Genomic DNA, 72,089 nt, shown 5'->3' with positions numbered 1-72,089 from the left:
TTATGCCTTGTAACATAATGGAAATTAGTCACTTGATAAAAATGAAGACCATGTTACTGTCCAGTCTATCAGTAAAGCATAGTGCTGAACAAGTTGCTGAATGTGGTACTATTGTATTTCCATGTGATGCACAAACTATATTTTATGCCATCTTGTGGCTACATGGTGAAAAGTTAATATCATATGTCAAGAATGCACTTGTTTAAAATGAATGGTATATTTCAAGTGTATGATATAAATAAGTATTATTTTCAATTACAAATACAAGTTTCACTATCCAACTTGTTGGGTTTTTGTACTAACAGTTGTAAGCAGTTAAATTGTTATAATTGATTTCTAACAATCATTGGAACAACAAAGCAGTCCTTGTCATAAAAGTCAAAACTGACTATAAATGCATTTTAGTTGAGTATTCTTGAAATTAAATTGGATTACCATGTCAGTGGCTGAATATTATTATTATTATTTATTTCTTTGCAGATGCCCTTATCCAGGGCGACTTACAATTGTTACAAGATATCACATTATTTTTTTACACATTATTTGTACATACAATTACCCATTTATACTGCTGGGTTTTTACTGGAGCAATCTAGGTAAAGTACCTTGCTCAAGGGTACAGCAACAGTGTCCCCCACCTGGGATTGAACCCACGACCCTCCGGTCAAGAGTCCAGATCCCTAACCACTACTCCACACTGGGTTAAAAACGAAACCTGGCAATCTTCTTGAATTTGTTTTTTATTTTTAACAAATACAAAAAAAAAAAAAAGAATACATTGCTCCAAAATGTACAGATTACTATGATTAAACATCAATCGTTATTTGTATTTATTTCTATAACATGAATTACATTACACTGGTTTAGAAATAATATTTGTTTGCAGCACTTTCTAATTAACAGCCAAGTAAAACAACAGCATATTCATTTTATATCATAACGTTGAAATAAATGCAGCTTCCTGTCCTTTTTGGAAAGCCAAAGGACTAGCAGTCTGGTTGCAGAAAGATGGGTATATTTTATATTACTAAAATAAGGCAATCATTCTGTAAAAGTCTCACGAACAAGAATATTATCATTTGTATCTGTCAACAGCAAAGTGATATTTAAATTATATATCATTGGCCACAGCTAAATACCTTGCTCTTATCTTTGGGGTTTAACTTTATATGTAATAGCTTGCACTGGGCCTGGTTTTTAAACCCCTTTGCTTAATAGTATAATTGTCAATATCAGACGTAACAGTTAGCTGTTAAAAACAAATGTGTAAAACACATTTTAAAGTAAGTAATTAATTAAAAAGATGCAGTTTAAAGGTGGCACACAAGGTATATTCTTTGCTTTTATAAATACAAATGTACATTTGGCAAAAGGCTTTCAAAATCATTGTCATCTTTACTTTGACATTTTTGTAGTCAGTAACTCTTCTCCCTTTCTGGCTGATCTTTTAAAAAATAAAATAAAAACAAGAGAAATCAGTGTACACTACTTTTAATAACCTGCTGTTTAACATTTGCATCTGTATTATGTAAAATTAGACCATCTGTAACAAAAAAAAACGTTAATTAAATAATAACCAATAAAAATAGCTGAAGCTGCAGTAGTACATGTTTTCCCTAAAACTTTCCAGAATCTTAAATACCTGTTTCAGTATTTTAAATAAAGGATTTAATCAACTGCTTTTTTTCTGACTCATTTGATGATCTTTCATTATTATTTTAACGCACAATGCATGTCAGGAGTTTACCCTTATACAGTAGTTTTAGATATGTACAGATATGTGCTTCTGCTTAACTGAAATGACGATCTTTTTACTTTTTTATATTTTAATAGATACATAAATATGGCAACAGTCACCAAGCTACAGCTACAGTTCCAGTTCTGGGCGAAAAAATATATTGTATTCTTATACTGTGTGGATATGGATGTAGGAAATCTCACTTTCACCGCTGGACTCCAAGTATCTCACAGTATTTTTGTTCCTTTAATGCGATCTATTACGTATACATTCTATAGTCAAGTTAATGCCAACCGTTGGTACAGTAATATTTATAAAACTGGTAAAAACCAACAATCCGAGTAGCTAAATAATAAAGCATTATAACAGCCAGTATTTAGTTGCACATCTGGTCAGACACATTGAATCACACGGTTTTAAGTAGGGATGCACCGAATCCAGGATTCGGTTTCGGATTAGTCCCGAATATCTACTTTTTGAGCAGGGTTCGGATTCGGACGAATATTTACGATTCAGTGAACCGAATCCTATATCCACCCAGGTGCACGTTCATTTTAATACATCCCCCCAATGTGTGCAGTTCTTTAAATAAAAGACACAAATCTGGTATTGAACGTAACCGTTGTATTTAATAACAAGAACATGTTTGATGAACTCTGTCGCAGCTCTCAACTCCCTAAATTACTGGTGCCGCACGCCCTAAACACGTCACTCAACTGCTGAATGCAAACATACCCCCGTATGCAACAGCACATTCACATCACACTTTTCATGAGCAAAGTTATGCAGTAAACCTGTAATATATAGTAACGGCAAACTGTTGTACACTTTTGTCATTTGTTGCTTTGTCTGTCAAATGTGTTCTAGAGATAAAACAGATAAAAAAAATTTTAAAAAATCTGTGCACAGAAATATGTATTTTTTTTATAACTTTACAACTGTCAGAAGTGCAAGACGTTGTTGAACAATATGCTTTAGAAAATTAAATTACGTTACTGTAACATGCCAATACAAGTTGAACCATTTGGGAACTGCTGTGTTTTATTAAAATATTTTTTTTACTGTTTCGTAGCCTATTTGATATGTGTTACACACACGGTGCATTTAAATCAACATGGGTTTTATTTCGCAGGGAGATTCAGGTAACTCATCACAGAAATTTTTTCCTCATAGCTTTCAAATCAGGTGACACAGGTTGAAACGCCATTAAAGAAAATAATAAGAGGGTTAGGCAAAGATGCAGCTCTCCTTTCTTGTAAAGGTAAAGTAAACGGTTCTGTATTTTAACGTTTCTGTTGTGGGGGCAGGGGGTTTCAAACTGAAATCATATTCAGGGACATATTTGCATTTGGTAATAAAAATACTATTAACTTAAAGCCTCAAAACTATAGATTGTAAGTAGCTGCCAGTCTGTTTTTCATTCAACAGTTTCCTTCAATTTTCTTGACAGTTTTTGTAGGATTCGGTATTCGGTTCGGTATTCGGCCGAATCTTTTGATATGGATTCGGTATAAGGCTGAATCCCAAGAACTTGGATTCAGTGCATCCCTAGTTTTAAGTCACAGCATTGTTCGTTTGTTAGAAATAAAACATATTTTTTAAAATGCAACATTAAATACTTGCCCTTGTTTGGGTCCTCCCTTGTCAATGTTTTTTTTAGACCTATAAAATGAACAGCCTGAATACATGCTGGGCAAGACACACACACACTCCTTTGATTTTTCACCTGTATTAAAAGAAATAACATAAATGGTTGCAATAATGACATCTTATACAGTCACCAACACCCAGTATAATTAACACTATATAAATACCTCAGTGCTTAACATTTTATTAAAATGTGCTCCAATAACCGAGGTGTTAATAGGTCAAGGTTTGCAAAAGCTAGCAAATAACGTATGATATATATATATATATATATATATATATATATATATATATATATATATATATATATATATATATATAGATATATTATATATATATATATATATATATATATATATATATATATATATATATATATATATATGTGTAGTAATTGGTAAATAGCATTCATGAAGGAACACAAGCAGTGCAGCAGTCAGAAGCACTTGTACGCATGTCTACAAAGCGTTACATGAAGGCATGCCAAGCTTTCAGTGGTAAATGAAGTCAGACGCAGCTGACAACAAAGTCACATTTAGAAGGTACTGGTTGAGGTTCTTAAGCGTCTCCCAATGAAGATCCTTTATAAAAAAAAAAAAAAAAAAAAATGTCAAGTCATTTAATTTTTGCAAGATTAATTCTGTAACTCCTCGTTTTTGATTGTTTCAAAATATTAAATATAAAGGTAAAAACCTATTTAAATAAAGAAACAGCTGTGCATTTTTTCTCTATTCACAAATAAGTGTAGAGAACACATCATTTTTTAAAAATTTTGACTTACCCCAGACCGACAGCGAGTATGTGAGAAATAATCAAAGAAGGAAGGAACACCTTCAAAAATTCTGCAGAAAAAATTCCTCCTTTCTTCATAACACTGGTGTTCCTCATACTCAAGGTCGCCGGGCGTTTTGGATGTTTGAACAGGAATTCCCTATTTTTTTTTGTGGAGAGAAATAAGAAAAGTAAAGTCGTATTATTTCCTTTCTTTTTTTTAAATACTGTAATAATTGAAACATTGTGGAACCTGTAAACTACTCTAAAATGTCCAGCTTGTTTCTCATACGCTGATGGACACTAAACCATCTTACCTGGAGTAACATTAAGCAGTCATGATTAGAACTGGGGTTATGTTAAAGTAGTTGTTAATGTGATAACTTTCAATGTATTGCCCTTAACCGATCAGCTGTATTAACACAGAGCCTGACTTCAAGAAAGATGGATGCCAGTCATGTTATAACCTCCCTTATCTGAACCAAGAGCCTTAAGATGAATGCTTATCTAGCTTATAGCAAATCTGAAAACCCTGTAGCTGTAGTACCAAATGTACAGTATTGGCAGGTCCTCATTTGAGAAGTGTGGTAATCATGCAAGCATGGTCATATGCCTTCAATCCTATCCTGGGTGCCACACCCTATTGACAATATAGGTTAGCTGTTTCTATTTTATTGTCCAATCCCTGTATATGATTATTCTCTCTGCTGCCATCAACAGGACATTTCTGGAATTATAAAATTTAGAGAAATATTATATATATATATATATATATATATATATATATATATATATATATATAGAGAGAGAGAGAGATTTCGACTACCTAATGTTATCTTCTTAGTCAAGGTAGACCAATACGAGTTACAACTAGTACAGTTACAGTCTGCAAAACTAGCCATAAAACAAATAACACACAACTTAGTTTATTCTGTTGCGTTGTTTCTTTCTGAAAAGAACATATTCCTAATGACAATTTTGAATAAAAGGAAAGAATCAAGTCCAATATTTGTTAAGAGCAGGGGGTCATTTTTTTCCGCCAGGAAACACTGATAAGCAACTTACTTTGGTGGAATGTTTTCTGGTCGGCTTGACCAGTCCCAAATCCAATCAGCATTTTTCTTCATAAGATTTTCTACTTCTCTTCTTCTTTCAAGATAATCCTCTTCGGACTGACGCAAAGTAAAATCATTCAGTATTTTAAAATAATAAACAGTAATACCTCTTCCGCATATATATTTTTTAATCATTCGAGACCATTTTATTCTATTATATATTATGTGTAAATTGAAAACAAATACCCCTGTAAGAACAATGACAATGATACATCAATAGACCTGACCCACCCAACCCAATATATTAGCTATTCTTTTTCGACCTGAGAGCTGTTCTTTTCTCCACTGCTGGGCACCTCTGAACCTCTGCGCAGGTGGAGTGGAGTCTGTGATCTTGGCGGACTGAATAAATGAAAAAAAGATTACTCTAAATATTTAATTCAAGGAAATCTACATATTATGCAAAGCTACTTGTACAGATAATACTATTCAGATACTATGTATATGAGATGCAAAGCTGACATGTCCTTTTTTTCCCCAAATACTTCACTTAAGTTATTTAATTAACACAAAATGGTACAGGGACAACTTCAAATTAGGCATACAATTGTGTGCAGTCTTTGAGAACTATAATACCTTGGATTGGCTTCAAGAGTTTGCTGTGCATGTGTGGCAGTGCAGCAGGGTGGAAGCCCTGCCAGTGCACGGGTGTATGTGTGTGTGTGTGTGTGTGTGGAGTAATGGGTGGCAGGGAGGGGGTTAAACTGCTCCCTGCAAAAACACGTGGGGATGTAAATAGGTGCATAAATAGGGTGATCACAGGTGTTAGTTTATTATTATTATTTATTTATTAGCAGACACCCTTATCCAGGGCGACTTACAACTGTTACAAGATATCACATTATACATTATTTCACATTATACAGATATCACATTATTTTTTACATACAATTACCCATTTATACAGTTGGGTTATTACTGGGGCAATCTAGGGAAAGTACCTTCCTCAAGGGTACAACAGCAGTGTCCCCCACCTGGGATTGAACCCACGACCCTCCGGTCAAGAGTCCAGAGCCCAACCACTACTCCACACTGCAGTTTAGGTAGCAATGGTGAAGGTACTGTGTGCAGTGTTTGTTGTTTTGTGTTGTGATTTATAATGAAAATAAATGCGCTCAAGCGCTTAAACTACAGTGTTGTTGTTATTATTATGTTTGACTAATTTTATAATTATCTTGTTATGTAACCTCTCAGCTTTAGGCAGCAATGTACAAACGCCTAAATAAGTTCACAGTAAAATTGTACAAACTGTTATGTAATGTGAATCTACATGCCATCCCGTTATGTAACCTGAGTTACACAGACATTCACTCATCTACATGTATCATCAAATCTTTGCACTCTACCCTTTTGCCTACAAAACATTATGACTGTTGTTGTACCTGTCACTGTGAGAGCTCCCTCTGGAACTGCTTCTTCCAGATTCATGCTGGGCATCTAGAAGCATTTTTTCCAGATCACCATTGTGAATGGAAGCCTGCACCTGTTCCTGCCCTCCATTTTGTGCAGGGCTGCCATTGCCATTGGCATTTCCACTGAAGTGCAGTTCCACCCAAGAGCCTGTTTGAACATGAAAACAACACCAATAATACAAGATGCTGTTGCACACTTACACAGCTTGTAAAATAATGTATCGGTTACCCAGTTTTTATAGCACTACCCTAAAAAAACCTTGCAATAACAGGTACACCCCTTTACAACGAATATATGAAGAGATTGCTATGAATGTGTTAACTACTGCATATTTTACATAAAGCATGGCTGGGGGAAATCAAAACCTGTTTACTTGTGATGTGTTTCTTTTGTAAATTATTTGCTACCTCTGTGTGCATTTAGACTGATCTGACAATCGCATGCCTTTTTTCGTCAAGGCACTTTGACAGCCAATGGGAAAGAGAAATGGAAACCACTCCCACCTATTACATCCTCATAAACACCCTGCTGGAGAAATAAAAGGACAAGGTTATTTTTGTTCTGCATCAAATAGGAAACGAGATAGAATTTGCAAGGTCAAACAAGCTTGCGTGTTTTGCTGATCCTTCATACAAAAATATACTTGCCAAAACTGTAAATAACACAGCACACTAAAAAAAAAAAAAAAAAAAAGTATATATTGTTAAGTTATTTAGAGCACTTTTACTAACTATGCACCATTAGCATTTGCTTTCAGGCATGTACCTGTCAAAAGTAATACAATTGCATTATATAAGCCGGCATAAAATTGTCTAAAATACATTGGAATGGTTGCTTCTGTTGTGAAGTTTACTTAATGCCTTAAATAAAAATGAAACCCCAATTCGCTGCTAGATGTAGTTTCACCAATGTTAACTACAGTACATTTTTAAATACTCTGCTTTATATTGGAACAAATGCTTGCTAAAAACTATTTCCAGTCCATTCCAAACCTTTCTGTGTAAATTTAAATGCACTGCTGATATTGCCTCAAACTTCTTAAACAGACATACTCCTACATTTTTGTATAAGATCTACTGTATTTAGAAATACTTAAAAAAACAAAAAACACTTTAAATTAACAAACTAAGTTCTGTAGCTATCACGTGAAATTAAAACAATATTCTTAACATCTTGTGATTAAATAAATGGTTACTTCTTGCTTTTAATCAAGAAAGTAACGACTGAAACAGTTAACCCATATTCTGTAGGGAAACTAGTTAAGAATGGTCATGCAATAATAACTGCACACTCTGGTGCTTACCCAGAACACTGTTTCGTAATCAGTTTATTATTGGCAGTGTTTATCTATAGACAAGCACTGGTCTGGTACAATGTAGAACATATTGTAATAATAGCAACATTTGTTTTGCAAACTGCTGCATCAATCTTTCCATGACTGCAGCAGTCTGTTTTAAAGATATAAGCCCAGGCTGGAGTGTTATATATAAAAGCGTGCTTTGAACAACTTTTTGCAGGAACAAGTATTGTTCTCGTTTCTACATATTTTTCATACCGTCAAAATGTCATCCAAACTTGTCCTTCAATAAGGCTCTAATCCTTTATGTTGATGCACTAGTGACGTCAAAGATTCCAATGAAAAATATGACTGTGCTGAATGCGATACAACCTCGTAATGTAATTGTACCTTCTTAAACAAGGTTTATTTTAAACAAGAACTTGACTTGTAATTGAATAAATACTTAAAATATAGTAGGTGAAAATGTTGTTCAGGATTTCCAGACTGAATACATTTACTTGTATGTTCTCCTGAATAACCCATATAATGCATACAACCCAAATAAATCAAAAGGTTTTCATGCTGCTTCATGATCACACACACACACACACACACACACACACACACACACACACATATAAAATGTCACTATTTATTTGTTTACGTCATTTTTAAAAACTCCAAACCTAAATCTTAAATAGGAGAAGGAACAACAACGGTATAATACTTATTTTGAATTTGCGAATATGTTTATATATACACATTTCTAAAAAACATTTTGCTTTCATTAAAACGTGTCATTAAACAATTCGAATATGTCCATATTGCAGCTGGAGGCCTCATCTGTGCGCGAGCAAGGAAAGAGAACAGCTGCGAGCTCACTTCACTTCACTTACCCTGCAAATTCTCCTCCTGGTTACTTGGCTTGTCCGTAGACATGTTTATATAAGCCTTTCGTACAATTCACAAGACAAATAATAATAATAACAATTGTATTTAAAGAATGGAGAAGCGACACAATAATAATAACGATAATAATGTCAACCTTTCTCTCTAAAAGAAAAAAATAATGCTCCACGTAAACACAGTGATACAGTTATTGTTGACCTGTGGAAGCGCGTGTTTTGATTGGCCCAGGAAGAGTTCCGTCACGGCTGGGTTGTCCTTTCAAAACATTCTCTGATTTCAACAGCAGAGGGAGTTGAAAGTGATCCAGGTGGCAGTCTAGATTAGAACGAGGAAATGTAAGATACAACCACGCATTTAAAATAGACCAGAAGGCAGAAGGCCTTGGGCGAGGTAGAAACAGCTCGACTCTTTTGCAAATCATTATGTGGCCTGGAATAATTAGATTCAAATGTATGGCACTTGATCTACAGTAGATACCAGATTAAATCGACACACAATTCATTTTGTGGAATACAGTCGCATTAGTATATTTATTGAGCTATTCCAAATATAGCCGCTGCAACAGTAGCCCATTGTGTAATGTTGGCCATGTCAGATGACCAAAACAGTGAGGCAATAATGGAAAACACCTGTTAACCTATAGCCAATGCAATCAGTGTTGCAACTGCACTGGTGAGTTCCGAGTACAAAAAAGATGTTTATGGAATAACATTATAATTGTAGTATTGTTTTATGATTTCAAAAAAAAAAAAAAAAAAATGTTATAGTCGTTTGTATTCTATTGTGTGAACACTGACATATTTAAAACACATTCTCATCTTGTCTGATTAGAAATATAGTGAGACCTTACGTAAGATGTTTTTGGTTTGGTTTGTTTTTCAGCACAAAATAACTCCAGTTCACTCATAGCTGGGCAGTATGATAGTTGTAATCAGGGGTGCAAATAGGTTGGGAAATTGGTGCTAAACTGTTTTGAAAGTTTAGCACCAGAGAACCTTCTGGTTGAGCACCAGTGATTGTATCTGGGCTTTACAGTGCTTACCTATGCTTTATCATGCTTTCACTATGTTTTTACGATTGGAAACTTTTATAACGACGTACAAAACCGTACAACAAAATACAAAACACATTTTGTATTTTATTGCATAGTAGAAGCTAGAGATCTAGCATCCCAACTAAATAAATTGTTCCACTGCACGAACATTGTCTGAATCTCCTTCAAATTGCTTCAAGAATAAACAGTGACATTTATGACGCCAAATATATTAACATTTAATTACACAAGACTGCACGAAAATGAAAATCCATATGTTCTGTGCCACTGTGTAATAACATTTTAAACCATTTCTATATTTCTAAATATAGAAAAATGTAATTCAGAACTGGATTGTACAGTACAGTATTTTTATTATTTTACCGTCAGGAAATCATACAGTGTGTACTGTCTCTTGGGTAAAATGAGTTGTACACACCCAAACCATGGACAGCAGGCCCCAGCATGACAGGGCACCTTCCACCCATGTGTGTTTCCCTGGCTGGCAGGCTGGAGGAGACCATGCTGAGAGAAGAGGAATGTCAGGAAGTACTCAGCTGGGGCATCCTGCACAAAAAGCTGAGAAGCTCTGTGAGAAAGTGGATGAGAGCTGCCAGCTGCAGTTCAGCCTTGAGCATGACGTGGAAGGTAAAAGCTATGCAGTACATGATCAAGACGAGAATGAAAGAAACTGAAAGGGGTCTGCACTGCTAGTGCCACCGAATACAACAGAGAAAGATGGCAGTGACAGAGAAATCAAATCTCTTTCACTTGCCAGTAGTGAAGAGCAGGTAGAGAAAAGCTGGTCTCATGGTGTGTCCTTTACAACAGGTGTAAAGCATTACAGATGCTGTTTGAAATCATTGCGAGTTGAGAGAGCAAGTTTTAGAGGCCAGCATTCTTGCAGTCAGTTATGCAGGACCTGAACTTTTGTGACATATAGTGTATCAATTGCATTACATTGTAGAGCACATGGTGATGTACACTATTGTGTTCTACAGACACTGAAGAGTTAAATATTTTCCTTCTTAAAGCACCATGCTTCAAACATAATCACACAAAGGGTTAAGTGGATTGTTACCACTCCTCTGTGTGTCATTAGGCATTATGTTATCTACCAGACACTCAGAAAGATTTATACCTCTGCTTGCAAATTGTATCTAATTCTAAATCTGAGAACTGTAATTACTGTATTTATCTTCCTAGTGCATATCTGTACAATATAACAAAGGGTTATTCTTTATAATGATTCCCAATATCAGAAGACTACACATAAATGGTATATATATATATGTAAACAATAACAAGTAGTTGTCATGCCGTCAAAAACCTATAAATACCTCCAATGTTTGGATTCAAATACAGGCTCCCTTGAGAAAGATGTGTACAACATATCGAAACGTTGGGCAGCTGGCTCTTTGAGCTAATATATATATATATATATATATATATATATATATATATATATATATATATATATATATATATATAGATAGATATATATATGTATGTATGTATTAGCTCAAAGAGCATGGTAGTACTCTGTATGTGACACATTTCCAAGCCAGACACCGGCACAGTCTCATGTATAGTAAAATATTCTGCTCAGTGCACTTGAATGGAGATAATAAGCCTCATTTTTCTCATGTATGACATTCTCAAGATTTCCCTAATCCTGGTTATCTGTGGTATCAGACTTTGTTTTTTTTTTTTTTTTTTTTTCTTGCTGGGTGGATCTCCAGTTTAATAAGTGTGCTCTTCTGATGGCGTGCCTGCACTCAGCTGCTAGCTGCAGTGACACTGCAATGGCTGAGGAGCGGCTGCTGCTCATTCTGCAATGAGCTCATTCTCCCAGGAGGGAGCAGGGCTCACAGCACATCACTGGCAAACTGCAGCCTGTGCGTGAAATACGTCCTCAGTCTGTCTCCGCTTCTGCTGGCCTGATTCTTTACTATTGGGGGTGTGTACATGGTAAGCAGATTATCTGGTTTGGTTGATTTTAAATGCTACCCTGGGCTGTTTTTTTGATGACTCATTATCCAGTCCTTGCATTATTCAAGCAATTTGAAATGCAGCATTAGATTTCATGCTGCTGTAATGGATTGTTTTATTTGCAATGTGATGCTTGTTGTGAATGGTAAAGTCCCTTTAAATGTATCTGGTAGGAACAGCCTACAGTTTGTTTTTTTGTAGAATGTATATTACTGCACACAACAAATGGCACTACTTCAAATATTAGAACAGCTCCCCAGATAAAGCAGGCAGACAGCATACATCATAACAGGATCATGGCTTTAAGGTTGGTCTTTGCATTTTTGGTTTTCAGAAAAGAATTACAAAAAAAGATTTTGCATGTTAAATGTTTTAAAAATGTCCATATGATGTTACTGATTTAATCTGAGACGTCTCGTCTGCAGTGCATTGAAAACCTGTTACGGATCCAGGCCTTTCTATGTATTATTATACCTGGCTGAATCAGCTACAGCATCTTCTACTGTAAATATGTTTTAAGCATTAAAACACTTTTTAAACATGATTTTATTTTTGTTGGACAAAACTGTATGTAATACATAATGTTTTTTTTTTTTTAGTTTATTAATTGATAAACAGAAAAACACTGTTTATATATATATATATATATATATATATATATATATATATATATATATATATAGAAAGACAGCATTTGCATGTGTAGGTTAGTAGTTAGCAAATCTTTAACCTGTTACATTCAAGGGAAAGTGTCTGTGTTGCAGCTGTGTTCTCCCTTGCAGTCTATAAGTGTCATTTATTGCCATTAAGCTTCATTTTCTTGCAAATGTATGTAGATTACCACCAAAGTGCAGATGGCAGCCTTGCAAAAGGAAACATTAGACCACAAAACGAGCATGTGTACTGCATTTGAATCATATAAGTAATTAGTCGATCATGTACAATACACATTCATTGCAATGTGTTTATTTTGTGTTCTGTTCAGGACATATTGTTCAGTGTGTTCAGTTTTGTAAGAGTGCATCTCGTACCAAAGCAGGATTTATATGCAAAATGATTTATGTAAAATTATTTTGTTTGTACTGATGAAAGTCTGCATGAAAAGCTATATATACAATTGAGTTTTATTTTTTTTAATATAGAACATGGTCTACCTTTAAATGTTATCTGTCATGTAGAGAGGTTGCATAAGTTTGTATATATTTATATTAATATATTAATATAAATATATACTGTTGAGCAGAAGATCTCAGGGTTGGTACAGAATTCACATTATTGAGATGGGTGGTTGTTCGCTTCTTCAGCAGAAACAAGACTTGAATGTTGCCATTGAGAATTCATCTCATCTGCAGGACAGCTGTAACAGTTAGTCACTCCCAATGAAAGTCACTGAGGAATAATGGAGAAGAATCGCTACAAAAGAACATACATTTAAGTCATATTAAGTCATAGGAATAAAATGGGTGGCTGGTAATGTATCATACCAGTACAGACAGGGTTTAATAATTCACTTAATGGTTATCATCCTAAAGCTGTGATGAGGCTTTTGCACAGTTCTAATTGTGATTCTGCCGACAGCACTACAGTACTGTATTTTTGCAGGGGATCTAAGTAAATGCAAACTCCGATTATCTGGGCAGCAATGTAATGTTTACTTGGTTCAAGCCTGATACAAAGTAAGTATTGCCAGAGACTGTATTGTGTTCCAGTAATGCTGAACATGAAAAACACTTACAGGCCATAGAAAGAGCTGCTTGTCCATCGGAATGGATATTCTGTAGATACTGAGGAGTAAAGTAATGTCAATCTAAATCTGCAGTGTTATATATTGTTGGTACTGTATTGTGAATGTATTCATTTATTCTTGAGCAATATTACAATTTTTTAAAACATTTACAAATATTTAACTAATTTATTTTTAAACATACAATAGGTACCGTCTTATTGGTCTTTAGTTAGAATGAACTTTTTAGAAAGCCTATAGCAATGGCACTCACTTGTGGTTGTCTAATCCAGTGGTTCTCAAACTTTTTGGGCCCGTCTGTGGTACTTGAGTGTGCCTCTGGGTTTCTGATTCCATCATCAATTCCAGAGTTTTTAAATCCATTGATGGAAATGTCCAGTCTACTTTTAATTTTTTCAAGCAAGTTGGCTTCATCACTACCATTCTCATATCCACTTTGATATCTGACACATTATTCCTCTTGTCCAGCGCTTCTTTAACATGTACTGTATACCAGTCTGACAGATGGCGGGATCGCTATGAGTACTTTATGCAACCCTCTGATTGGTGGAAGTGTTATTGACGATCCAATCAAAATAGCCAATAAAGCCCAAATAAAGTATTCGCCCATTATTCGGTATAGCCTAGGTTAAGATGTGTGCTGTAATGGAAAAAAAAACAAAAAAAAACCCTGAACCTTCTAACCCCGCCCCCAGGATACAGTCTGCGGCCCCCAGTTTGAGAACAACTGGTGTAGTCCATTCTAATCCAGGACCTAGTTCCATCCAGGTCCTTAAATACTTAATTGAACACTTAGGTTAATTAAACTATGAAAGTTAATTGGAAAAAAGCTGAATTCTCAATTGGGCATGCCTGGAACAATATTGGAGTATTTTAACTAAAACATTATAAAAGATGAATATTAAATATGCATATTATAAGATGCATTTTTTTTCAATACTAATAGTACAACTATAAGAACAAAATTAACAATTTCTAATAAGTTGTTAATGCAATAGTTATAATAAATATCTGATAATAATTTCACTGTTTGAAATAGCATTAGATTGAACAAAAATGAAGATAAAAGGAACATAATTAATTTCGAGTTACATTCTATTAACTGAAGCTCAGAATAAATACAGCAGCAGGAACCTCCTTCCTGTGCAACAAGGAAGAGCAGAAGCCATTACTCTGTGGTATGCAAGCATGTCATGTGACACTCTGATTGATGTTGGGTTACAGCTTGGATTTGTTATCGGCAACACAGAGCATACATTAGCACTGGAGGAGATGCAGATGAGAGCACTGGAATTTTAGACTATGGCATGTGTGGACCTATGCCATGTCATACATTGGCTTGTGTGTGATTATATCAAAATCAAAATAATAATAATAATAATAATAATAATAATAATAATAATAATAATAATAATAATAATAGATTTAGGATAGTGGGTCAGTTAGCCCATATCAGACAATTATTGCTTTATTTTGAACCGCCTCAAAATAGATGGTTTTAAATTGGTTTAAAACTGCTTCTGTAGTTACCTTGATCAAATAATGCCTTTTTTACACATTATAGTCTATTTTAATGACACCCTGCCTCCCCTCCACTACTTAACACATTTCAGAACAGCCGTATATATCAAGTTGGGTACATAGATGGTTTAATCTCAGTTTGTTAAAAAAAGATTATATATAGGCAAGCTATAGAACAACAATATAGCTATTACTTTTCACAGGCACTGTATCCATTAGACTGTTGTCATATATGATATATACCATAATATTTTAAACATAAAAAAGTTACTTTAGAATGCACAATAAACATACAGTATAACCAGTTCTTATTCTAAAAAAAAAAGAGGTTTTGCCTTTATTTTGCATTATGTTTAACCTACTGGAATTACAATGTTAAATGCATAATGAAACCACAAAAATAGTGATTGTCATTTTAATATTTAGCATATGATTGACTTTTCACGCTTCTAAATTAAGGGTGTCAATCAATGTGTTTTAATATGGTCAAGATTTATTTTTAAATTATTACAGTTAGTTTCAAATAATTAGTTTTATTACCAAACCACTTTTTTTCTAAATGGAAGACTATTGACTATCAAAGAATATGGTTAGGCTTGACTGAATACATTTTTATTTATTAGCTCTTTACGTTAGAGATCATTATACTCGATTGAGACAGACTACTATTAATACTGTTCACAATTTCTGTGGCAATGACAGCTTTTATGAGAAAAATGTACTATAAACTAGATGTTTGAAGGTGTGTGGGTGTGTATGAACATAGTGAATATGATGCAACTAACAAACTTCTCACTGCTGCTGTGGGAAAACCATTCAGTAATGAAGCTTGTCAGGTGGAGGCACCAAATGATAGTCATGGGTTATAGTGTAAACTAACTGACATCTATATGTGTTATTGTGTTACCTTCTTAATATTACCACCTGATACCATCTTATAGACCCTTGCAGAGGCCAGCTTCATATACTGTGTGAAGTGTTGTGGAAACTCCTCCAACAACATTTTTATAGACAGTTTGAGAGCTTGTCAAACGGCATGTCATGGTTATGTATTTTTTTTTTTAACTTCACATTAGTGTTAGAGTAGCGTGAATTTACAGTCTACAAAAAGTAGACTGTAAAAAAATATGTACTTCGTATTTATGTTTTTTTAGACCAACAACAAATATTTGGTTATATATCCATGCTTTGCTTTGTTTGTTTTGCACATTTTTTTTTTTTTTTGCATTTTGGTGCAATAACCTGATATGGATCAAATGTCCTGGAGGTGCATCAATGCAACATTAAAGCAAAGCGTCAGGTGTACTGCTCAAATCTGGCATTATATTGCACCAGCAGTGAAATGGTAGAAGAATTTAAAGGTAAAAAGAAATGCTAAAAGGAACAAGACCTTAGCCTGTACAACCCAATCAGTAGAGTCAGCACTAATCCCCCAAGCCCTGCATTTTAAAATGAAAGTACTGCAGTTGTTGCAGAAATCAAAATGAATGCAAGAGTGTCATCAATTACATTTAAATCGAATTGTACTCTTAATGTGATAGATAATTATCAAGAAACAATAGCTCAGGCCTAGTCGAATATAAAGGGGTGTTAGGAAGGAATCTGAAAAAAAAACACAACCTTGTAATCAGTTATTGAAATCATTTGCCATTGAATTAGATGTACAGTAGTTATTTATACACATAGCTTGCGTAAACTTTACTTATCACATTAAATAATGATATTCATTTTGTTCTAACTGTTGGCTTTCTGGCAATTAAACAAATACACCTAAAGAAATTGTGGCATAACTAAATACTGCTGACATTATAATCTTTTAAAAAAGGACCCTCACTGAGATGTTACCGTATATGTTTCTACTAGCACAAATAGACCACCCAAGTTCTACCCAGACCCTACCCTGATTCTGAGATCTGACATCAAGGCTGTGTATGGCTGCAGGCTAATAATGGTAAAATGACATCCAAGTTTAGGCTATACTTTATAGCTAACTTTAAAAGATAACCCTATTCAGAATTGTAGCGCACTAGTAAAAAAACTGCAAAAACAAGTTCTTTTTAGATGTTACCAATAATGTGCAACCCACAGTCTACTCCACTTTTTTTTCTTGTCAAAGGTCAGGGTTTCAAAGAGAAAAGTGACATCTGCTATATGTAGAGGGATGGTTACACCCCACTCACATGACTGACAATATATTGAGAATTTATTACAAATTGCCCCTGCCAAGATAAAATGTCAGGTCTATTGCACCCAAGATTTAAGTTCTCAATAACACTCAGAAAAGCTTATACGTTTGATTGTTTATACAATTTAGTAATTTAAATAGGTCATTTACTTAAGTAAAAATCTAACGTGAGTCTAAATTAACCATTAAGACATCACTGGGAACTTGCTAGACAATGTATTTTGCATAGGGAAACTTATCCCTGTAACAAGTAGAACAACAACTAAATAAAATATAATTAGATAATTGATGTAACATCCTGATTACCCCTGTGTACCCAGCCGCTGTAAAACTACAGAAAGAGGGATTTTATTTTCCCAGCTAGATAAATATACAAAGTCTTGGATCGTTTATGTTCAGTGCTAGTGTTGTAGTTAGGGGCTCTTTAAAAAAATCATATTACTGTATTGTCATATTGTTATATTTTGACTTAAGTATAAAATTCTACATTTCTTCAGCATTACAATATACAATTGGCCATCCATCTACTCCCTTATTTTGTTCTAGTTAAGTTAAGCCATATTTCAAAGAGGAGTTGATCTTAATCATGTTTCATATGTGGGATGAGATTAATCTATATGAACAGTATATTGATTAATTATGGCATTTGTTGCTAAATATATGTTCATTCAGTGCTATAATGTCAGCAGTTTGTTCTGAAAGTGAATAATGGAGTAAATGTGACAAATGACTTGTATTGGGTGGGGCTGTAGAAATAATAACAGTTATTAGGCAGTGTGGGCTTGTGTGATATATCAGCTGTGCTGTTTCATTACAATGATCATATTTCTTAGCAAGCCTTTAATTAAGAATGTTTTATTCATTATTTTGGTATCATTAATATACAGGAGCTGTATCTCAAGTTTACAAATATTTATATCTTTATTTTAGGCCTTTTTGGGGGTGGATTTTAATATGGCTACCCTGGTTGGTGTAAAAACCTTGTCCTATTCAATACTATAAGAAGTCTCTTGTACAGCCTTTTCTGTGGTCACACGTTTCCTTTATTTATAAATTAAAAGTCAAAGCAGGTGTAAATTAAACACAACACTGATTAAATTTCTGAATTTGCACCTTTAGTGCTTAATATGCAGATCCAATCGCATGACCTTTCAAGTGACATTATCACACAGCTGAACGCTTGCCAGTAAACATACTGTGTGTATATATACTGTATATATATATATATATATATATATATATATATATATATATATATATATATATATATATACCAGGAATATACTGTATATAAAGACAGGATTTACTTGTTTTAAGTGAATCTGTTCTATGCTGTAGTGACAGTTTTTCACAGACATATTTCAGAGACTTCCAGTTAAAACTACTAATTTTAGTCTTCTTCTCAGTACTAGTGTATATGTTATGATTGAGTGTCTAAAGTTACACATGCATATTCAATGAAACTGTGTGAACTGCCTGTGAACTTTAATGATCACAGAAAGCAGTTCAAGTGTTTGCATGTGGGTTTCTGTTTCACAAAAATAAATGCCAGTACAGTGTGTTGCACCAGTGGATTCAACTTTTAGATAAGAAGATTGTGTTTGTATCAAAGCTTTGCTAACCAGGCTGGGATCCAAATTCACAGAGGCCAGGTCTTGCAGTCAGGACAGGGAAGTCCTGAATGCAGTTGAATGATGATTAAAAGCTGACATTCATTGACACTCTTCTAAGCTTTAAAGGACTTGTAGTATAAAATATATATATATTCAAGAATACAATTTCTTTCTTGCCTGCACTGTATTGTATATGAAGTCCAGACTCATCCTGTGGGTTTTGCCAAAACACACATTTTCTTTCTAGAGAAACTGAATGGATTAGGGGACATTTCTGATTGTTTTACATAACACATTGGCATTAAGCTACAGTCATGCCATCTGGAATACAAATGAATGCTATGCAATATCCTTCGTCCCAAAAAATATAGTGCCAATGTGATTAGAATATAATATATTTATTTTAAGTTTAAATAGAAACTTGATTAAAACAGCAAAGATCTTCTAGTTACGTACACCACATGTATAAAGGCCAGCTTTTGTTTTTTATAAAACACAATAGGCACACTTACAGTATATGCCCTTTAATTAACCTTTCATTTGTTTCATACTAATTTTGTAACATTAACAGTGTTAAGACTTTGATGAATCCCTGTGTCTTAATATATAATTTGTGATAAATTGCATACTATATAATGAAAGATTGCTGTCATCTGTTTCAATATACTGTAAGCCTATTTAAGCAGGACTGTGTTCTCTTGGGTGTCTGCTGTTTTGTTCATACACCTTCATCCTCTAGTTTCAGTTGTTGGATCCAAGAACATTTGATAATGCATTCAGTGACCTTCTCAGATATTCTCCAGTACTTTTCATATTATATCCTGAAATGGCAGAGATGTGTGCAATGCTGCACATTGGATTCATTTGCATTACATGAAAACGCAATATTAGATTGTTTACCAGCAGTACAGAAATGGTATCTGCTCATTTTGAGGCATGCTAATGTTAACTACATTTGCATCGATCTCAATGATAAATTCCCAGACAGGGTCACAGAACAGAAGTCATTGTATGGGCTTTCTGATAAACACAACAAAACTTACATGGCATTCCTACACTAGCAGGGCTTTTCAATTAAATATATCAATTGTGGCCGCATTAGACAGCAAGTAACCTTTACTGATGTCTCCTCTTAGAAAAGAAAGACAGACTTGGAAAGTTAGTTCCCTTCGGTACAAAAAGTCATTGATGTTGGACGAATAATAAGTAGTATTATACCTGCAAAAAAAAATATATACCAACATTTTAAATCCTGCTGCAGATTTTCAGACATAAAATATATGCATTCATAATACATTTCCAAGAGAACATGTCACTGCACTTTCTGAGAATCATTCACCATTTCTACCAATGCAGTACTCTAACTACCATGGTGCTTGGTGTAGACTGGTAAAGGGACCAGGTGTTCAGTATAGGAATCTGGATTGGGGAAGACTGTTCAGAATGAAATAGCATCCCCTGTAGTGCAAGTTCCAACACACCCTGATTATGGAACATCTGTGTGGTCAACAGTGAGCACCATTACAATTGTTTTATTTATGCATTTCGTCTAAATTTCAGTCACAAATGTTACAGCTAATGACTGGCTTTATTACTAATTTATAGCCTGTACAATGCACAGTATAATTTTGTCGAAATAGATAATTTAAAAAAACACTGATATATTCCTCTTCTTATCTTCTCAGATCAGATTGATGACACTGTTGAACCTGCTAATCCACTGGTAAATTGTTTCCTTTGGTTGGTCAGGTTTTCAATTAGAAAGGGTTACTGGGATAGACAGAGGTCAAGGTACTAGCACATAATGTAAGTAGGTTGAAATCGTCTGATTTAGTATTCTGTTGAAGACCTACATACTAAGTATGTATGACACTAGATTGTGTTTTAGGGTTAGGCTTGGTGAGTGTAATAAGCAAACAATTCAAGTAAATGAACCAACCAATAAAACCTTACTAGTATATTCCGATACTGTACATGTGAACAGAACAAAGATTTCATTTACTAGTAATCTTGTACTCAATATTTTTTGTTGATGTTTTTCTACTCAATTTATATATATATATATATATATATATATATATATATATATATATATATATATATATATATATATATATATATATATACATCTGTTTGTTTTGTGATTTAGTTGGTACATCTTCTATCTTTCCAATTAAAATTCACGGACAGTTCTCAGACAGAACTTGGTGATCACTCCGCCAGCGACCTTTTACCTTCTACCTCGTAACTCGTTTTCTATCACATAACTGTCTGCTTGCACTGAGCCATTTGGATTCATTTCAAAGCCACATTGATTGTCTGTGGTATAAAATGTGTTGCAATTAGTGAGCAGACTTTCCTAACCGCTAGTACCACATATACTGTATATAAAACCACTGCACTCATTAGCATGTCCATAGGTAGTTGATTGCTAATCCCTGTGATTTTACCCCTGCTGTGTTTTAGGTGGGAAAGAAAATGTAGATGAAAAGCAGCAGGGAAGAGAAACCTCAAGCCTCAGAACGGAGGGCTCTCTCTGCTGGGGATCACACCATCTCACAATGTCAAAGAAGGGTGCAGGCAGCCGAGCTAAGGGAGACAAACCTGATGCCTTAGCCGCTTTACAAGCTGCCAATGAAGAGCTCAGGGCCAAACTGACAGACATTCAAATCGAACTCCAGCAAGAAAAGAGTAAGGTGCGCATCTTTTTCTTTTTTATTCCACTCTGCTTACTAAAGACGTAGCTCTGCTTTGATCTGCTGACGTACCACCTGTTATAAGCCAGACTTTCTGTTTGCTTTAAAGTTGATGGTGAAGGATAAAAGACCAACTAAACTAAATTATACTGGAAATGTACAGACCTCCTTAAAGAAAGTATGTTTTTATAATCTCTAGTGCAAGATTAAATTGTGTAAATCTTTTCAAAGGTTTAAATGTCATCCTTAGCTACCGTCACAAGCCAGGACATGCTTTACAGATGCTGTGATCCCTCTCAATCTTATGACAACAGATACTCCCATGGGAACAGAATATACATGGCATCCATCACCGAGGAGACCGTTTAGGGTTTGAAATGGATTATCTTCACTGTCACTGTCAAAATAATCAATTGTTATCAAGATAGTTATTGTTAAAGTTTAAGGTCGCCTCATAGACATAGCAATGTTGACAACACTGAAGTCCAATTGATCCTCACTGCAGCTATTACAGAATGGCTACTTTAGACACACTAAGCCAGTCCTCAGCCTTTCAAAATGATATCCAGGCGTGACAAAGGAGCTTGATATTGGTGATGCAGGTCTATCACGAGCCTGTCTGTCTACAGCTGGCACATTGTTTTGTTTAACAAGCCCGCTTTGCTATCTGCTTTATAAATTAAAGGCTTTCCACATTCCAATACCTATGCCCTTATCATACACAGCCCCCAAAGACTTTATGTGCAGAACTGTATTGAACTATACTCTCGTTTGGATGGAAGTGGGATTTATGTTCGTATTTGTGACAGTGGAAAAATACATACCTGTGCAGTGCTCCCTGATTATTATTATTGCAATTCGATAATTCACGGATTTGTTTAATTCACGCCACCGCCATGTTGACAGTAAATTGGCTTCACCAATTCACTGTTTTCATTGTTTGTCTTTTTTTCTTTTACAAAAAGTATTTTATACTACCAGAAACGCAAACAGTCCTGGTTCGGAACACTGTCATTTTGGGCCTCTACCAAAACAGAAAAGTAATTTACTCTAAACAAATCTGTACATTTTTACTGAGTATACTGATATTAAGAAGATATTGTATTATCCCAATATTACATGAGCAATGCGGTGTTATAAACCCCATTCGGGGGTTATTTAGCAATCCTCATTTGTGAAATAACTATAGTATTCTGTGATCATTCGTGGTGTATGCTCTGTGCAATGGTAAAGAAAATCTCACATGCAATAGGTCAATACATATAATGGATCACTGAAGACTCTAGATGTCGATTATGGAAGAGTTTACACTGTAGCAATATGGTCAATTACTTGTTACATCCATTGTTCTGTTATACCAGCAAATAGCATTAGGTTATACTAGTGTATTAAATACATTTTATATACACCGCCCGCTTTTCAATCATGCTGTGAAGAAGAAATGTTCACGTGTCCTAATGTAATGTTCCATTGAAAAATAATCTTTAAGTAAGACCATTATTTTTTAATTGACGGCAAGTATATGTTAGTTCAGTTGAATTACACCACTTATTAAGTATACAATATGTTGATCACAAATTAAGTTTTATTGGCTACATTTTAATTGATGTCATCATAATGTAGCACAGATACCGTAAGGTTAGATACAACTTTTCAACATCACTTTTTTTCCACCCTCAAGAGGAATATTAACACATGTAGTAATTAACATGAATACTAAATTGAAATATCCTGCAATACTCACAATCAGTTGCAGTGTGTTTTGGAACCCTGTTTGTTTGGTTAGCAGTTAGCAGAGGATTACATTCTAGGCTTGTTTAGAGTCACTCCTTCATGCATGCAATCACAATGAATTTGTCCAAGATCAATATGTTATGATTATAACATATTGATCAAGAACACATTTGTAACATTTACAGTTACGTCCCTAAGGGTTTAGACACTTGCATTGCTGCGCAGCACCTCAACAGAGCAACTTGTTTTGTATTCAGTAGACATCCTGGGCAGATTCCCTGTGGCAATAGACAAACTGCAGAGGCTGAATCAGATTAATATTCACAAGCTGTTTCTTGAGGCTCCAAAGCAAAATCTTGAATAAAATCTTAATAAAATATAGATGTGAAACTGATACTTTACCTAAACTATACCTGCCTAAATTGTAGTACATATACAGGGGTGATTAAATATGTACTTTGTTGTCATCTGTTGGTGAGCTAGAAGAGGCTGACGCACAGCACATTTGATCAAAAGCACTGCTGATATCCATGATTTACAACCATTTTGTGACAAGTTGCTGTAATATTTCAATGCACAGTGACAAGCAATCGAAACTCCCTAGAACTGCAGAGCGTTCCAGGACTAAATTAGAACTCTGATAACAGGGGTAACAAAGAGTGATGCTGGAAATAAGCAAGTAAAGTCACACAAGCCAGTACTAGCTTCATATCAGACTCTGAAGATTTTATATGGCATTTTTTTTACATTAATTCTCTCTTTTTTTTTTTTTAGACATTTGAAAATCTATTGTTTCCACTGTATATATGAAATAATCCTGGTAAAACGAACAAATGTTTTTTAATGGAATGATGGGGAAGGATTTACAATCTACTGTATTTCCTTCTTATTTTTTAACATGAACAACCTTATCACAAGTTCCTTTTTATTATTATTATTATTATTATTATTATTATTATTATTATTATTATTATTATTATTATTATTTATTTCTTAGCAGACACCCTTATCCAGGGAGACTTACAGTTGTAAACAAAAACACATTTCAAGAATCACAGTACAAATATTAATACAATTAAGAGCAAGATAAAATACAATGACTTCGGTTCTGCGATTTCCTTCCTTTTTTAATTAACTTTTATTCAGGGTAGTCACTTTATTCATACACTATAGATTAAAGGAAAAGTCTGTTAGCAGCTAAGCTTAGACCTCAACTTCTAATTAAAGTTTCAGTGAAACTCCAGGCTCCAGAATTTAAATATAGGTTTAAGCAATATAGCCACTTATTCATGAATGCTGTATAATCAATCCCTTGGAGCATTGTAACAAAATGCAGTAAAAATGATAAGGAATTCATGAAACACAAACACAAAGGGATGAATTTGACATATGGTGTTCCCCGCTGCTGAATTATTCTTTATTTTATTGTTCTAATCCTATTTAATCATAAGAACTTAGAACTAAATACTGTATCAGAAAGATGTATTTTAATATTGTTATGATTGTTTGTACCAGCATTACAACAACAGCCCCAAACAGCAATGTTAAGATTAAAAACATTTTTAGAACTGAAACTGTAAATGTATTCTGGGCAGGCAACAAGTAGGAAGCAATACAAGTACAGAATGGATAGAGGGATTGGCTGTTAACTTACAAAGTAAAGACCCTGTATTGCTTCTACATTTTTTTCTACATTGTTTTTACACATTGCAACTCTTGACATGAGATACGCACCATTGTGTGTATATACTAGCTTGACAATGTGTAACTTCATGTGTACATCTACAGAACTCAGTTGAACTGGTTGAGACAAATGCCATATTATTGATATATATTTTATATGTACAAAATGAAAGGTTTAGTGGAATATACGTGGATGTTTACAGAACATTGAGTTTCTTAATGTGTTTCATGATCAAAACTAAACATGTATTATGTTGGACTGATTTCACAGTTCTGGATCTGCACCACCCTGTATCCCAATACACTGGTTCTTAGCGTAGACCTCATGATACTGTGTGAAAGATCCTAACACTGAACCATGTAGTAACTGAAGCAGTAACTGTATTTCAGCCATGTTCACACTGCCAATTTGTGAAAGGCCACCTAAGCCCTACAATTTAGGCACAGTGCATACATACATGAAAAATAACTTAGAAACAACTCCTGTTATGTCAGACTATATTTCTAAATGTTTTTTTTTGTTTTTTTTTTTTCCTGGAGAGGATCCAGGTTAAGTCAGAAATAGAAATGCATACCATTTACGCAAAGATAGTATCAAAAGTGGCAGATAAAAGATGAAATGAATAAGGGTGAGAAGACTCACTTTATAAAAGAGAAGCATATAGGCTCTGCTTGAGAGATGTTCCATTTAGATGTAGATCAGATGTGTTACACTTCACAAGATGCATTCACAAGACTGAGATGCAGAATTCTATAGACATGACAGATGTTAAATATCAGTAAAAGTATGCCAGGTACCGTACTTGAAATTGCTTTTTTAGTTTTAGTCTTCTGGTCATTTTCATATATATAACTGCAGGTCATAATTTTTTTAACATGGCTATGTACATAAATGCACTTGGCATGCTTATTATGATGTTTAATTTTTTTAGGTGAGCAAGTTGGAAAGAGAGAAAACACAGGAAGTGAAGCACGAGCAACACAAGTCCACAGTGGTCGTGACGGAACTCAAAGCCAAACTTCACGAAGAGAAAATGAAGGAGCTGTACTCTGTGAGAGAGACGCTGTTAAGGCAGCATGAATCCGAGCTTCTCCGGGTCATCAAAATCAAGGACAGCGAGATCCAGCGGCTGCAGGCCCTTGTCAATGCCTTACGTGATGGAACCACTGACAAGGTGAAAACGGTCCTGTTCACCGAGGCTAAGGAGGAAGCCAAGAAGGTGTTTGAGTTTGAGAAGATTCGAATGCAGCAGGAGATTTCTGAGCTCAAGGGAGTTAAGAAACAAATGGAGGAGACTTTAACTCTGGCTATTCAAGCTGACAAAATGAAGGCTGTAGAGATAAGGAGTGTCCACCATCTGCACCAGGAGGAGATTTCCAGAATCAAAAGGGAATGTGAAAGGGAAATCCGGAGACTGGTATGTGTTGATTTCTTTACTTTTATTTATTAATGTACTTTAGTAGGTTGTGTTTTTCAGATAACATTAGATACGATTACTCATCCCTCCCCCACTCACTTTTAAATGCACTGTAGTATTGCACAAGCCAGGCTAATGACCCATCCCTTAAATACAATAAAGATGGCTTTATTTCAAGAATAATGCAGCCCTCAATGCTTGCCTACAGCTGTTAGATGTTCCAGTGGCAAACTCTGCTTAGCCACTCATGTGATGTATTGACTTGCTGGCAGAACTGGACAAAAAGTGCTGTGTTGAATTTCAATGTAAGAGTGTGTGTGTTCAATGGAGAGAGGTGGTAATCTTCCAATTGTATGTCCATACAGTAACAGTGTTGATTTGAAAAACAAATTGATAATTGTACGTATTGTATTAAAGTATTGAAGTAGATCAATAGGGGAATAGCCCAGTGATTGCAGAAGAATGCTTAATAATATACATCTTTCTTTACCTCACTTCTCTACTTATTCAGCTGATTGCTTCAACTGTTCTTAGAAAAGCTGACAAAACGTGGTTACTTGTGGCTAATCAAATGTAGTAGGTTTTAGAGTAGGTCAAGTTTAAGTCCAAGAATTAGTTATGTCTGCTCTGAAGTATTATTGTAACTTCTGCAGTACGTATTGATTTGCTTTTACAATTTACAATAGCTATTTGGGTTATAGGCAAGACGATTTAAGTAAATCTGGGGAAAAATAAGAGTGAAGTAGTCTCTGGAGACTGGCAATGAAAAAAACAAAATTACAATACGCAGAATATGTTTGAATGCTTTTTTAACCAGCCTGGGCTTCTCTACACATTGTTAACTTTAAACATTGCTTAATGCATTGTGACTATTCAGAAATTGTTATGGTATATAAACACCATTTAAAATAATCTATGCATTCAAATGTTTACTTCAGTAATCTTTTGTAGAACTAATTGGATTAGTTGATTTGCGGAAAGGAAGGCTCAAACAGCACAAATAATTGCTGCTTTGTGCAATGCACGACTACCAGGGCTATTAAACATCCCAGCTTGTTTTATTCTTTATGTTTTATAAAATGAAGACTACCTGCTATGAGAGAATCCATTTTAGGATACACCCCTGTTTCTCCTATGCAAAGTTAATATCATATTCCATACTACTGACAAAACACCTTAGTATAGTCAGGTATCCTCTTTCATATATATTTTGTAAAGCCCTGATTGCATTCTGTTAGCTGTGCTGTGTTATTTTCCACTACACTATCGACCCTGAACTGCCAGAGAGAACTGCTGAGCATGAAATGCTGTAGTGTGCACAGCAGAGGATAATTTATAGTGGTATAGATGCAGCAAAACCCCTGAAATAAAATCTGCTGAATGGATTTTAAAAGCTCCTGGATTATTTTTGTATTTATTGTTTGAAAGAATCATTGATCTTGAAAAGTGCTTTGTGTTTGGTCAAGACATCGGTTCTATGCCTGCAGTGACATCCTTTTTTTTCATAAATAGTATTAGTTCAGTAGAGCACACAAATCTCTTTGGGTCATTTTTAGGCACACAGTAATCTATGTGGTTTATCATAATTTACTAAGGTAGGAGTGGGTAAATGAATGGGGTTAATTCTTAAGAAATCCCATAATTTGGCATACAATTGTTAAAAAGCCATTTAATAAAAATAAATAGCATTAAGAAGCTTGTTCATTCCTATTATTCAGAGTCTTCTACAAAGAAGACCGTATAAATCCCACACTGAAAAATTTAAAGACAGCTACAAAGAGCCATTAATTGTATCGTTTTTCCTTTGTTAATTTCTTAACGGTTCATAGTACTGTAATGTATGTACCAACATGTTAATTAAAGAGATCCGGACATGAATTGTGCAAATCAAGTCTGACTGTGATTGATGATTATAAAATACTTGGATTCATGCTGTCCATTTCTAATGTATAATCTATTTCTAAAAGTAAATGATTTTTGCCTGATGTTATATTATGTAGGTGTTTTGAATATATCTATCTCAGGAGCCCAGCAAATGAAAATGTAATGCTGTTTACAATTTTGCGTGAATGTTATGACACAGCTGAATTCATAACCTAATAATCAAATACCTTTATGAAATAATGAAACAGAAAAAGATTCAGTAAAAGCCAATGGAAACATTGTAACCTGTCTTACAAAGAAACTATGGTTCTGCAATTTACAAAAAAAAAAGGTTATTTATGAACCATAGGAACCTTTGAAGACAGATTGCAACTTTTAGATCATATTTATTTTGAGTTCATGTTTCTGTAATTTTTATGAAGAACCTCCAAGTCCACCCACTCTCTCTAGCATGACAGACAGTCCAGAGATATATACTTTATATTGATTTTGTTAAATTAAAGACAAAAGGGTTTGTGGACCACAGAATAAGGACATTTACAGCTGATTAACATTGCAGTATATCCTGTTTCATCTCACACCTTTCTACATTGTTCATTAATTCATTCAAACTGCAATTTCCATGATAAACCTCTGTAATGCAACATCTTTACAAAAGGTCCTTATTACCCCAAGAATGTAAAATCAATAACCGTACATACATGTATTTCATCATATATAAAAATTGCACTGAAAGCACTCTGCATGCAGCACGTACTATTTAGGGAAGCCAGCTAAGAGATCACACATCATGACTCCAGTGTGAAAATGTAGTACATTTTTATTAACTGGCAAAAAGCTTAGGCAACATAACTGTTTTATGTGGATAGAGTATCTAATATATTCTGTATCATTGCATGTCCAAGAAGCAAGACATGGTACACTCGAACAAGCCCAGGGATAATCTGCAAGATAACAACTGGAGCAAAAATCCAGTGTCTATGGTGACAGATTTCTATATAAAAGCTTTTGAGAAGTAGTCTGCTGGTAATAGAAGGTTCAGCTGGATTTGCTGTGAGGCTTTCATCTCTGAACTATCACAAATAGGGTAAATTCAAAACTGAAAACAAACAGCACTCAAACATTGGATCCATACATGCAATACATATGCAGATAGAAATAAGACTCTTATTGCATAGCAGTTTCACTCATTCCAGGTTTTACAATAAGCTTGATTAGCCACAGTGTAGAGGTAACAAGATCAGGTGTGTCTTATTAAATTAAACTAAAACCAGGATCGGAGCAAACTGCTATGCAATGGGAGTCTTATTTTCATCCCTGCATATGCCATGACATTAAGTCAAGGACAGATTTATGTTAATAACACTAGACCAGTTAAGTGAGCCTGGTCTTGGGCCCCCTATATAACACTATGTAACAAAATTTTTGTTCCTGGGTAGTAAGTGTTATTTTCTAATTGCTTATGCCTCAAAAGTATAGAAAATGGCTATTATTCCCCACAAACTTTGCTTTTGTGACCAGGACAGTGATATTTTGAAATTTACCTATTTCCAATGAGAAAACGGGAGGATTTTTGTCTTTTCGTTCAGAAAAAAGCCAGAAAAAAACAACATATGAATCCAAATTAACATGTATTTATACTAAAGTAATACAAAAATGACTACAAAAGATTTAGAAGTGAGTAGTTTTTCGAGATTTACGATTATACTGTAAATCACTTTCACGAATCAGCCCCCAAATGTAGTCTCCCATCATGTTCTCGTTATACTGTCCTTGGTAGCGGCGTTCAAAGTCCAGTATATCCTGGTGGAAGCGCTCGCCTTGCTCCTCCGAGTACGCTCCCATGTTCTCCTTGAATTTATCAAGATGAGCATCAAGGATATGGACTTTGAGGGACATCCTACAGCCCATTGTGCCGTAGTTCTTCACCAGAGTCTCAACCAGCTCCACATAGTTTTCAGCCTTGTGATTGCCCAGGAAGCCCCGAACCACTGCGACAAAGCTGTTTCAAGCCTCTTTCTCCTTACTAGTGAGCTTCTTGGGTAATTCACTGCACTCCAGGATCTTCTTTATCTGTGGTCCGACGAAGACACCGGCTTTGACCTTTGCCTCAGACAGCTTAGGGAAGAAGTCTTGAAGGTACTTGAAGGCTGCCGACTCCTTATCTAGAGCTCTGAGAAATTGTTTCATAAGGCCCAATTTGATGTGCAGTGGTGGCATCAGCACCTTCCGGGGGTCCCAGCCGTACTCATCATACTTCAAGGCGTCCAGCAAGGTCTTGATGCTGTTGTAATCCTCTTTGAGGTGCACCGAGTGAGCCAGGGGAAGAGACGGGTACTTGTTACCATTATGGAGCAGCACGGCTTTGAGGCTCCTGGATAAGCTGTCAATGAAGGACAGTATAACGAGAACATGATGGGAGACTACATTTGGGGGCTGATTCGTGAAAGTGATTTACAGTATAATTGTAAATCTCGAAAAACTACTCACTTCTAAATCTTTTGTAGTCATTTTTGTATTACTTTAGTATAAATACATGTTAATTTGGATTCACATGTTGTTTTTTTCTGACTTTAAGTGAACGAAAAGACACAAATTCGCCCGTTTTCTCATTGGAAATAGGTAAATTTCAAAATATCACTGTCCTGGTCACAAAAGCAAAGTTTGTGGGGAATTATAGCCATTTTCTATACTTTTGAGGCATAAGCAATTAGGAAATAACACTTACTACCCAGGAACCAAAAAAAAAAAAAAAAATTGTTACACGGTGTTGTATGTACTGTGAGGCACTGAAACTATTTAATTAGTTTACATGTTGCAACGTTACTTAGTGCCAAAAAAGATAAGGCTGTAGAAAAAGTAGGAACAACACAGTTAAAACTGTAGTTAAGAAGGAACACACCAGAACAATTAAACAACATTACTTAACCATTTTAATACAGAATTCGGAAGAAGTGCAAATAGTGAACGTGAAAAGAACTGTGAGAAAACAAGTGGAAATGCAGTGAACACACAGAAGAAGAAGAAGAAGAAGAAGAAGAAGAAGAAGAAGAAGAAGAAGAAGAAGAAGAAGAAGAACAAGAACAAGAACAAGAACCCCTTCTCTGTAAGGCACCTGAACATTAAAAAGCTTTATATACTGTAAGTGGTGACACATTGCTTACAATGGAGTGAGAAATTTCACTTTGATGGGTGAGTGACATTCTTACTAAGCATTGTTTGTCTTTTTCCATGAATATTAATTATAATTGGTGCTACAAGAGTGTTGCTTTTGGTGCGGGATGAAACGTCTTCATTGTTTTAGGGAATTTGTACACATGATACAGTACATGCCACGTTGATTGGTTTGGATATTTACTCAGATGCTGAGCTGAATATTTAAGTGAGTATTCTATTCTTGTAAAACTAATGAATGGTGTTATATGAAAAAGAGTGCTGCTGTTTTACTGTCTTTTTGTGTTTTTAAAGAGCTAAACCTTTTCTAAATGTAAATGGCAGGATTTCTAATGACATTGGGATTAAAGCCATGAGGGTTTTACTAAAATGTGTTTTTATAAAATGCTTTTGAATCATCAATATGTCGTAATATTTTGGAATCATTACATGTCATTTTATATAACTCCCTTTCAATAAATATCAGGTAACATTTACTATAAGTTTTTAAGCATGTTTTTAAAATGTCATCAGCTGCCTTCACTCCACCTACCTTCTAATGAATGCGCTTGTGATTCTCTGAAACAATCAAAACAGAGGTGAAAAGATTACAAGTGATTGTTTCAAGTGTTGGGTCAATAGGCTGCCTTTCACCGGTAGGCAGTCAGATTAAAATGTAAAATGTAAAACTTTTTGTGCAGTTCCTGGAATGTGGTATGGCAGTACTGTAATTGCTTGTTCCCACCAAAATTCCAAATAGAATTGTTATTCAATGAAAGCATTTCCGGTTCATAAGAAAGGACGGGTAAAAGAAAATGCTTTTGATGAAAGTGTGTTGAGATGTTTTTATAAGCACTCTGTTGCTTGTTTATGAATAGGGAGGGAAAGGTCAGCAAGTAACTTTCCCTTAACAGTATTAGATAAAGGAGAGCAAATTTACATTTGAAAGTGAACAGTAGCTTTAGGCTATAATTTTGTGAATGCAGCTCAATATAAGAGTCATTTGAGCTATTTATTTATTTATTTTTTTTAAAGTACAGTTGCTCAAGAAAGAAAATCTATCAGTACAGTACTGGCACCCATTCTGGGTATGTAATACAATGTGGATTTATTACAGCTTCTAGACAACAAAGAGTAGCACACAGAAGCTTACACAGATGCTGTGGATATATTTTGTCACCCTTCTCAATAGATCAGCAGCTCAAAATTGGTGTTTACACATACACTCATTTCCTTCCAATAGTTTTCACAATTAAGGCTGTAATTGAATTCTATTGACCATACAATTACAATGCAGTCATTTAGTAATATTATGTGTGTCAGTAAGTTTCCCATGATAGCAGTGTGACACTTTATTATTGATGTCTGGTGATTTCATTTACATGAACCAAAGGCCAATACAAGTGAAAATGATTGTTTGTTTAAATATACCAACATGGTGTTAAAATGCATAGAACTGTTTCTTTTTATGAAAGAGAAAGTTGTAACCATTGCTGAATTGAAAGTTTCCTTCCACTTCATCCCCATCTTCATATGTCTAGAACTAGAACTGCAAGTTCTTGAACCAGCATGAGCAGCTCTGACCAGCTTAGTGCTGGCCTTCGGTGACACATATCCAACACAGGATATCTGTCCTTATCCGAACCATTGACTGCCTACCATTCCTTACTATAGAATAATAATGTGTTTCTATATGTGCTTCAGAGCTGTATAGATGGAAGGTGTTACTATCTTTAGCATTGTGATCTACAGTAGTATGCTTACCATACAGTTTCCATGGTAACTGTAAGATCTTTACAGTGCATGCGTGTGTGATTCTGTTCTGTTCTCCTTATAGATGGATGAGATTAAATTAAAAGACAGAGCAGTCTACGTGCTGGAAAAAGAGTTGGGGGTTCAAGCTGGGCAAGCTCAGAGACTCCAGCTCCAAAAAGAGGCTTTAGATGAACAACTTGTCCAATTCAAAGAGGCTGATCGTCATCTGAGTAGCCCGAAACGAGAGGTTCCTTATACAAGTGGTGCAGGAGACGCCTCAGATCACTCAGGAAGTCCTGTAAGCACTTTCATCTGATCTTCCACTAAACCAGCAGCAAAAATCTTGATGAGGAGGAGCCAGCAAAGCTAGATCATTTATCTTACAATAAAATGGCTAGGGAAGCCTAACCTTATCATGCTTTTTTCAGCATTATTGCATTTTGTAATCATACTAATTCAATTGTAGAATAATGTTAAATCTGCTATGTGCTTTATTAATAATAATGCTCAGGTCTCCATTATCAGATTCTAATACATGTTCAATGTAACCCCCCCATGTGTTGAATAGTCAGGTTCTGATATTGTCTATAAGTGCAGGTAGGCAGTCAGTATTGCTGTGTTATTGGGGATCTAGGATAGCCACTTCTGTCATCTGATCTGAATCCCTGTAACTTTTCCAATAAAATTGAACATGCCATTTTAGAATCTACCAAAGCTTTGTTGCCATGTTAAGCTTTGTTATTGGTTAATGAAGAGCTACCAAAAGTATATTAATTCTAAAAAAAAAAAAAAAATGTGCTCATAATTGCTTAGAAATAATTTTCACTAGCGATTTCCTGCTGCTTCAGTCCAGGGCACTAGATAACTAGCGCAATGATGAGACTTAGTAAGAAAAAAAACATTTTTTTTGTGATTACACCGTGTAACAAATTTTTATTTTTATTTTTTGGTTCCTGGGTAGTAAGTGTTATTTCCTAATTGCTTATGCCTCAAAAGTATAGAAAATGGCTATTATTCCCCACAAACTTTGCTTTTGTGACCAGGACAGTGGTATTTTGAAATTTACATATTTTCCAGAACATTCCAGATAGATTCAGTGCTGAGTAAACTTGGAGTAACTTCTAGAACTTTCTAGAACTTTCCAGTAATATAAATAGTAGTATAAATACAGGGGCCTTAAGCCCACCAGTTCAGTTTAGTTCCAGCTGCCTAAGTGGATACATATCTGCATTTTTCTGAGATGGCATCAAGGTCATAGGAGACTTCAAAATGGTGGCATTCCTGATGGGTCTCCAAGGCGGTTTTACCAAGTTTCCCTGCTATCTTTGCCTTTGGGACAGCAGGGACACCAAGGCGCACTACCACAGGCGGGACTGGCCACAGCGGACCGAGTTCTCTGTGGGGAGGAACAACGTCAAGTGGGAGCCACTGGTGGACCCCCGGAAGGTGCTGATGCCACCACTGCACATCAAATTGGGCCTTATGAAACAATTTGTCAGAGCTCTAGATAAGGAGTCGGCAGCCTTCAAGTACCTTCAAGACTTCTTCCCTAAGCTGTCTGAGGCAAAGGTCAAAAACGGTGTCTTCGTCGGACCACAGATAAAGAAGATCCTGGAGTGCAATGAATTCCCCAAGAAGCTCACTAGTAAGGAGAAAGCGGCTTGGAACAGCTTTGTCGCAGTGGTTCGGGGCTTCCTGGGCAATCACAAGGCCGAAAACTATGTGGAGCTGGTTGAGACTCTGGTGAAGAACTATGGCACAATGGGCTGTAGGATGTCCCTCAAAGTCCATATCCTTGATGCTCATCTTGATAAATTCAAGGAGAACATGGGAGCGTACTCGGAGGAGCAAGGCGAGCGCTTCCACCAGGATATACTGGACTTTGAACGCCGCTACCAAGGACAGTATAACGAGAACATGATGGGAGACTACATTTGGGGGCTGATTCGTGAAAGTGATTTACAGTATAATCGTAAATCTCGAAAAACTACTCACTTCTAAATCTTTTGTAGGCATTTTTGTATTACTTTAGTATAAATACATGTTAATTTGGATTCATATGTTGTTTTTTTCTGACTTTATGTGAACGAAAAGACACAAATTCGCCTGTTTTCTCATTGGAAATAGGTAAATTTCAAAATATCACTGTCCTGGTCACAAAAGCAAAGTTTGTGGGGAAACAACACTTACTACCCAGGAACAAAAATTGTGTTACATAGTGTTATTTTCAATTGCTTGGCAATTTATACAGACTTACATTATGGTCATATGTCTTTTTTCTTTAATCAAATACTTTTGGGACCTGGAGTTTTTCTTTTCTTTTTATTTTTTTACCATCCATTTACAGTAAAAAAAAAAAAAAAGAAAAAAAAAAGTCTCAGTTCACAAAACTGTTGCAATTAAACACCAAGGCAGAAGACTTGACAAGCTCCAGTAAAGTGTGTTATTATTCAAAGACTCATCCTGGTCTGTAGAAAAGCTATGTTTAACTGTGCTATATTGCTGCTTCTACATTCATTGGCTGCTACTATAAAAAGCTCTTTAGTTTTTAACTAACACTCATATGTCTGTGACATATGATAACTTTTCTCATTGTTGCCTCATCAAGATTTATTTTCCAATGGTAATTATTTTTTCTTACTGAATTAGACGGGCTTAATTATTGATAAAAACCTCTCCTGCACTGGTTGAATAAGGAATTCTGTATTTTTTTGTATAATTATTATTTTTATTTATTTATTAGGCTCATAGATTTACCCATTATTAGTTATTTTATTTTTTTAGACTACAGCAACTCAAACACAATGTATATTTTTTAGAATAAATATATAAATGCCATGTGTCACTCTTTTAACATGGTAGCATTAAATTAGTAAGCTTAATTTGTACTCTGAATCTACACTCTGTCATGCCTTCAGTATAAGACATTATTTAAATGTAATAAGTGGCCTTTTACTGCACTTAAATTCATGAATCCTTTCATTAATTTGATTTATGTTTGCTGAAAATGTTAATGATTAGAATACAGAAATATCTCTCTAACAAAAAAAAATGCATGATCACATTGGCAGTAGGTGGCATTTGAATCTCATAACTTCTAGTCTCAGGCCTTAGGCCCCCCCCCCCCCCCCCCATACACGTGAATAACAAGAAGAAAAATACATTCTCACAGAAAATCATGACAGAGCCATTTTTAACAAGATATTTCTACTGTTTAAAATAGTTTTTGTAGCAGTGACGGACCTACCCTACTGGGTGCATTCATTTTTAAGTTTTTTAAATTAGATCACATGTCATTTTTGCATTTCTGTTCATACACATTCTTTCTTTTGGTTTGTTTTTTTTTTCTTTTGTTCACAAAACCATCTAATAAAGGCCTAATTAACATTTGACTATGTAAGATGCTTACATAGGGCTGCACAGACACAGACTAGTACTGCAGTCTCTTTGGTCGTGGTCAATGGACAGTCCATTGGAAAACGAACCGATGCTCAGTTATTTGCAGTTGATCTTTGTTTCAGGAACAGCAGTTGGATGAAAAAGATGCACGGAGATTCCAGCTTAAAATTGCTGAATTGAGCTCAATCATCAGAAAGCTGGAAGACCGAAACACACTGCTGTCGGAGGAAAGAAATGAACTCGTAAGCATTCTGCCCTTCGATGACATTCATTGTGTTTCCAATCTACCTGTGGTTTGCTAAACAGTCCTCCAATACTGGACGATTTTAAAGACAGCTTGAAGGAAGCCAACTGCCATGATGTATTGTGTGTCCCCTTGAGTATGTTCTTGACAATGGAAACCTTCCATGAGACACATGGTGCCCATACTAGGCAGTTAATACAGTGGCACATAGAAAGCGGCTGCAGGACCCTCTGTTTTTAAAATGATTTTCATTTTATTAAGAGACTGGTGGTTTCAAGGTATTGCATATACAAATATATAGCCTTTTAGCATGTGGTTAAGCATGTTGGTGAAAAATGCTTTTTGGCATTGAGCTTGCAATGTTCAATATGATTTAAAAAGGTTAATGGACATGTTTTTTTTCTTTGGAATTAACAAACTTGTTGAATATATTCTTAATGAAACTGAATGTATGATTTCCTCTTAAACTAATTACAAGAAAACCCAGACATTTGAGCCATCAGTTGGAATAATGACACCATCATGGGTAGCTATCTGCTCCAACTAAAATCAATATATTTTTCTTTAAAAATGTTTCCTGTAACATGGCTACCAATGCTGAATAGCCCATTTGAATAGTAATGTGTGTTTAATGTTGAAATCAGCTCATAGAATATGTATATCTGGCAAATCTCAATGGCAAATGTGACCTTTTCATTCTCTCTATAACAAAAATGTCACATTTAACGTTAAAAATGAAAATGGTGTTCCGAATATTTGAAATATAATAATCGTCAATTTACTTTAAGGTGAGCATTTTCTTGCCCTTGGGTGATATGGGACATGTCTTAATTTGCATTCAAACCTAAGGGGGAGTATTTAATCTGCCTATGTATTGTTTGCAAATTGTAAACTGGTGTTTATACATTTTAAATATACAGGTTCCTGATATGGTATACCCTTCTAAAAGTTTACCACAGTACATTTGCACAGTATTTTTGCAGTTTTCCTATACTTTTTCAATGGTGAAAAAGTGCATTTACCATAGCTTACCATGTTTTTAAAAAATTGCTTTAGCATACCTCTTTGGGCTTTACAATTATCTACACTATTGGTTTGTATGCTTTCACTATGCTTTATTACACGTGCTATACTTCTACTATGGGAAACTTTTAGAAGGGCATACAGGACCGTTTGACCAGGAGTATCGGCAGTTTGAATAGGGGCTTTCTGGTCACTTGGTGTGATTACATGGCGTGTCACATTTCATACTAGCTCAGAACAACCTTTATAAAACTGCAACAAGTGTGAAATTATACAGCAGCATGATATCATTTCTATGAAATCAACCAGGTGGTAACATGACACAGCCATTAAAATATTGCAATGGTACAGTAGTACTGAAGAAACATATTCTGTGTTCAGAAATTATTTTATGGAGGACCTTTTCCTGATGAAATGTGCAAAAACAATTTAAAAACTTTCTTTGCTGTGCAAGACAATAGAATGTTTAAAATGGAATACACAAGGAAATACAACAGTAGCTGTAAACTGTATGATTATGATTGATGCACATACAATATAAATGTTTGTTTTGAATGCTGCATCTCAAGAGAATATTTCCTGGCAGTCAGTGTATGTATTTATATGTATCACATGGAACTGCAGGTTCATTTCTGTTCTGTTCTGAGCTGAGCTGCTGCCTCTGTGTTCATTCCTAACTCTTTGTTGATGTTTCAGCTCAAACGGCTACGGGAAGCAGAGAGTCAATACAAACCGATCCTGGATAAAAACAAACGACTCAGCAGAAAGAATGAAGAGTTCACCCATGCCTTACGTTGTGTGGAGAACAAACTGAAATTTGTCACTCAGGAGAATATGGAAATGGTAAGCTGACTGAGCTGCAAAAAGGACCCAAGCTACAAGATTTTTGTGTGATCTGATTATTCACACTGCACAGTATTAAGCTACAGTCGTTTCCACACTTGGTCTATTTTTAGGTTGCAGGTCTACGTGTAGTATGTAGATCTAAAAATAAAATGGCTCATCTGAGCCAATGTAAGTTATGGTATATGGCAAGCACAGACAGAAGCATTTGTTCTTGTGGCCTATATACAGTGTGCTTGGGAAATGTATGTGTGTTTGTGTTTGTGTTTAGCAGTTGCTCAATTTGTATCCTGAAAACTAAGTGTTAGCTGTAATCACGTGTCACATTACCCACCTAGAGTACTGATTTCTTTAGAATGACTGCCTGTTGTTTGAAACACCCAATCATGAATCATAAGCATACTGATACTGTATTCAGAAGCATACTGTAATTAATAATGGAGCAAAGATTATGTGAATGGATTTATAATGCAATGGTTTGTTTACCTGTCCAGAGGGAAAGAGCAGGAACGATTAGACGTCCAAGCTCTTTGAATGACCTCGATCAAAGTCAAGAAGAGCAAGAGATTGAATTTCTGAGGCTGCAGGTTGTTGAACAGCAGAATATCATTGATGATCTTTCTAAGGTATCTACATGACATGACTTATTATTTATTGTCTTTTAATATTATTCTTATTCTTCCTTACTTGTCATTTGTTAGAACCTTGATTGAAATAAAAGTTAACTGCAAAACGAAAGACTTGAATTCCTGTGTAAACTAATTGTAATTACAGTGCACACTACACATTATGTTTGTGCATGCATGCTAGGACACATAACCCAAAGTCAATAAAAAAAAAAAAGTTTGCTTCATCAAAGTCTATTGTAATTTCTTTTAGAAAACTACATCTTTCACTGGGCAACTATTTACAGCTGCAAGGCAGATGGGAATATTAAAACTCATCTGATATTTAAATGAGGGAGATCTTTAATTTCAATTTATTTCAATTTATTTCAGGCGATGGAAACGGCTGGATATGTAAAGAGCGTTATAGTAAGTTTGAATTGTATTACCAAAGATCTAAGTCTGTATTTATAAAGTATCAACAAATAATTGATCAACCAGTAAACATAAGCAAATGTGAGTGTCTGGGTGTTGTCATGGTGACCTGATGCTCTACACCTGCATTGTGTTACTTGTGTTTTCATCTGTTATACATTGAAAACTGTCTAAGCATGACCTTTAAGATTGTTATTCTGAATGTCTTAAGAGCATCGTATTCCGTTATAGGAGCGTGACAAGCTACTGAGGTACCGAAGACAGAGAAAGAAAATTGTAAAGCCATTTAAGGTGAGAGAAAACTGTACATATGTTAAATAAAAGCACACAACTTTGACCCTTAGTAAAATGGAAACTAAAAACACATTGAAACCAAATATTTTTACAGTTAGCATTAGTTGATGTGAGAACACTAACTGCCAAAGCCACTAACTTTCTCTGTTGCCCTAAGAAGCCAGTGGTGGAGACATTCTTTGGGTATGATGAAGACGCCTCCTTAGATTCTGATGGTTCTTCAATCTCATATCAAACCGACAGGACACCCTGTACTCCTGATGATGACATGGAAGAAGTAATAGCTTTCACTATGTTACATCTATTATATCCATACTGTGACGTAACTGTAATACTTTTAAAAGGTCTTTAATATTTTCACGAGATCTGCAGCCTCTGTTTCTGTTCAATATGACAGGGCATGGCCAAAGAAGAAACTGAACTGCGTTTCCGCCAGTTGACTATGGAGTACCAGGCTCTGCAGCGGGCATATGCACTATTGCAAGAACAGGTTGGAGGAACATTAGATGCAGAAAGAGAAGTTAAGGTAACTTAACTTACTGTGGTTCAACCTAGGTGGAGCAGTTTGCTGTATCCCTCCTCCTGAGATATGTATATGCTTTTTTTTTTTTCAAATCTCAGTGTCCTAGGTTCTCAAGGTGAAAAAAGTGTGATAGCAGGGAATAAAGCATGCATGTTAATTTCTATTCTGTAACCATGTGTGTCTATTCAAGTTACATAGTCATACCGTAATTCATAAATCTTTCCTTTTTGTCTATTAGACACGTGAACAACTGCAAGCTGAAATAGTTCGATTTCAAACCAAAGTAGAGGATCTTGAGAAAACGCTGGCAGAGCAAGGGCAGGTAATGCATTTTTAAATCTTTTTTTTTTTTTGAAAGCTTGAATTATTAGGAATGCATGTCTAGTCAAAACAGATGATAATTTAAATAAAATAAACACTTCTTAGACAAATACTTAATAGACTGCTGGTCACTGATAGTGTAAGGATTATTGCCCACATTGTCAAACAGGTGACACAACAATAACAATCCATGAAGTGGCACTGGCTGTTATGTTGTTTATAATTTTTTTTTTTTTTTTTTGGGGGGGGGGGGGGGGTGCTCTTCCTGCAGTTTACAGGACAGATCTCAAACCCCAGTGCACTAGAGCGGCCATTTTGAAAGGAGCTTTGAAACAGACTTTAAAGTTTTAAGTGTAAAAAGTTGTCAGGATGTTAACAATAAAAATAAAAATGACATGTAAGTTATTTTACCAGTTGTAGCAACACGTGGGGATGTAAAATGTTAGATTTTAATCACTTTGAAGTACATTATAATTGTTCTGTTTTCATATGTTCATATTCACTACAATGGCCAAGAATTAAGGTCATTGCATAGCAGACCATTATTAATCTGAAATTAGTATATTAATTAACAGACATGTACATTTGTTATTTAAAGGACATGAAATGGATTGAGGAGAAGCAAGCTCTGTATCGGAGAAATCAAGAGCTTGTGGAGAAGGTCAGTCACAGTAATGTTAAGCATGTATTGTCTTACAGTACATTGTTCATTCCTTTACAAGTTAAAGCAGAGATCCTTTGGATCATCGCATCATGTGCTATAGCAGTATTTTGATGGGTGGTGATCTTCTTTCTTTCTCTTTTTCTGTAGATTAAGCAAACAGAGACAGAGGAGTCACGCCTAAAACATGACATCCAGGATGTTAAAGACCAAAATGAACTTTTAGAGTTCCGTATCCTAGAACTTGAAGTAAGATAAAGACACTGTTCTTTCATAATCCTCAATTTAAAATTGGTCTATTTGTACTGGAGACCACATCCATCCTGCAATTCAATATGTCTTTTTTTTATTTGTATTTAATTCATTAGAAAAAAGCGTTATGCAGGCATCATATAGGATATGAGAAAAAGGTCCTACTGTGCACACCTGGCTTTAGATGTGCCAAACCACTGTATAAATAAAAGCCAACATTTTGTTATAGGAACGAGAGAGAAGATCACCTGGGATCAACTTTCACCACATTCCATTCACAGAGGGGAGGAGTCCACTCCAGGTGTATTGTGAGGCAGAGGGGGTCACGGTAAGTGAGTAATGTCCATATCGGTTATTAAAAAAAAAGAAATGTTTAAATGAAGTACAGAAGTAATATTTTTTTTTCTTTCTTCTATTAGGATATTGTAGTAGCTGATCTGATGAAAAAGTTGGATATTTTAGGAGATAACGCCGTAAGTGTATGTTGCATTTATACATTGCGCATATTTATAATAGTTGCAGTATTTTTATGAGTATATTTAATGCAGCATATATTTAAATTGATCATGTGTAATATTTTTGCACCTTACATGCAGAACTTGACCAATGAAGAGCAAGTAGTCGTCATTCAAGCAAGAACGATCCTGACCTTAGCGGAAAAGGTAACAGTCATTTTAATCATTTTAGTTTCAATTCAGTTTCAATATGTATGACATGATTGGAATTTAAAATGCAGAGAAAAAAAAAACTTCTGGGAAATTTAAAACGAACTGTCTCACTACATGTCCGCAACCTATTTTGTATTTAGTTGCGTAAGGAAAGTCATGTGAGAACTTTTTAAAAATTAATTTAGAAGGCATTTCAGTTAATCACAATTAATGTTGTTTTACACATTTGTGACCATCTTGTTTGAAAAATATAGAAGCATTTTTCCTCTTCAATATTTTTGATTCCTAAAGGTAGAAACAATATAAGCCCTTCAAACAGATTAGTCATTTTGCTTGGGGGTATTCTTTTACATATTGCTGATAAAGGCTTTGAAAAGCTTAATCCTCTGGTTTAAGTTTTTTTTTTTTTTCATTTTTTGTAGTGGCTCCAACAGATAGAAGTCATTAAATCGGCTTTACAACAAAAAATGCTGGATCTTGAAAATGAAAAGGTAATTGACTTTGTGAAATCCTTATCTTCATTCAGTTTTGTTCTTAATTTGAATTAGTAAGCAGTTGTGTTCCTTTTCATGTCTAAGGAGCTCTTCAGTAAACAGAAAGGATATTTGGATGAAGAACTAGACTACAGGAAGCAATCGATGGATCAGGCTCACAAGGTGAAGAACATATTTTTCTTATTTTTCCCAATTAGTGTTGTCTTTTAATAGGCTTTATTTATTCCCCATGTGTTCCAATTTGTGTTCATTTAATTCACTGAGTTTAGATAATTGCTGCAGCTTCATTTGTACGTCATACACATATTCAGTGTAGTTATGAAATGCATTCCTACTGCTTTACTAAACTTTTTTCCCTTGGTTGCACTGTACAAATATGCCACATAGATCAGAGCAGTATTTTTAGAGAGTCCTGGTGGACATTAGACATTCTTAACTAATGACAATATTTGAAATGATCTGAGTCTGCATGCTTAACAAAGAAACAAGCTTACATTTACACTTTAAACACCCTGATGTACAATACGTGGCTAAGCTTTTTAAGTGATGATGAATAAGATGATAGAGATGTCAGACACTTCAGACACAGAGATGTCAGACACAGAGTATTTTTGTTTTTTATCGTTCAATGAATGCTGTGTTAGCGGATCCTTGAGTTGGAGGCCATGCTGTTCGATGCACTGCAGCAGGAGGATGGTGCTAAGATGTCTGAGATCCTGTCCGAAGAGGAGAGGGGGACTCTGAAAAGAGCAGTGGAGCAGTGGAAGCGGCAGGTCATGAGTGAGCTGAGAGAGCGGGACGCTCAGATCCTGAGGGAGAGGATGGAGCTGGTTCATCATGCACAACAGGTGCTCTTCCCCTGTCACCGTACCTTACATACGATTAGATTGCAACATTCCAGGATCGCGACTTTGCAATTGCATTCATCGATCTGCTGATACCCTGTCTGAACCTTGTTTAAATATTTTTCGGGGGTTCTACCATCGTTCTGAATTTCTGAAGTTTGTAAGATGATATGTCACCTGGTGCTGCGTCTCTGGAGGTTATTGTCAGTTATCTGTTATTGTCAGTTATCTGTTATTGTCAGTTATCTGTGTTAGAATGTTGACAGTTTTTTTTTTTTTGTTCTGATAAACACTGCTAACACCACAAGGCCATAGAGGGTCCCTCTGATTGTGACCAGCTCTCCATACTAACTCTTATACATTATTTAAGAGTTTCACTCTCTTTCCCACTACTATTCCACCCACAGACTTTGCCTATCAATGTCTGTTTCATTTCAATAACATATAGTGCAAGGACCATATATGATCCACACAGCCATCACCACTGTGACGAAAGAAAGAAAGAGAGATGCCTCCTGTCCCAGAGCAATCAATCTCATACATTGAGAGGACAATGCTTTCTGTCAGAACAGTATTACGTTAAATAATCACCTTTATTTATAATACAATCTTACAGATTTCCAAAAACATTGAATCCAAACAATGGCTGAAGAAAAATAAGTCAAGTAAAAATAGTTGGAGCACAGCCTCATCCCTTGGAGCATCCCAGTGCCACCTGCTAAAAAACAAACAATAAAATAATAAATCTATGTGATGTGTTTATCCCGGTGAGCAAAAATATTAGGCAGAGGAGCACCATATACCCATTTGGTGGTAACTTGCAGTATACCTAACACAATGGAGTTTTTAGTAAGGAATCAAAACAGTGTTTATTTAAAAATGTGATGAATGTCACCTTAAGTGCTGTGTAGCCTTTAAAAAGTCAAAAAGCGTCTTTTATTATAGCAATTTGCATGAAGCAATGACAATAGCGTGCATGCCTGCTTGAAGGCCCCAGTCATGTTCTAAGGATAAAACCCTGTTCGCTAATAAAAGATTCAATTTTATTATGGTAGTCTAAGAACAAATCTATAAGCCTATAACATGGCTAATTAGTAATAGTAAAATATCTTGAGGTAAAATGTTTGTGGAGGAAATTGTATTTTATAATCTGCTTGAAATTGATTCATGGCGCTCCAGATGCTTCAACAGGAATATGTTTGTATGTAATAATCGATTATGCTTTAAATGATGAGTTTGCAGTAAGATGCAACACTATTTATGTGCATCCACACTATTTCTAAAAAACTTTATTTAAAAAGGTACTAGACAGGTGCGTTACACTTGTAACTTAAAATTAGAGAGATAAAATAAATAAGATAAATAAAATAAGTACGACATCTGTAAGTAACCTCCCAGCTCTCTGAATAACCCCAATAAAAAGTACCTTTGTTAACATTTTGCAGAGAATTAAAGAACTTGAAGAAAGAATCGAAGCACAGAAACGACAGATAAAGGAACTGGAAGAAAAGGTAGCTATATTGCACTGATTAAAAAGCATACTTGTAAATACCAAAGTGTTACTGAGTACCACCCTTCACTTTTCACCTGTGTAGTTGATCTCTTGAAAACATAGTATACTAAGAATGGAATTTGCGTTGCCTGGCAGAAAAGTGATCTAGCTTTTACATAGAGATACTTGCAGGAACATAGATTGTGTTTTAATTCTCTTTCAAATGATACACTGCCTGTGGTTTCATCTATTGTGAACCCAGCCCCTTTGCACTCATGATGGCTCTTGCACTCATGTGGAGCACCTTGAGTACAGTAATGAAAGTCTTTTATCCTTTGTATGTCTGCACATCAGCTTTGTGTGTAACTTTGAAAAATAAGATGTGAGAAGAATTGTCTACAGTGCTAAATGGGGAAGTAATGAAATGTAATAAACTATCCGGGCAGTGTGACACATGATATAAATTAAATATACTGCATACTATGATTTTTAACAAGGTAGTTACAGTATTATATTAGCATTTTTTTAATATATTTTTTTCTGAGAAATACAGCGGTAATTATAGTTTTATATGTGCAACGTGCAATAAAATTGTGATTTTAAAAAATGTAATAATGCAAGAAGAATAAAACGTGAAGTTGACTTACTACCACATCGATGCTTAATTATCCCTCTGTAAATAGTCTTTTTAATCAAGCCTTTTACTTCCTTTTCTAAACTCTTATTTTCTCTTTGTTCTTTCCTTTCATTTTCACATCCATTTTTCAGTTTTTATTTTTATTTTTGTTTTTTTCTTTAGCTTTCATTCTTTGGTCATAGTTCTTCCAGTCTGCCAGAGAAGGTATGTCATCCTTTTCTAAAAGAACACATTACTGGCACTTCATATTGGATTAGAGATGAAGTTATCGGATTCAGATATGGTCTACAACAGAGCTTCCCTGCCCACTGCAAGGTTTTAGTGTAGGTCTGTCCCATCACACCCCCAAGGAAGTTTACTGTATTTTAGTAGATTTGACTATTCCTCAATGATTCTTGCTGTCAGAATCCTTTACAGCAGTTGAGGATGGAACTCCAGAGAGTCATTCCTTTTGAGGACCTTTCCTTGTCAAATATCAGGTGCAGCATCCACCAGCAAGCTCCTTGCTGTCTTTTTATTGTGACAAGCAACAGGGAGTAGCAGCTTGTATGTATTACAGAACACATGTCAGTTAGGCAATTTGTATAACTAATCACACAGTCATGTTAGGGACAGTCCATTTTCACATACAGAGTAAGAGTATGCTACATATGTATCTGTTTGTATTAAAGCGATGTTGTTGTTTTTTAGCCAACAGGTGAACATAGACATGTGTGTATCTTACTAAAGTTGGCACTAGTTGGCCAAGGCAAGAAAAATATAAAAATGTGGAAAGACACTTGTGGTCATCAAAGAAGAAAAATCAGATGGAGAGAAGCCAAGAGAGCCATGGAGTTTTTTTTTTTTGTTACCCCTACAAAAGAAGAAGCCAAGTCTGTATACACAGCAACAACACTGGAGTGTGAGTTTACCTTGCAAAACAATTGTGGCTTTGGAAGAGACAGGACCAGAGAAGAAGCTGCTGAAAACGATATTGTTTAGTTAGTGATGAACATTTTCTAAAATCAAAGACCAGGACAGCAGTAACAGTATCTTTACTGAAGATGCTGATTAAGGAATCTTGGATTTTAGTGAATGCAATTTAAGAACTCTTAAATTGATGATTTTCCCTGCTGAGCAGGTTAGTAAGCATAGTTGCTTTTGTATAGAAGCATGAAAAAATAAAAGAGACATACCCTACTTCCAACCTGTTTATCCAGAGTAATCTCAGTAAACATGTAAAGCTAATGATGACAGCCTTCCTCTGCTTGAAAACAGTTGATTTTATTGAAAGAATGACAAGATGAATGAGTCATCTAAGCAAGTCCCTTTCATCTGACAATAAGCCAACCAACAGTCAAAGTACAGCTCGAAAAACAGGATATTGAACACATTTTTAATAAATATATCAGATTTGTATCAAGGAGTGAATAGAGATGTATGTGTTCCTCTGAGAGACTGTGCAGCAGTATTTCACAGTATTCTGAAGCAGAGAAGGCTCAATATGGAGATGTTTACCTCAATCGTGTGGTGCTTCTGAAACTAAGATCAAAGAACTAGCAAAAGGAAAATCAGTTATCTCTCTTTATGGACACAAGGCAAGGGCCTCCAGTTGAGAAAAATGTAAATGAAATCAGGACTGTAACAGAATTTATATTTAATATTTTTTTATAGCCAAAGGGATTTTGGCAATATGAGTATAGTCAAATCAAATCTATTTGTCTTCCTCCCAAAGGCCATGGGAGGGCTTATTAAAAGAAAAACAAAGATTGGCAGAGCAGTAAAAAAAAAAAAAAAAGCATTCATCAGTGGATGAATCAGATCAGAAGACTTCTGACATTTCTACTGAAACCAAATAATGAAGACTTTGTGATCATAACCGGTTTACTGTCTGTGGTGGAGCTTATTGATATAAGTACACCTGACAGAAGAATATCCTTCAAGGTAAGATAAAATACTGCTGGTGTTTTCCACCGCTGGTGTTGTTTTGGTTTTTGCCCCACTTATTATTAACCACGTACAGTGAAAGAGGTCTGGAGTTTATACATGTTAGGGAAAAAATAAGGAAGGAATAAGTAAGGAAAAAGTAGGCTCATACATGGGAGGTTGAAGTATTTCAGTACTGTCCACCAGGTGGAGCTAAAGCTTTAGACTGGTATGTGTTTGCAGACACATACACTCACAACAAACTCATGCATTAAATATACATTTAAGTAATTTTATTAAAGGCTTGTCAGCATGATGGAATATGATAGGGCATGAACACCCCTGGAAATTTGAATCTGACGTCTATAAAGTCTAATCTGTGAAGAAAATTACCAGTATAATATACCCTTAAAAGGTACCGGTATGTTAACTGGTCAAGTATACAGTACTTAAAGTATTACGTTATCCAATATAAGGAAACAAATATATATACTAAAAGCTTTTTACTCCAGATTATTATTAGTTACATCCAATTATAAAATCTGAAAAAATTAATCTGTAAAAAAAAAAAGAAGAAGAAGAAACCATTACAATTGTAAAATGAAGAAGATTTTGTGATTTTGTGTTTGGGTGTCATTCAGGGTTAAATACTGTTTAACATAAAAAAGGACTCATTTCTATTCAGTCCCTTGACAGCTGGTGTGTTTAGAACAGTGTCACATTTCCTGAAGGAGAATTGATTGATTCCATCTGCCTGTGACTCTCAATACTGTCTATACTGAGATGCAATATTGTCAACTTGTAGTATGCACTTGATCTCCTTTATAGTAGATATGCTGTAGAAGAGGTTATAAAGGCAGCAATGTTTAATAGCAAGTGGAATTATGTTTTCCAATAGTTCTGCTAAATTAAATGTAAAAGTCTCCCACTTTCATAATTAGTGGTAGGTAGCTTTTGACAATCACTTTAGCATGACCCAAGAGCATTGAAACAGAATAGATACAAGTAATTAAGAGGACAAGCCCTTGATATAGTCATGGATTAATTTAACATAACAAGTTGCTTGAGGGTGTAACTCAGAACAGTATTCAATATTGCAATTGCAGAGGTTGTAGATGACATCATAAGCCTGGAAGACCAGGCACAAACTGGAGAAAAGAACATATGACCTCCATTCAATATATATATATACAGTATATATATTCACTTTACTGCATGTTCAGAATGTTATTGCTTGGTGAAGATTGATTTTGTTGATCTCAGTTTTAAAAGCGTATCTGTGAATCATTTGTATGACAGGAAAATTGCCTTAAGAGAATTACATTTTCTGCCAGCAGTGTTATAGGATGTCTACATCTGATGCCATTGAAAGGAGGCCAGTGTGTCTGATGATGTGATGTGCCCATCTATCCTCATTTTATTGCAGTTCTGCAGCAAACTGTAAATCTAAGAAACCCTTAAGGTCTCTTTTTTTATTTTTTAATTGACTTCGTTTATTCACAGGCACTATCCTAGCAGAACTGCAGCTGGTTTGTTGCTTTGCAGAACATTTCCTGAAAGTAGTGCCACAGCTTATCTCAAAAGTTTGATGTCTTCATTCTCTAAAACAGAATTTAATAACGTAATGAAACCACTCTTAATTTCCTTCCACAAAGATGTGCTGGCAATGCCTGTGCCTCAAAGCCACATGGTGATACAGTCCTACCGGTCCAGTAAAGTGTCAACAGAATGGACACAGATGGACTGTGACAGCCAGTCCATTCCCATCTGCTGAATGTGAATATGTGAATGGGTAATTGCATTGACAGTGCTTGATGCATTATATATTATCCACTACAGGAGCCTAATTGTAGAATAATGTATAACTTGCAATGTGAAATGTAATCTCTCTGACAAAATGACATGTTCTATAGCAGTATAGTGTTACAGCTCTCTTAATGGTGGGATCAGTCCAAACTTGGACTAACAAGAGTTGAATCAGCAGAGAGGAAATCAAAAAATAATATGTTATACAAAATCCATCTTGACCAGTGCATGCAGATTACTTATCATAATACTTTTTAACATGAATTTGAACATGCTAAAACTGAAACATAATTAATATTTGATTGGACTGTAGAAGAATTTCACTTTTATTTCTATACAATACTTTTTTTCATTTTTAGTCAGTATGTATATATATATATATTTAATTTCATTATAGTGAAACATTACTATAGATCCTAAAATTTTGCTCATAAAGCTGAAGGCTTTAATCAAGCACTGAACTCCAACCTCATCCACTGAAATGTATGAGAAGTGTAATCCTGCTCCCCATGGCACCGCTGTCAAGTGAAGTTTTCTTTTCAGCAAAAATTACACTGCAAGGAGGCAATAATTCTCATCCCACATATAAGAAGGACTTTCAATCAATTTAACTTGAGCATGTCAAATGACAGATTGATAGATCTGCAACCAATTAACTTTAAGTTCAGTTAAATTCAGTAAGAATATTTACAGCTGAGAAAAAAGTAACGTATAATGTGGCTTATTAGATAATTTTAATATATATATATATCCTAGTGCATCATGTAATTCCCTGTGTGACATTGTTTTTAATGTCTCTTCTAGGGAGAATACAACTTTAGAGCGATCTGCTGTCTTACTTTCTTACCAGCTGTGTAAAACTGCCAGTTCACCCATCAACACTGAAATCTTACCAACCAGATCATTCACTGGGTTTGATTATATCGTCTTTTGTTAATAACCTACAATAACAAACTTGTCATGGACTGCTAATTCAACGGTGAAGATTACCATCTCTCTAAGGAGCATTATCAGTCTGAAGCATTGGGCTCTTATGTGCTGTTCCAGCACCAACAGTCTCATCAATCACTTGAGAACATAAAAGTAAGAATGTCCAAAAGAGGGTTGTAATGAAACCTACCATGGTCTGGTAAATAATACATGTGATGTCTCTGTGGGTATAATTTGTAATCAGATGGCCATATAGTCCAATTAAAAGAATACTTATTTAGTAAATGGTGTACTTTTATTATAAAATACATTTATTTAGATTGGATATGTTGTTTTAAAATATGGTACCTGAATTTGTTTTAATTTTTCTCATTGCATTATTATTTGCAGATGTATCATACTTTGTCTTATAGGCTGTGATACATGTCCATGTGTCTATTTGTCAAACAACACAAGGTTTGGGTTTGGTTGCCTGCAAACATGTACTCTATGTGTGCTCTATAAGTTGCGGGTTAATAGAGTGATTGAATGTACGATGCAGGCACTTCTAAAACTGCCTTAATTTAAATTCTTCTCATGGGGACCTTAAGTTATTGGCCTGCTTGGAAAAAAATAACAGTTCTGCGAATGGTTTGACATGTTTTTGCACGATATACTTCAGCACAGGGTGCATTTTTATATGCATAATATGATGAGAAGGCAAGTAACATAACGGCAGCATATTTCATTTAATACTCAGGCCATGCTTTTGCATGTTGTATGTATGTGTATATCATGGTGTCATTCAACAGTATTTTGCACAGAACAAAATGAACGTTCTTGACTACCAAGTTGAATGATCATTTGATTGAGGAGAAAAACTGTAAAGAAATAAATAAAATACAGGCATGTAACATAAAGTGGTCATCGATACAGAAATATGTTTATTTGTATACAGGATGATATTTGTATAGAGATCATTTAAAGGCCAAATGTATTGTTTTCCATTATTTCCACTCATGTGGCACTCACAAACACTTTTTTAAAGCACCAAATGTGTTCTAAAGATGACTGAAGAGTCTAGTGAAACTGTACCACATCACGTGTGGATTTGATTTACCAAAAAAGGGTTGTTTAGATTCCATGTACTGTGTTCGGTGTACGTAACTTAAAATTGGTATAAAACATAAATCTAAATCTAAGATTTTGACTAATTCTTTGCGGCTGTTGTTATAAATGTACAACGTCAAAGTCATCATTTAGAACTTAAAGATAAACAAGTGTCTCTGAGTGTGTCTAAACTAAAATCCATTTAAGCTTCAGACTCCAGTAGCTGACATCTGGCATGTACTCAATGGTGCGTGTTGGCAAGTGGAAACATATTGTTGAAGCTGTCAAAGGACAGAAGCTGTTATTTGAAGTATTCTACACAATAATTAAAAGCCTTCACTAAAACCCCCGAGTGCCTTACACAGCTTGAGAACAAAAACATTCAACTTTCTTTAATAAACCTTTCAACTTGCAATACATGCTGTGGTGCCAGATCCCCTGCATGTTTTGGTCAAAGGAAGCCACACTTTGACAACGCAGTGTCAGCAATTAAAAGGTAAATTCAAATGCTACATTTTTATGGATTTAGTTTAGACTCAGGAAACCATATTGTGAATATTTTTATTAACTCATGTTTATTTCTTGCACATTTTATAAAAAGGGTCTATTGTAAATTTATGCAAGAGTTATATACATAACAAAGAAATGTTCCCTTTTGGCCAAAACAGGCCGGAAGTCATGTGTTTATGTGATATGTATATATATATATATATATATATATAACCTCTTAATACTCCTATCCTAAATATGTAATGTATGGTTAAGTGATAAAGCATTAATTTGCAGCCCTAAAACCAGGATTATTTGTTGATCAGCTACAAATTTTACACATATTTTTGTATTGTGATCCATGTATATTAGCTCTTTCTATTCATTTGTAAAATACATACAGTATATTATTGTAAATTTTTAATAAAACATAATTGTTTTATTGCTTCATGAAACCTTGAATGTATTTCAGTGTGTTATTTAAAACATGTTTTTTGTTTGCTTGTTTGCTTTCTTTTTTTGTTAATATGTAAGTAAAACGATAGTATTTATGTTAAATCATCAGCTCAGTGTTTGCCATTGCAAAGTGTACAGTATATTGAATACTGGAGTCAATATTGGCAAGTAATCTTTACAAAGTAAACAGATGCACCCTAGCTACATTATTTGTATTGTTCTCAGACAGTTATGCTACCAAGCATTCATATACCATTACAATAACAGTGAAGCAGTGTTGAAAGCACGCTGGTGGAGGCACTCAAGCACAGTTAGATTTAAGATTTTATTATACTGTTCAAGACTGCATTACACTTGCAGGACTTTCTTTTTTAAATAGTTATCTTTTAACAGAACAATGTATTGTATATCGGCGTTATGATAATGACGTAAGATGTTGTTATATTGCCTTAAGCAGTTAAACCCCATGCACAGTTTAATACTGATATGAAGGAGCAGTCAACGCAGAAAGTGTATATCTATGTTATCTTTTTATTTGCACTGTACAGTATAAAGTGTTTTCAGTATAATTTCAGACATTTTCATGTGAATGTCTTTCAACAAAGAATATTACTCTAAAATATTAGCAGACACTTCATTATTCGCGACTATTAATTTATTTTATTTGTCATGTATTGTTTTTCTATACCGCGGTATGACTGAAAACTACATTTTCAGTTGGCTCCGGGTGATCAGGTTTTAATAAACTGTTAAGAAACAACGTTAATCTAAAATCTATTAGTAAAAAAAAAAAAATCTTAAGAAGAATATTCGCTCCTTTAGTTGAAATTTGATCAAAATGTTAAAAGGTGTTCGTTTTATTTTTACTGGATTCGTGTCTCACTTTGGTAAGAAGATCATAAAACGTAGGCGATTCCTTAAACATTACTTTAAAAAGGGAACAGGGTTTATTCGTGTAACAAATTCAGTAAACTTTTCTCGACTGTATTGTGCACACGATCTTTACGGCCCCGCCCTGATGTTCCGAGTAAAGTGGTTTCAGCACCACACCCCTTGGACAGCTCATCTCCGGCTCTTTTGAGGAAGGCGTCACCTGCGTGTTAATAGAAGAGGACACTGTACATGCTCGCCGCTTTAAATCAAATTAATCCCAAGCACAGTGAAATTTAACAAACACCCCAACAAGAAAATGGCAGAAAGAAAGCCGCAAGCAAGAGATGACGATGGATCATTGTTGTCAAAACTTGGGACCAGCAGTCCAAAACCAAGAGTTAAATTTGGTGGCATGTTCTGTAACGTGGAGGGTGCTTTTGAGAACAAAACCATCGACTTTGATTCGTTTAGTGTCGGGAGAAGAGGTGCCAAGAAACTTCATCGTAAAGACAACAGACAAGTATCTTCCATAGAGGCAGATGCTGTGAGTGAAACTGGGAGTGATGTCAGTGAGGTTTCCAGCTTCAGTGAATCTCCAGGTCGAGCTGAACCAGTCCTAACCCCCGAGGGACAAACGCACACTTCACCGGGAAATGGTGTTATAGGGAGTGGAGGCGATCAGGTATGTTTCGCGTGAAACAAGTACTGTATGTCAAAGAAGAGATGCACAGGTCAGTAAAATTGTATACAATTTTCCCGAAACGTTTTATATACCAGCTGAGTTTAAAATGTTGTAAAAAGTGAAGTAAAGAGCAATACAATTAATTCATCTAGAGCTGGATGTGGCACCTATGGACTGTGTACACTCCAGATAGGTTATCTATTATTGTGTCATCACAGGTGTCATACAGCAACCAGTATGAGAAGCAGAGCAGGTGGCTGTTTATTGATTTTTGAGCAAAATGGGAATAGAATAGGCTCGATAGCTTCTTGGGTGTTATTTACAATTTACCGTATGTTACTAGTCTGACCGAATTTCATGTGTATAGATATTTGTCGAATCTATTATTTGTATGATTCATTCATAATTAACGTGAAATATTGCTTACACACCAACAAAAATATACACATTTTAACTATGATTATGGAACACAACATGTTTAAAAACCTGTTGGACCTCTTAATTTCATTAATAGCTGTATGCCACAATGCCACATTATTCCACTCAGCTAATTGAAGCGTGATCTAAATGTATGTAACCAGTGATGTGTTGCTACAAGTGAACTCAAATGTTGATTAAAGTAGTTTGCAGAAATATACAAAATACAAAAAGTGATATATCTGCTGGTTCATCCATAACTATAAAGACCCAATAGTGCTGGATTAATAGATGCAAACACTAATTTCAACAACAAACATTTCGACTAGAAGTCTTTTTCAATGTTTCCAAGTTTGTCATTACATTTGTGTTCCTCATAGAATGTCTTTACATCTGGTCGCAAGACGCTGTTCACATTCACCCAGAATTCTTACCTGTTTCAGCTAACCATAAGTTATTCCTTTCACATCAAATCGTAATGCTCAAAACGTTGCATCTCTTTACCTATGTACAGAATACAGTTGACCTCCTCCTCACTGCGTAACCGTCAGCTGTCCTGTCCAGTCTGGTTCCCCTGTCTTATGCAAATGTTTGTTCTTTGGCTGATAATCACAGCCAGATATTGTACCTAGTAGAAGTTTACCCTATGGCTCCCTCTACCTGGCTTCAACTGATACCACAGTCTGCTGACTGCTATTGAAATACAGATTCTGGAACATGAGTGGTTATGCATAGGAATACTGGAGTATCCCTATAATTGACTATATTTCCCAAATATAAGCATAAGCAATAGAGACAAACTGCGACCCAGAACACTCAATGTATTTGATTGGTCTTACTTTTTGTGGCCAATACCATTTGCCTTAATAAATGGTTCATAACAAAACACTTATCAGCAGGTGTGATTATTATTACAAAGATCAGGGGATATTGTATGTAAAGTACATTCTTCTGTATTTTATAATAGTAATAATAATAAGAATAGGTCCTTCCTCATCTCACACTGGGAGTTCACCGAAAACTCAATTAACAGAGGGTAATTATGAGCATGGGATTAAGGTTAATAGTACAAGCACTTGGACTGCTCCGGATGGAAGAGATACATGGTTAGATATGTATATTGAAGTAGTTAAACAAGAAATAATAGCAGGACTAAAGAAAAAAGTAAACTTAATTCAACCTGTATTGAATAACAAGCTATGATTGAGTTGTTAAATGATGATGATGTAAGTATAAGACCAGCAGATAAAGGTTTGTGAATATTGATAATGAACACAGATGACTATATGAAATCTGTAGAATGTGAATTAAATAATACAGATACATATGAAGAAGTTAAAAGCAATAAGATCAATAAATCCGTAAAAAAAAGGTTAAATAAATTGCAGAGAGACTATACAATAAAGACATTATATCAAAAGAATTTTAAAAAAATACATGCAGCCACATAATGCAAGAACAGGCATAGCAAGAGGAAATCCTAAAGTGCACAAAGAAAATCACCCTATGCGAATGATAGTCAGCACGATTGATAATCCAACACACATAATAGCTGAAATAGCAGAAAAACAACTTAGGTCACACGTTGAGAAATTACCAAGCTATGTTAAGGATACAACACCATTTTTAAAAAGACTCGAATCACTAAAGCACAATCTTCCAGAGAATACAATTTTATTTTGCATGGATGTAAAATCCTTGTACTCTAGTATCCTTCGTAAAGAAACTTTAGACTTGTCAAAAAGCACTAGATAATCGATTAGACAAATCAATACCAACAGCATACATGGGGAAATGGGAAGAACAATTACTTAGAAAATCGGAAAGAGAACCTTTAGTTACATTCGGTTTGTAGATGATATTTTTGGGGTTTGGACACATGGAGAATAATCTCTTTTCCAGTTTCATAATACACAGTAATTTTAAGGTGGACCTTCGATGGACAAGAAAATAAATATCATTTTTAGATACCATAGTAAAACTTGAAGGAGTCTTCAATTGAGACTGACCTCTTCTGTAAACCTACTGACATGCACCATTATTTACACATGTCCTCTGCACATCCGATACACACTAAAAGTGCAGTCCCAAAGGGTCTAGGAATAAGAATACGAAGAATATGCTCAAAAGAAAGTGACTATGTAAAACAAAGAAATGTATTAAAAACAAATCTTAAAAAAGAGGATACAAAGAAAGAATTATAGCGACGGAGTTAAGAAAAGTGAATAAACTAAAGAGAAGATCTACTAGATTATAAAAATAGAGATAAAAAGGTCAAAAGAGTCCCATTAATAATGACTTACTCTAAACATTTGCCTAATATTTCTAAGATAGTTTGGAAACACTTGCGGATTCTACATAATTCAGAAAAATTGAAAACAGTATTTCTTAAGGCCCCAGTTGTAGCATTCAAAAGAGAATCTAATTTAGGTGATATTTTAGTTCACAGCAAACATAAAAGAATAATTGACAGAATAGGCTCTACAAATACTTGCACTAGTACATGTGAAGTGTGTAAATGCATGGACTATCTATCTATCTATCTATCTATCTATCTATCTATCTATCTATATATATATATATATATGTATATACACACACACATAGCCCTAGATTTGGCTTTGTTTCGGATGTGATTGAGAAAAGTGCCGAACCTTCCTTTTGTTTGCATTTAGCAAAAAGAAAATCCATGTGAAAGGCCTGGCTGCCTGTTATTAACCGCTGGGGCGAGTCTGGAATGTTAATCAGACAGATGGTAAGCGAGCCAGCATTGTGAGGAGAGGGGGGAGCTCAGAGCCATTTACTCACAAGCTGGAACAGAACACATATATACTGTATATAAAATCGCTAATTCGGTGTGCAGACGGAAGAATTCGAAAAACGAAGCAATATTGTAGCCGATATATCGCGTAATATTCATTTTACATACACAAAATAATCAGAGTTGTTGTGTTATATTTACTAATTCTCTGATACTGAAATCGGTGTTGTTCCCTAACCGACCGGCATGTCTTACCAAGGAAAGAAGAACATTCCTCGGATAACGGTAAGAAGCCATTGAAAACACAGTGACAGCCATGATTTAGGGATTTAATACAGAGATGTGTTACCCTTTATTCTTGATCAAGATATCCTTATACCAGATTAAAGATAGACAAATATGAGTGTCGTATAAAGATTGCCCTCAATAATCTTATGTAATTGCTAATTTACAGTAAGCAAGTCTTTGTTGTACTGAATACTTTATACGAAAACGCGGAATGGTGGGATGTGATTAATTCAATAGCATGTGAACTTTAAACAACCATCGATTCTTAAACATGCTACCATTAATATGCAAATAAATACCCATGTACGATTCGTTTATATTTTGTATCCCCAAAGCTATAATTAAATAAGGACGGTAATATTGTGTAGCTATTCGCTATAATACAACATTTTAAAATGAAATACATATTATAGTTCACCGTGGAATATTGTTGTAATACTGCATAAAACACATATCAATTTTTTATATATCGTAAAACGCTGTCGGGGATGAGCTAAACTGGTATTAAAACCTGATTTGTATAATGTCATTTAAGTTGAAAGTAACAAGGTTAAATGTAGGTTACTTGATCTTCAGTAATTTAACAAATGCGCAATTGCATGTTTTTTTTTTCGTTCAATTGATGTGTAGTTAACCGTTTGCTTAAAAAATAAAAATAAAGGGAAAGGGAAGAAAAATAGATCCCACATTATATTTTCATGTTTAGATGGGCTGCATGATAGGCGAAAGAAGGTGTGTCCTTTACCAAAGACCTTTTTCTGCAGAATAAAAGACAGCCATTGGATTGCAAATATATATCAGAGTCTTTAAACCAGGAAAGCAGGGTGTGTGTCTGCTCTGTGTGTCAATGTGCTTTCATGCAGAGTCTGCCCATCTCCCTAATGGATTGTTGTTAACATCACAAAACAGAACCTTCTCACTTCCTCCCAATTTGGCACAGTTGGCAGTCTGATTTTAAAGAGATTGAATGCCAAGATCTAAGAAAAGAGGGATCAAACATGTCAATAATTTAATAGTTAAATGCACCAAACATTGTTATTCTCTGACATTTTACAGTATTGTTTCTCCAGGTAAAACAAAACATGGACTATGGTAACAATTGTACAAGGTTTGTTCTTCATTTCAAATAAATGTGGGCACAGAACATCATTGTTTCTCTTCTCCTTGCCATTGTTTGTGTCAGATTTGCTTTATATGTGCTGGTATATGTGGACACTTCAAATCAGTGCCATCATCCCCAGTAAGATCCCTCAGAAAATGAAACGTCTCCAGTTTGTGTTACTAGCTGTCTGGGAGGGCACTGTGCACAGTGACTGAAGTGTCTCAGAATCAGAGGCAAGTCTCTTTCGTTGAGTTGGTTTTGTGACATCCTGGATGGGTGTCATTTTGAATTACATTGTACTTTCTGAATAGTCCTTGGTAGTAATAGGCCCTTTAAACATGCCCACACTGCTAAACTGGTTTCAAATGAAGTATATTTAACTGACCAAAATAACAGTGGATCTTGAATCATTAAAATGGGCTCATCCTGACATTTTGCATACTTTTACAGATGCACGAAAGAGACTCCACAATACTGTGTTGCCAACAGTAGTTATATGACTCTTGGTCCGAACTTCAAGTCATTTTGTATTTTATCTAGAGTGACCGGCTGATTATCAAGGGTGGGAAGATAGTCAACGATGACCAGTCTTTTTATGCAGATATATACATAGAAGATGGTATAATAAAGTAAGTATTCATCGGCAATATAATGTCTTCCATGCTTCCTATAGAACCATACAAACCATGTCTTGAAAGAAAAAAAAAATCCCTGATATTTCTGCAAGAATGTCACTGTGAGAAGCCATCTCTTTTTTCAGTGTTGTCCTTGTCAGTAAGTCAATTTGACCACAGAAACTGACTGAAACTTTTGTTTATATGAGAGGTTGAAACCTCCAAAATCATTTTGCTTTTCAGCTGGTCTGGATTCAAGCTCTAGCCTCTAGAATGAATACATACATAACCATATTTGAGGCTAGGGTTAGGGTTAGGGCAGCTAGTGGCCTAAACCAACCCACAGAACAAATGAACTGGCTTCTGTTTTATACCATGTGACCAGGTCTAATTGACAATCTAATTTAGAACCTGGCCAAACTTGAATTCAAAATCCATACAACTTTATTTACAAAAACAAACACATACACAATATATACAATTTGACATGTGCAGGGCCTCAGCTCTGCCGTATGTCAATAAACTGCATACAAATAAACAGATATCAGAATTGTGTTGCTCTAAATTAACAAAAATAGTGAGCCAAAGCAACTGAAGAATGAATGTATTTGATTTTCAGACAAATAGGAGAAAACCTTATTGTTCCTGGAGGGGTGAAGACAATCGATGCCTATGGTCACTTGGTGATCCCAGGTGGAATAGATGTCAACACCTGTCTTCACATGCCGTACCTGGGAATGACCCCAGCCGACGGCTTCTACCACGGAACAAAGGCAGCGCTGGCAGGGGGAACCACCATGATCAGTATGTAATAAATGATCAGGAAAACAAATTCTGTGCTGCAATGTAGACTGAAATCCCCATAGCAAGTATTTCTTAGAGAGAGGATAAGGGGGATTTTTGACCAGTTCATTCAAGCTGATAAAAAGGCTTTAGGAAGACATGTCTATTATTGTTAAATCACTTTATAATGGGTCTCCCTGGGCTGTTAGGTAGTTTTTATTAAAGAACTGCTAAATAGGCCACAGTCTGTATTTTATTCCACAAACAACAAAAGTATTTATTTTTTTTAAATGTCATTGATCAAGACCCTATCAAAGTACAGTTACTCATGTTCAATGTTACAAATAGGATTCCTTGGTCTTTGCTTGCTACAATACATTTTGTATTTAAGCATTAATAATCACCACAGTGAGCTGTACCTGATAGGTAATTCATCACTTCAGCAGATACTGTTCCCAAGCAGAAGGCATGAGGATACAGGGCATCTACTTTACCAAAGGATAATGACGACAGCTCCAGAATAAAAGACTGCTTGTTAGTTTAATGATCTCCAATATTGTCTTTATTTCTAAAATCTTGCCTTGTTATACCGATAATGTATATCCAATAGTTTTACTGTGGGCACATCATTTATATTGTATTTGAAGACATTTAAGGTGGATAGATCTTGAGGTGTAGCATTGTGTTTACAAGCTGCCGTGCCTCCATTCACAGCGGTGGGGGAATGAAAGACTTGTTTAACAATTAGCCAGGGTAGAGGGGAAACGCTTTCATAACTGCATTGCATTGACCTATACTGGAATATAACCAGGACATCTGCTATTCTTAGAAAGAGTGCCATGGAATATCCAAGACCTCAGCTTAATGTCTTACCCAGCAAATGGCGCCTATCACTGCACAGTGGTCCCTAATAGCAGATGGGACATTGACTGAGCCCTGACCTAGAAGGAAGAGCACTCCCAATGGGCCAGCCCACCAGCAACGCTGCCTGCTGCACTTCATATTTATTGGCAGTCACCCATTGTAGGTCACACATAATTGAGTTGCTTCTGAAAGTTGATAAGATCAAACCCCAGGGTGGTATAGCTGCAGGCCGTATAGAAAAGCATTCTGAAATATAATAAACATATCCTTATGGGACAGTGCACCATTAAATGTAATACTACATTGTGTACTGCGGCTGAGGCTGTACTGAATGTGTTCCTGTTCCTGCAGTTGACCATGTCCTCCCAGAGCCTGGAACAAGTCTCCTTGTCGCTTATGATCAGTGGAGAGAGCTGGCTGATAGCAAGTCCTGCTGTGATTATTCTCTGCATGTGGATATCACGCGCTGGCATGAAAGCCTCACAGAAGAACTTGAAGCTTTAATCAAGGACAAAGGTAAGCTAGATTGGTACGCACTGCTGTCTTCTGAAATGTAAATATAAGCAGTATTATATTTCTTACAGTATATAGATTAAGAATTATGTTGAGGAAAAAAAAATCTTAATTCAATTGAAAATGTTATGTTTTGGAAACAAAATAAAATTTGGAAAAAATAAACTAGGATCAATTCAATTGATTTGGACTCTGACAGATCTACATACAGCCTTTATAAGCTGTAGCCATTTTGCTAATATTTAAAAGACCCGCCACTGTTTAAAGATCAATTCATTACAGACAAAACAAAAATGCTGATTTCAATCATACTATATAATAGCTGCCACTGGTGACTGATCATATTTTTAGGAGCAAAGACTCAGCAGTAATGGATGCTTAATAAACATGGAATAATAGAAGGCTAAAGTACGCGGTTGGCATGTTTCAGGGTTTCTTCTTGTTGAATAAGTTCCTTGGATATCAGACAAGCTATTATTATAGGAATTACTGGACAGGAAATGGGCTCTGAATGTAAATGACTGGCTTTCTGTAAATTCATTTTTTTTGTTTGTTTGTTTGTTTGTTTTTGTACTGATAAAAAGTTCTGAGAGGAGAAAAATAACCACACAACTAGGATTATTCTGGTTTGAAATCTAATTTTAAAAATGCTAGATATTTCTCCAAGCTTGGGATATGGATTTAAAACATTGCCCATTTAAATAGTGTGGAACAATGTGATTAACCTTGGAGAGCTGTGTTTTCCACAATGATTTAAAGTCATTTGGTGTTTTAGTTGTTTTTTTTTTTTTTTACTTGGATTGCCTTCTGCATGCTTAAATCTCTCTTTGCTGATTGAGCATGATGACTTGAAGAGACTGACTCTTACACAGCCCCAAGGGTTATTTGCATAAAGCCCATTCTAATTAATTCACAAAGATAGCAAAGAACCCCCATCCTACCATACAGCATTGCAGCCTGCTAGTGGTTTCCAGGCATCAATCCAGCATGGTTTTGCATTAAATATTAAATATCAATATAGGAAACAGAAAACAGCAGAGTTGCCATTTCTTAGTACACTTACACATACACCATTTTGTGTAAAATAGCATAGAGAATGCATTCCACTTCAACGTATAGACTTATGTGTGTTTGGATTCATGGTCTTGTTCTATCTTTGTTATTTAACAGGTGTCAATTCCTTTCTTGTGTTCATGGCCTACAAAGACAAATACCAGTGCACTGATTCCCAGGTACAAGGAACTCTGCTTTGAGCATTGTGTACACTTTATAGAATAGCCACTGAGCTGTATATGTGAATAAAGCATTCTATTTTGTTTCCTACAAACAGATGTACGAGATATTTGGAATTATCAGAGACTTGGGGGCCATTGCTCAAGTACATGCAGAAAATGGGGACATCATTGAGGAGGTGTGTTTCAGCTTTTCCTTAAAATGATCTTTCTGATTTTAAGTTGTATTTATTTCAGTTTTATGACTCTTGCTGAGAGATGTGACCAATGCAAAGTTTCACATGCCAGCAGAACTCCACAGCAGACTTGTGTATAAAAAGCTTGGAGCTGTGGAGGAAAGTAAAGTAATTGAGGTGTAAAATGTGACAGTTGTTAGTGAGCCCTTGGAGCCTCAGGGGAGGGTGACAAGGTACAGTGCTGTCCTTTCATAAGTTGTAGCCAGGACCCATAGTTAAGATGCCATGCTATATGTGTCCTATAACACAAATGGTAGCATGATGACAGTATGCCTTATATGCTGTCTGTAGTAGAAAGGGCCACATTATATGGAGGGATACAAACATTAGAAGACATGAAGATTAAGTATAGATGCCCTGCCAGTTGATTCTTTACACACTGGTTGATCTTAATAGATGCAAATGTAATTGACCAGTTTGTGTTGTATCGTTTTTAAACCCTTCTCTCAACAGATTTAACAGGCCTTGCATTGAGGTGAATGTAATGTTTTATTACCTGCACGGTTTTCAATCAGCTGATTAAAACTTCCATCACATTATAAACCAGCTGCAAAGACCTTACGCATGCCTGTGGTTTGAAAGGATACTTTTTTATTTTTATTTTTAAGAGCCTCTGATTCGATCACATTTCTTTTGTGTTCCTCCAGGAGCAGAAGCGATTGCTCGAGTCTGGAATTACAGGTCCTGAAGGGCATGTTCTCAGTCGACCAGAGGAGGTAGGGGCTCCAGTATACAGCTGAAAGGAAAGCAGTTAAGGATGTACAGGAGGACATGTACAGTATTTTACTCAAGAGAACATTGCTCTTATGTGTGCCCTGGTGTTTTCTTCTCTAGGTCGAGACTGAAGCTGTGTACCGTGCAATAACCATCGCTAAGCAAGCCAACTGTCCACTGTATGTCACAAAAGTTATGAGCAAAGGTGCTGCAGATATCATTGCCCAGGCCAAAAGGAAAGGTATAATAGCTGAGTCAAATGTGTTCTGGGTTATTTATTATTTGTTTCATGTGAGTTAAGGTCTGTGTTTCCATTTATTAAAGCAGGAGATAACAATTCAGTTATTTTTGTTTCTGGGTGAGTGCTTTATATTTTTAGACTAAAGCAAAAAGGAATGCAGCACGTAAAGTATCAGGTCTTCACCATCAATTAAAGTGTTATACTTGAGCATAGATTTGTTAAGAACAAAGAATTCCATTTAAAACACACTTCTGCTTTCACTGATGCTATGCCTACAAACAGAAGATATATTGTCTTCTCAATTGCAGTATACTGTATAATACATGGTAATACATTCCTATTCTCTTTTTTCAATGGTTTCTCAGGCATGGTTGTTTATGGAGAACCAATCTCAGCTAGTCTTGGTACTGATGGATCCCACTACTGGAGCAAGAACTGGGCGAAAGCTGCTGCCTTCGTCACATCCCCTCCGCTGAGCCAAGACACCACGACTCCAGACTACCTCAACTCACTGCTGTCCTGGTCAGTATTTCTTATCAACTGTCATTGAGAAATAACTACCTACTTTATATCTATGTCATGTTTCTATAACTTCCCTATAGTTGTTCGTATTTGTTAGTATGCGTTAGCTTTTGTAACATTCCCTGGTAAAGCACCTGTCTTAACAAGTTCAGCTTTCCCTCAATTTCCCTTATTTATTGGATTGATTAAACTACTGTAGAATCAATTTTCCCCAAAATTCTGGGAATTATGTAATTTAGCACATGTATAGTAAAGAAGGTTTTTCATCTGCAGTAAGGTGGTGAACACAGAATAGATGCCTCCCATTACGGGGTCTTTACTTGAGCAAGTACAAGTACTGTACAGGGAATACTTTTTGGTAATAAATATATTTTTATTACAGGTTCCATTACATAGTGTACAGAATGAAATATTGACCTGTATTGTATTCCTCTTTCTTTTCAATAGTGGAGATCTTCAAGTAACTGGTAGCGCCCACTGCACATTTTCAACAGCCCAGAAAGCAGTTGGCAAAGATAACTTCACACTCATTCCTGAGGGGACCAATGGGATTGAAGAAAGGATGTCGATAATCTGGGACAGATCTGTGGTATGCTATTTAATCAGCAATACCCAACCCACATTTGCACTGCAATCACTGTATGCCATATTGAATGTGCATTGTATTTATTTTGTTCACTAGTTAAGTAAAAAAATGCTTATTTCTCATGTGTTTTACTTGTAGATTATGTGGATATAACCTGGGGTGCATTGGGATATACTGTATCTGGTACTCCTCCTGGAGTTGAGGTCATCAGTAGGTTACCAGGCATTACAGATTTTTGTTTTTATGATACAACATAAGAAAAATGACAAAACCAGTATAACCAATGTTATAGGCTGGGTGAGTTACAGGCAAACCTTTACAGGTATATGCCTTACTTAAACACCACTGGTAACAGTATGACTACAAAGTATAATTACACAGGGACTGGTAAGTGAGGTTAAATTGGTGACTACTTTGGCAAGTGTGTGTACAGTACATGCATTATACAACAGACTTGATGACAGCTGCACTCAACTAATTTCTGCTCCATTTCTAAGACAACGGGGAAGATGGATGAAAATGAGTTTGTAGCGGTAACGAGTACCAACGCTGCCAAGATCTTTAACCTGTACCCCCGGAAAGGGCGGATCGCAGTCGGCTCAGACGCTGACCTGGTCATCTGGAATCCCAAAGAAACGAAGATCATCTCAGCAAAAACACATAACTTGGTACACTGTTTGCTTTTTATATTTTTTCATTCATGAACTCTGCCTAATGCACCCTCACAAAATCTGCTGCCTGATTGGTCAAATGAAGGATTTTGGATTTTATATCTATATAAAAAGAAGTTGTCTTCTTCTTTCCAGGCAATTGAATACAATATCTTTGAGGGGATGGAGTGCCTTGGGGCTCCAGTGGTTGTAATGAGTCAAGGCAAAATCATCTTGGAAGATGGGAAACTCCGTGTCACAGAAGGGTCTGGACGCTTTATCCCTAGAAAGACCTTCCCAGACTTTGTTTACAAAAGAATAAAAGCAAGGAACAGGGTAAGAGGCTCTTGACGGGAATCTTTGATATTTGACACTTCTCACTCTGAAGATTATTAGACTGTGGGGCCAAAGCTAGATGATTTGAGATGTTTTTATAAAGGTTCTTGTTTTATGTCAACTGTTGAAATCCCTGTAGACACAGCAATATAAATAGATCTCTGTCCTATATTTACTTTTTGAATCTGCTAGCATGCAGTACCACTGCTGGATAACTGTAAGTTGTCTCTACCTGTAATAATGTATTGCGCTCTGACCAGTCACATGGTTACCAAAATTGGTCAGTCTATACTGCCAGACCTACCCACATGTAAATGGTCATTTCATTCCTGAAACCCAGTTGCTGAGTTATCACATGCTGAATGAAGTGTTAGAAGAAAATGCCACAGAAAAAAAACACCCAGCAAATTGTAATTGACCAAGGAGAATACAGGCTTGTCTGATATTTTAACGACTCCTAGATGATAAATGCTTGTCATCTTTTGCAGTACAAAGGCTAAAGTTGCACAATTGTATAAATCTTATGCTTTTTTGTTTTCCTTTGAAAGATGGCTGACATCCGCGGTGTACCAAGAGGCCTTTATGACGGACCAGTCCATGACGTCACTACGGCAACTAAAGCCGTGGCATCCACTCCGTCATGCAGAGGGTCATCCTGCCCTGGCAAGGCACAGATGGCTCCCCTGCGGAACCTGCATCAGTCTGGATTTACTTTATCTGGTATTCATATTTTACATGGATAATTCATTTGTGATTGTATTTGTGAATTTATTATGTGAAGTTGTGTAATGGATTTTTGGAAGATCTGTCCACTCTGCAACAACACTGAGGGACATTTTTGTGATAAATAAACCTGGTAACGTTGTAAGTATTGGAAGTTGTGTTTTTTAGGTAGTGCCCTCTCTTCTATCAGGCTCCCATTACATAGCAGTTTCAACCATTCCAGGTTTTACTTTATTTAAGGTCAGGTCCAGATAGACTCTGTGAAACCTGGAATGGAACAAACTGATATGCAATAGGGGTCTAATTTCCAACCCTGCTCCAGTAGTACATGAAACAAGATACAAGGAGCTTTAAATGTTTACCCGAGTGTAGATAACTAGATGTTCTTTAAAGCTGCTTGACCACACTGCAACAATACATGTAACAGTTAAGGTACCAGGAATGAAATAAGTATTTATTACAATTGTTCCACAGTAGTTCCTTAGATGTCTCGTGTTTATCTGTAGAATGTGTCTAACCACACTGTACTTTACTTTCTCAAAAGTAGCAACATCTAACTCTCAGCAAAACCCCAAAGGCAGTAAAGGAGGTAAGCGTGGACTGAAATGTGTAAACTTAGATAGATTCTAGAACAGAGCCTCAATCTCCTTCTAACTAACCAGTGCATACATGGACAACCAACACAACTAGGAGAAATAGTCCTGGTCCAGCTGCTCCTCTCTTTCAAGCTACTGTCCATGAAAGTAGATTTTAAAATAATTTAAAAGTAATGAAACTGAAACCAGAATCGACACAACCTACAAAACTCTAAGCAAGTCTTTCAAATGAATTGTAAGCGGTGACAACATTACCTAATCCTTGTCTATTGTAGCTTATCTATTAGAACTTACAAAAATGCACCCCCCCTATAGAGTGTGTGTATATGTCTTACATGCAAATTGCACATTTGCAATTTATTAAATGCCCAGCACAAACATGTAGACAAAACAATCAAATAATAGCAAAACAGTGGTTTATAAAACAAGCCGGCTGCTGTTCTTCCACAGCTGAGGTTTAACAAAGAGTCACTGACCACTGAATAGAACTCAGTGATGTTAAGCAAGGATCTTTAAACATTGGACTACACATATTTTCTATTTCAAAATGCACCAACGCAATCTGTCATTGGAGGTGAAAATTATATTTTGATCTTGGCAATACAATATATTCATACATATGTATTTGCAGGGTATGTGTTCATTCAGCTTTAAAGAACATAGCTGTAATGAAATTATGTTCAACTCATTATGTTATTGCTAAACGATGTGTGTTGCAGGAAATCAGATGGACGACCATATTCCCAGACGTACTACACAGCGGATTGTTGCTCCCCCTGGAGGAAGATCTAATATTACCTCGCTGTCATGAAATTTGACATTCGTTTCTTCAGACTAACCACTCGTACAGTATTTTGGCTAGTCATTTCAAGTATGAAAACACTCACAAAAAACATTTTGTGAGTATTATCCAGGAAAAGCAAAAAGACGCTCACACCCCCCCCCCCCCCCCCCCCACCACTTCTTCTGCTTGCTCGTAGAATACTCATATCAACTGCGAGAATCATCCAGGCAAACATTCATTTTTATATAACGTTGTAGCCTATAACCCCAAGCTGTGATTGTGAATGGCCAATTCATTCTTCTTCCATGAAAGTGTGCATCCGGCAGTAGTTTTTTTTTGCAATTGTATAACAGCATGCATGTAGAAAGAACTCCTCATAGTTACAGTATATAAAATATTACAGTTCTTGTTATAAATATTCCGGTATGCTCTAATGCTAACTTTATTCATATGCATAGATTTCAGAATACAATTAGATGCAAAGCTAAACTACAATAACTTTCATGTACTCCACTTACTGTGTTGTTTGTTAACAGATGTGTATCCTCTGCTGTAAAAGACTAACGTGCTAATTTAATTCACTTCTGGCCGGGAATTCATCATTTTAGGAAAATGTAAATACATGTAATAATCAGATAAAAATGTAAAGCATTTCTTGTTTTATTTTGGTTAGATTAATACATTATCAAAAATGATTTACAATAATCAGTTGGGATTAATGCATTATTTTCCTAGCTAAAATGTCCCTTGGGGCAGAATTAAATCAAAATGATAGCGTCACTATAGCAACATGTTTTTTAATGGCCATAGTAGTGCTATGATTTGTATTTCATCCAGGCCAAACTTAATCTAATGGTTTAAAAGTATTAGATTCAAGCTTTAACTGCTCATCAGAAAAACAGTTGTCAGTATGTTTGTATCTGTCCATGAGTCACACCATGCACCATATGATATTAGTGGTAAAAAAAAAAAAAAATGTATGTCCCATGTCATATTACCGTAATGTCTCCCTGTTTACATTGTGATTGTACAGTAGGTTGTCATTACGTTCCCCATGTGGAGCTTCTTGGATGGTAGACATGTCTAGATTTTAGAACCAGCCCTTGCTCCTGGCTGCAAAGTGCATTATCACAAGGAAAACGAACCCCCTTTGTTTTGTGGGCATTATGTTTGGATATTCTTTTTAAAACAATTTTTTTAAATTGGTGCTGTCAAAAACCATACAGTCAATGCATTGAAAGACTGTCGTTTGGAACATTATTTGTCGTTTTAAATGTCAATGGTTCTTGTTCTTCTACCTTTATAAATTTGATATTTGTACTTTGCAACTTCCTACTAAAGTAACAGTTTTTAAAACCAACATACCACTACTAAGTTTCCTTGTTTTCTTTCAAAAGCTGTATTTTACAAACATATTTACCTTTTAAACTAGGATCCTAATGGGTTGGTGTTTACTGGTATGACAAAAACGAATGCCTCCATGTACTTGAACTATTCATCTACCTCTATCAATCTCTCTGTCACTCTGTTTATCTCATGTGACCATTTCATTTGCAGTTACATGTAAACCATCAATTAAAGGCTTTAAAAATAACTGCCAATACTTGCAATTCATAGTTTTGTATTCTTTACACTGTTTACCTTTTTAGTTGGAGAACAACATCCTAATTGAAAAGTGTACCATAGCAAATTTGCACAGTGGTTTTGCAGTTTACCTTACTTAAGCTGCCCATTTTCCATCGTATACCATAATGGACCCATGTTTTGTTTTATCATTCTTCTACTTCTTTGTGCTTTACCATTCTTTACTTCATTATGCTTTCTATCTTGTTTTCATGACTTGTAATAGTTTTTAACCAGATGTCATCGGCAGGGGGCAGATCCGCAACAGCAATGCATGTTACACATGCAGTAACTATGTAAAAGGGGTAAAAATAAATGGGCATCAGGGGTTCCCGAGCAGCTCACCTGGTAGAAGCACAGCCTCGTGGTGTGCATGGGGTTCCCGAGCGGCTCACCTGGTAGAAGCACAGCCTCGTGGTGTGCATGGGGTTCCCGAGCGGCTCACCTGGTAGAAGCACAGCCTCGTGGTGTGCATGGGGTTCCCGAGCGGCTCACCTGGTAGAAGCACAGCCTCGTGGTGTGCATGGGGTTCCCGAGCGGCCCACCTGGTAGAAGCACAGCCTCGTGGTGTGCATGGGGTCCCCGAGCAGCTCACCTGGTAGGCACAGCCGCATACTGCGCAGGGTGAGTCATACAGCGCAGGTTCATGTCCTGGCTGTGCGAAGTAGGCCGGTCTTCTCTGGGGACTCCGAAGGGAGTTTAGGATGATAAAACTGGCAGGGACTGTTTCTCCTCATTGTTCTACAATGAACCCTGCTGGTCAGGTGCCCAGTAAGCTCAGCACCTACTAACCTGCACATTTTTGAGATGTGAATGTCCAGGAGCAGAATCTTGTATAGTGTGGATGCTGTATGAGCAAATAGCACAGTGAAATTAATTCACGAAATGGGTTTTGGGTAGGTTTTGCACATCAGGGTTAGGGTTAGGGTTATGGAATTAGGGACAAGAAATAAAAGACAATTTTCCCACCGAACCAGATACAGTATCCATATTAAAATGGCAGATGTTTCAAGAACCAGGGAGTATACAGAACAGAAAAGGATCAGCTATTTCAGAAAAGAACATAACGATCAAAACAGTTCTCTACTAGGCGACATGCAGCTACAGACTATGATCATTGTCTCATGCACTTCAATTTGAGACCAGGGCAGATAAAGGTTCAAGTTGTGCATTATAGGTTCTGGCCAGTAGAATAATATCAGGTAGTGAAGTTTAAGAGGGATGAGGAGAAGGAGAAACAATACAGAAGCTGACACTGTATTAATGATACAAGCCAAGGTCACCAGGACCATTTCTACACAGAGGCTGGAAGGAGGGGTACATCTACCGGCATATGTCAATAGTCCAAATGTTAATATCTAGGAATTAACTTCACCAGAACACAGAAGAACATCTCACCACACCAAAAGGATAACAAAGAAAGAAATTGAATATCTACCCGAGTGAAGAATACCGAATCTAAAAATGTCACAACATGTTTAGCAGGAGACAAAAGATGTCGTGTTAATTGGTAAGGTTTGTGTATTAGGCTTAGGGTTAGGGTTAAGTGTCTGAAAATGAAAGGCAATTCTCCATGAACCAGATAGAGTACCGCTAAACACAGAACATCATAAATGTTTTGAAATGGGACCCAATTTATTAACCTTTAAATGTACACTTTAAAAGTGAATCCACCTTCAGTATACTATATATTATTACCACCCCACACCCATTCTCCCGATCCCTGGAAACACACCCCCAGGAGCTGAAAGTATATACAACAAAAAGGAGGACAAATACAGGAGAGACAGATAAAATAAATAAATAAATAAATAAATAAATAAAAAACAAAGAATACAAAATGAAAAAAATGTTATAGCAACCATTTACAGCACGGAGCACACCTAGGAAATTCTGTTATAGACAGTACTACACAATATATCAGTGTTCTCACATAAAGTCTGATATAGAAAATAACCCCCTTACAGCATAATATACTGTATTATAGCGTTTACAATGTGTCAGATCAATGTAGGGAAGTGTAAAGTGCAGTCTATAAAGAGAGAGAAACAGATAATGATGCAACCAGTAAGGTTACCGCCCTATAATACTGACCAGCAAATAATCATGCCAGCAAGTGCTGAATTCACATTTTAAATGTCTGCTTAAAAAAAAAAAAAAAGACTACCATCTTGTTGTTGTCTTGAACATAGCAACAATAATATTACAATTCACGTTGACGTACCACAAAAGAAAGATATATAGCATCATCTAGT

At 35.7% G+C, this 72,089-nt stretch overlaps 3 protein-coding genes across 25 annotated transcripts; 2 read left to right on the top strand and 1 right to left on the bottom strand.

Moving 5' to 3' along the window:
- Positions 1–3,748: 3,748 nt before the first annotated feature.
- Positions 3,749–9,103, bottom strand: LOC117414835 (BCL2/adenovirus E1B 19 kDa protein-interacting protein 3). Its single transcript, XM_034024650.3, has 6 exons — positions 8,860–9,103; positions 6,654–6,831; positions 5,535–5,613; positions 5,222–5,328; positions 4,167–4,316; positions 3,749–3,966 (listed from the first exon to the last, which is right to left on the bottom strand). Exons 1-6 carry the CDS (start codon positions 8,900–8,902, stop codon positions 3,921–3,923), a joined length of 603 nt encoding a protein of 200 aa, XP_033880541.1. The 5' UTR covers positions 8,903–9,103; the 3' UTR covers positions 3,749–3,920.
- Positions 9,104–11,768: 2,665 nt separating this feature from the next.
- LOC117415239 (janus kinase and microtubule-interacting protein 3) lies at positions 11,769–52,692 on the top strand. Of its 21 annotated transcripts, none has more exons than XM_059026159.1 (25): positions 11,777–11,876; positions 20,646–20,683; positions 21,427–21,656; positions 26,006–26,491; positions 33,366–33,581; positions 36,811–36,924; positions 38,646–38,792; positions 39,287–39,418; positions 39,791–39,826; positions 40,064–40,123; positions 40,284–40,403; positions 40,524–40,652; positions 40,888–40,971; positions 41,569–41,631; positions 41,782–41,880; positions 42,113–42,211; positions 42,303–42,362; positions 42,480–42,545; positions 42,974–43,042; positions 43,130–43,207; positions 43,690–43,893; positions 45,336–45,401; positions 46,182–46,223; positions 46,710–47,942; positions 50,535–52,692. In XM_059026159.1, the coding sequence occupies exons 3-24, from the start codon at positions 21,522–21,524 to the stop codon at positions 46,998–47,000; spliced, it is 2,796 nt and encodes a 931-aa protein (XP_058882142.1). In that variant the 5' UTR covers positions 11,777–11,876; positions 20,646–20,683; positions 21,427–21,521; the 3' UTR covers positions 47,001–47,942; positions 50,535–52,692. The 21 variants fall into 21 exon arrangements, with proteins under 21 accessions (XP_033881189.3, XP_033881207.1, XP_058882145.1 ...); XM_059026156.1 differs by having other exon boundaries at positions 36,805–36,924; XM_059026161.1 differs by having other exon boundaries at positions 11,778–11,876; positions 42,303–42,356.
- A 4,729-nt stretch (positions 52,693–57,421) lies between these two features.
- LOC117415238 (dihydropyrimidinase-related protein 4) lies at positions 57,422–69,196 on the top strand. Of its 3 annotated transcripts, none has more exons than XM_034921864.2 (15): positions 57,422–57,712; positions 59,358–59,446; positions 60,051–60,235; positions 61,430–61,594; positions 62,762–62,823; positions 62,922–63,002; positions 63,707–63,775; positions 63,894–64,014; positions 64,380–64,536; positions 64,984–65,125; positions 65,620–65,790; positions 65,929–66,108; positions 66,657–66,828; positions 67,376–67,420; positions 68,147–69,196. In XM_034921864.2, the coding sequence occupies exons 1-15, from the start codon at positions 57,674–57,676 to the stop codon at positions 68,236–68,238; spliced, it is 1,770 nt and encodes a 589-aa protein (XP_034777755.1). In that variant the 5' UTR covers positions 57,422–57,673; the 3' UTR covers positions 68,239–69,196. The 3 variants fall into 3 exon arrangements, with proteins under 3 accessions (XP_034777755.1, XP_058882157.1, XP_033881187.1); XM_059026174.1 differs by having other exon boundaries at positions 59,268–59,446; XM_034025296.3 differs by lacking the exon at positions 67,376–67,420 and having other exon boundaries at positions 57,423–57,712.
- Positions 69,197–72,089: the final 2,893 nt, after the last annotated feature.

This window comes from Acipenser ruthenus, chromosome 7 (genome assembly GCF_902713425.1).
Source record: "Acipenser ruthenus chromosome 7, fAciRut3.2 maternal haplotype, whole genome shotgun sequence".
Classification (NCBI taxonomy): Eukaryota; Metazoa; Chordata; class Actinopteri; order Acipenseriformes; family Acipenseridae; genus Acipenser; species Acipenser ruthenus.
This window is presented reverse-complemented; position numbering and strand designations above follow the sequence as displayed.

What these genes read in the sequence shown, in the direction of transcription:
- LOC117415239 (XM_034025298.3), top strand. Translation starts at nt 21,522, where the DNA reads ATGTCAAAGAAGGGTGCAGGCAGCCGAGCTAAGGGAGACAAACCTGAT. An exon ending in TCATTGATGATCTTTCTAAG is followed by an intron (nt 39,419 to 39,790) that starts GTATCTACATGA and finishes AATTTATTTCAG; the next exon opens with GCGATGGAAACGGCTGGATA. An exon ending in GTGAGGCAGAGGGGGTCACG is followed by an intron (nt 42,212 to 42,302) that starts GTAAGTGAGTAA and finishes TTCTTCTATTAG; the next exon opens with GATATTGTAGTAGCTGATCT.
- LOC117415238 (XM_034921864.2), top strand. Translation starts at nt 57,674, where the DNA reads ATGTCTTACCAAGGAAAGAAGAACATTCCTCGGATAACG. An exon ending in TTCTCAGTCGACCAGAGGAG is followed by an intron (nt 63,776 to 63,893) that starts GTAGGGGCTCCA and finishes TTTCTTCTCTAG; the next exon opens with GTCGAGACTGAAGCTGTGTA. An exon ending in TAATCTGGGACAGATCTGTG is followed by an intron (nt 65,126 to 65,619) that starts GTATGCTATTTA and finishes TCCATTTCTAAG; the next exon opens with ACAACGGGGAAGATGGATGA.
- LOC117414835 (XM_034024650.3), bottom strand. Translation starts at nt 8,902, where the DNA reads ATGTCTACGGACAAGCCAAGTAACCAGGAGGAGAATTTGCAGG. An exon ending in CCAGGAGGAGAATTTGCAGG is followed by an intron (nt 6,832 to 8,859) that starts GTAAGTGAAGTG and finishes ATGTTCAAACAG; the next exon opens with GCTCTTGGGTGGAACTGCAC. An exon ending in ATACTCGCTGTCGGTCTGGG is followed by an intron (nt 3,967 to 4,166) that starts GTAAGTCAAAAT and finishes TTTTTTATAAAG; the next exon opens with GATCTTCATTGGGAGACGCT.